Source organism: Diabrotica virgifera, chromosome 9 (genome assembly GCF_917563875.1).
Source record: "Diabrotica virgifera virgifera chromosome 9, PGI_DIABVI_V3a".
NCBI classification, from domain to species: domain Eukaryota; kingdom Metazoa; phylum Arthropoda; class Insecta; order Coleoptera; family Chrysomelidae; genus Diabrotica; species Diabrotica virgifera.
In genome coordinates this window covers 45475159-45547247 of record NC_065451.1, presented here as the reverse complement: position 1 = coordinate 45547247, position 72089 = coordinate 45475159, and the positions used below count along the sequence as shown (strand labels likewise).

At 32.6% G+C, this 72089-nt stretch overlaps 1 protein-coding gene across 1 annotated transcript; it reads left to right on the top strand.

The window, feature by feature from the left end:
* Positions 1 to 36593: 36593 nt before the first annotated feature.
* Positions 36594 to 53005, top strand: LOC114327827 (chymotrypsin inhibitor-like). Its single transcript, XM_028276534.2, has 2 exons — positions 36594 to 36713; positions 52733 to 53005. The coding sequence occupies exons 1-2, from the start codon at positions 36644 to 36646 to the stop codon at positions 52945 to 52947; spliced, it is 285 nt and encodes a 94-aa protein (XP_028132335.1). The 5' UTR covers positions 36594 to 36643; the 3' UTR covers positions 52948 to 53005.
* The last annotated feature ends 19084 nt before the right edge of the window (positions 53006 to 72089 follow it).

The following is a 72089-nucleotide window of genomic DNA, read 5'->3' as shown; positions in this document are numbered from 1 at the left end:
GATCTTTAAGTTTCATCGGTTCAAAGTACTTATTATTGAAAGGGCTGTAGTTAAAAGGGGTTGTTAAAGTTTTTTGGATTATGATTGAAAATTATTCTCTGAACTCTTCTCGTTCCAACGATATATAACACATTATAGTATAAAATGTCCATGGTTACAAAATTATGATTTTTTCAAATTACCGTGTACCGGTCAAAAGCGTAACCAAGATGATCCTAAGATGATCCAACTACTGGGAGTATGGAATACCGTCAATTTAAGCGCAAAGTACATCGCAATGGGGGGTTATAAGCCTCAAACCGCCCCCTCGTTAAGTCACAGGTACCGGTAGCTTTCTTTATAGCCTATTAGAGTATTTTAGGCTTTTATGATTTCCTGAATACTCGGGTTTTTAACTTTTGATGTTAAATATCTCTGGATCCGTAGATGATAAACGGTCCAGATTTTTAAAATAGTTGTAGGCAGATAGTATGGAGTTACTAGTAAAGTTTTATTAAAAAATGTTCAAAAACAAGTAAAATAAAAAATAAAATCTTAATTTTATTGGGTTTTTTTTTGTAAAAGTATTTTAAATTTTTTTAAAATAGATCATGTTTTGTTCACTCTAACCTTACAAAAATCTACGCGGAACTAATAGTCCAGGAACCGAAGCTTTTCACCTAGCAATTTTTACAGAAAAAATCGATTTGCTTGAGAATTTGAGAATAAGTATTAAATAGTCCAAGAATAAAAATCTATATGATGCCGAAAGGCGCTTTTACCATGGGGGTTGTTGCCACCCCATCTCAAGGGTGGAAATTTTTTATTATATGTTGGCCGCAAAAGTTAATAAAAACGTTCATTCTATGAATGTATATGTCATATACATTTTTTTGATAAAATTAATACTTTCAGATTTATTCGCTATCAAAAGTGTTAGTTTTTTTTTTTTTTTTTTTTTATTTACACACATAAACCCGCATCAACCACTAAGGGTTATTAGCGGGGGGACATACACAAACAGTAAGATACATATTATTATATAAACATGCTTTACAATCTGGTGTATTGTTTAGTCATTTTGAGATAATTTAATAAGGAGTTTAGGTTTGAAGTCAGTACACTTTTAATATTGTCACTAAGAGCACACGCGATCCTTTCTTTCTGGTACACTGGACACTCGATAATTATATGTTTCACTGTCAGTTGCGTGTTGCAATTGGTACACATCGGAGCGGCCTCCTTGTTGAAGATATGCTTGTGTGTTAGTAACGTATGTCCTATTCGGAGTCGGTTGATGATGACTTGGTCTTTTCTATTTCTTGGTAACATGAGTTTAGTTCCTACTTGACTTAGGCATTCTTTTAGTTTGTTGTTAGTCTGATCCCAAGTAGTTTGCCACGTTCTGTGGACATGACCTTTGATATTTACTTTGTGATCAGTCCAAGGTATTTGATCTGTGATAGAAATACTTTGGTCGGTAGTTGCATTGCTTGCTAGAGAGTCCACTTCCTCGTTGCCAATTATTCCCATATGGGAAGGTACCCAGATGAAGAGAATATCTTTCTGTTGATTCCGTAGATAAGATAATTCTTCTTTGATTTTGAGAAGAATAGCGTGAGTTGTATATAGCTGTTTTATCCCAAGTAATGCGCTCATTGAATCGGTGATAATCACAAATTTGCTTTCATGGATAGAACCACATTTTTTCATTGCCTGGTGAATTGCTGTAAGTTCTCCGGTATATATACAACAATTTGTTGGAATTCGTACGGTAGACTTGATGTTTCCGCAGATATAAGCTGCAGCATGTCCTTCATCACATTTGGAAGCATCAGTGAAGATTCGATGAGTTGTTGGGTATTTGGAAATTAAATTTTTAAAAGCTTGCTGGATAAGGAAAGGATGTGTGGAATGTTTAGGGAGATCTTTTAGAGACATATCTATTTTTGGAGGATTGATCATCCAGGGAGGAAAATTTACATGAATGGGTATAGTGAGACTGAACTGTTCTAAATTAAAACCAATACGTTTTGTTCGCTCAGGAAATGGTAGCATATTTCTTGCAATGTTTTCGTAATGATCAGAAGATATATTTGTTCTGTAGAATATTGTTGAGTAGGTTACGTTGCTTTTGTTTGCTGAAATTCTGGCAACGTAATTCAGTGATAGAAGTTGCCTTCGTTGGCTTAAAGGGAGTTCATTAGCCAGAACTTGTAAACTACTTACTGGACTAGTTCGTGTGGCACCTAAAACCAATCTCAAGCACGTATTTTGAATGTAGTCAAGTTTTTTTAAAGAAGTTTTGTTAGCAGTATCGTAGCATAAACAGCCGTAATCTAATTTACTTCTTATTAATGATCTATATAGATTAAGTAAAGTTGTTGTATCAGCCCCCCAAGAGGTATTTGACAGCATTTTTAGTAGGTTAATTCTGGATTGGCAAGAACGTTGCAGATTCGTTACGTGGTTTTTCCATTTTAAGTCACGTTCAAAAGAAAGTCCTAAGAAATTTATTTCTTCTGACTGCTTCAGCATAACTCCGTTAAGTGTTAATTGAATATTAGGATAGTCTTTCCTTTTGCTAAAAATTAAATAACGTGTCTTTTCGCCAGAAAATATAAAACCCGTGTTTTGCGACCAGTTTTCAATTGTATGTAAGGCCGTTTGCAATATATGTGATCCCAGAGTTACATTATTTGTTTTTAGATAAATGACTAAGTCGTCTGCATATAGGCTAGTAAATACAGGCAGCTTTATTTGATGTATAATACTATTTATTGCAATCAGAAAGAGTGTAGGACTTAGAGTAGATCCTTGTGGAGTGCCATTTTGCAGTACTCGTCTGGAAGATGTGAATCCATTGGCTCTAACTCGAAAAGTTCGTGTTTCTAGAAAATTTTTAATAAACGACAACATATGCCCTTGGACATTCCATTCTTGAAGTGTTTTTAGTATAAGATGTCTCCATGTTGTGTCAAAAGCTTTTCTTATGTCAAAAAATACGGCAATAAGTTTTTGATTGTGCAGAAAAGATTCATGTACAGCTGATTCAAGGGTTATTAGATTGTCTGTTGTGGATCTACCCGTACGAAATCCACTTTGTCTGATACTTATTAGGTTATTGTTTTCGAGATACCATTTAAGACGATAATTAAGGATTTTTTCTAAAAGTTTGCAGGTACAGCAAGTAAGTGAGATTGGACGATAGGAATTTGGATCGTCTTTTGGTTTATTATATTTAAGGATTGGAATTATAGTTGCTTGCGACCATAGATCAGGAAAGTCGTGCTGAATGAAAATATTATTAAAAATATCAACTAATATTAGTTTTGCATTTAGAGGAAGATTTCGTAAGAAAAGAGGGTGGATATCATCAGGTCCTGGCGTCGAATTTTTTGCGCTTAAACAAAATTCTAATTCTTGAAGACTTATGGGTTTGTTTATTGGATTGTCGCTCTCGGTGATTTGTATATTTGACGATTCCATTAGATTTTTATATTCTAAAAAAGATATGCTATAGTTGGAATCACTAGAATTAAGTTCATATATATCTGCTAGTATTTCTGGAATAGCTACCTTGTTTGAATGCATTTGGTTATTGTATGATAGCGTATCTATGCCTCGGAAGTATTTTGTTCCTTTTATTCTGCGTACTTTGTTCCATATGTCGCCTATGGGAGTGGAAGGATTTATTGAAGCCACATACTTTTTCCAACTGTCTCGTTTTCCTTTCTTGATCAATTGTCTGCTTTTTGCTCTGAGATTTTTAAAAATTATAAGGTTATCGATAGTTTTATGTTTCTTATAAACGTTGAAAGCGTGTTTAGACAAAGTAAGTGCTTGCGCAATTTCGTTATTCCACCAAGGAACTGGCTGCCTTTTACTTGATTTTGTTTTCCCCACTGCGATTGTTGCTGCAGAAATAATAATATTATTAAATAGTTCCAGATTTTCGTTTGCGGTATTGGTTAAATTAAAGTTGTTTGTTTGTCCTTCTATAAGTGTTCGATACAAATCCCAGTCAGCTGACTTTATTTTCCATGTTTGGTGAATTGGAAAAGTCAATATATCATTAGTATCTATGTTTATTGTGATAGGGAAATGATCACTATCATATAAATACCCCAATGTGTCCCAGTATAATAAAGTAGCTAGCGACGGACTGCATAAAGAGAGATCTATAGCTGAAAATGTACCATTGTATGAATTGAACCTAGTAGATTTGCCAGTGTTCAGTAACACTAAATTTAAATTGTCGATGAGATTGTTTAAGAGATTACCACATTTGTCGGTTTTGTTACTTCCCCAGGTACTGTTGTGACAGTTAAAATCGCCTAATATTATTTTTGGGTGTGGAATTTGGTTTAAAACATTGCTTAGTTCAGTTATATCTAAATCAGTAGGATGAGGTAAGTATACGTTGCAAATATTGATTTTCATTTTGTGGGTGACTGACACTGCAACTATTTCCAGGTTTGTTTGCAGTTGTATTTCGGTTGACTCTATGTCATCCCTTACGAAAATTGCTGTTCCGCCGCTTGAATGATCTGTAACTCGGTTTCTTAGAAAAGGAACATAATTTTTTAATGTTACATTTTGATGTTTGAAATGGGTTTCTTCTATGCATATGACTAAAGGAAGATAATCGTTTATAAGAAGCTTGATGGATTCTATATGGGTAAAATAACCATTGAGGTTCCACTGTAATATGAATGTATTATTGGCCATTTTAACTATTTACTTGAGAACTTGATTCGTAGTCAGTTTCGTCAGTAGAAGAAAGACTGCTTAGAAGTAGTTTCTTCTTCAATCTGGTAATATTGTTTTTTAAACTTTTATTTTGTGTTTGAGAATATATAAAGTTTAGAAGTTCTTTGATTTCATCGCTTTCATTTGAATAATTTTTAGCAATAAGTTCAGGATGTTTTGAGTGAAGGGAATTTGACAGAAAATCACATATTTCATGAAAAGAAAGTGTGAAGGAAGGGATTCTATTTTCAATTTTTTCTTTAATTTCATTGAGAATATCTGGAATAGAATCTTGAGTTTTAGGCTTTTTATTTTTTTGTTTTTCAGTAGTGGGAGGAGGTAGGTCATTTTCAAGGATTTCGGGAGAAGTGGAAATTTGTCTTTTAGTAACATGAATAGCTTCAGAGATTTTTCTATCGTTTTCAATTACTGAATCTTGGGATATTTGTGGTTGTGACGAAATCTGTAGTTCTTTGTTTGTTTGTATGGAAGTGGTTTGGTCGTTTGTGGCTGATGTTAATTCGTGATTTTTTGTAATGTTAAGTTTCGGTTCCTTTAATGTCTGGGTACCTTCTTCGTGTTCTTTCCGTGGTTGTTCTTCTGGCTGGCTATATTCTTTATTGGCAGAGTTGAGTACGTTCACTTGATGGTCAGTTTCCGTTTGATTAATTGGACTACTTAATGATGATAAAGAAGAACAGTCAGAATCTTGATGTCCGACCGTCTTGCATCTGGAGCAGTTTAAACCGTCTATGGAAATGTATATTCTATATGATGTATTGTCGAATGAAATTAGGAATGAGTCAGGAATCGATGCATTTTCTAAAGGACTTATGAAGATTTGCCTTCTAAAGCTAAGCACGTGGCTATATTCCGGGTCTTGCATGCCTACTCGTAGAAACGTCATGTTGGAGACGGATTTTATACCCATAGTTTTTAGATGGTCTTCAATTATGCTATTAGGTATAGTAGGACATACACTTGATATGATTAATCTCTGGGCAGGAGTTATTAATCTTCGTACTTCAATTTGGTTGCCGTCAATAATTACATGTTTGTGGGAGCTAAGAAATTGGTCAACTATATATTTAGACGAGAGGTAGATGCAGATGCGGTTGTTTGCGATTCTGGATGCCCAAATAACGTTTTTGGGCTGTACTATTGATCCAACAGCTTTTACATATTCGAAAACTTGTATTCCTTGTATGGTTGAAAGTATGATACCTTGGTCTTTTGAAGGATGTTTAAAACTATTTAATGCATGAGAGTAAGAGATATGTGACGTAGTCGGTGTATTTCGTGAAGTAGTAGCTAATTCCGGTTCAGCCATCGTCCCGTTGAAAATTTACATGCATTGGAACAGCGGATCTGAAGCCGGACCTGGCCTCTTAACAAAATTAGACGGCAGCCTAATTACTTGAATCAGCAAAAAGTTGTTGTCGATAATCGATAATTTGGATTGAAATCGATAAAATATTGCCTTTTAACTTCTGATTTTATGGTTAGATATAAATAATGCAATTTTGTACTCACAGAATCGTTGGTTTTTTAACACACTGTCACATTTAAACTTTATCTTGCAAACAATGTAAAAATTAAATTATATTTCAACTTTTAACTACTTGAATTTATAAATTTGTCAGGAGTGATATAAAGCTGTAAGATTTGCTTGCTATCAGGACCGGACTCGAGTGTTAGTTTTGTATCGAAAAAATCAATGTTTTACCAATTGTAGTCATTTACGATTCACCCAATTTTTGCCGTAGAAAAAATCTTTTTAAACCAAGTTCTTGGGAAATAAATAGCCTACAATTTAATATTTAACCATTTTTTCGTATCTCTGATGCTAATCTTTCTATTCTGAAGAAAATGGCATTTTTTACCAAACTACAAAAATTCGTGATTCGCTTTTAACTCTAGTTTTTAAAAACTCGCCATTTTAAGCCACTTAAACTTCTAGAATCTATTCATAATACGGTAAAGAACAACGAATAAGGCCAATGACTAAAAACACCTAACTTACATTATTATGCTTCCAATTGAATTTCTTCCTTTTTCTTCAAACAAATATATTGATTTTTTAACCGTAATTTTTTCTTTTCTTTCTTAGAAAGTTTGGTAAAAAAGAAATTTGTAGGTTTTTACAAGATCTATAAGCGTATTATTATAAAACCTTTTAAAAATCCTCAGTCGCAAAAAGAGGTGACTTTGAAAGGGTTGGTAAAGATGGTTTCTGCATGCTATTATAAGATTTAATTGTCAATACTTCACTGAATTTTTGCCGTAGAAAAAATTCTTACAGACCATGGTCTTGGGAATTAAATAAGATATAATTTCATTATTAAACATTTTTTCGTATTTCCGACGCCAATCTTTCTATTCTGAAGGAAAAGCAATTTTTTGCCAAACTACAAAAATTCTTTATTCGCGTTTAACACCATCTTTTTAAGAACCGATCATTCTAGGCCGGTCAAACTTCTAGAACCTATTAATAATACATAAATAAAGAAGACCAAATAAGATCAATGATTAGTTTTAATTAGGGTGGTGATTAGGGCGGTTGTTTCGATTACTTTTTCGCCGAAAAAAAAAAATAGGGACTGACATTCTTTTCATTATACCTACGTCACTTAACTTTTGACCTAAAGACTTTTTTTTTCTATTTCTGGAGATAAATATTTTTAAATACTTTAAATTAATTTGGACAAGTTATCCTCGAAAAATGCATAGTTTTCCCGTCTTTTGACTTTGAAACTACAATATTTAGCATTTGAGGAACAAGAGCTAACACTTAATAAAGTATAGCTCGATTACTATTGGTCTTAAAGAAAATTAAAAAAAAAAACGGTTTTGTTTATTTTTTCAAAAGATACATTTTTTTAAGTAAAGTTGTTTTGATAAAACGAAAACTTTTGGAGTTTTTAGCAGAAAATTTATTAAAAACATTAATTTTTTCGATATAAAACTAACACTTTCGATAGCGAATAAATCGAAAACTATTAATTTTATCACAAAAATATACAGAACATTTTTTGCTTAGAATGAATGTTTTTACCAACTGTTGTAATCAAAATATAATAAAACATTTCCACTCCCAGATGGAGTGGCAAACACCCCCATAGTAAAAGCGCCTTTCGGCATCATATAGGTTTTGATCCTTGGACTATCCACTACTTATTCTCGAATTTTCAAGCTAATCGATCCATTCTGTAGAAATTGCGACATTTTGTACTCTTTTAAGCTTCATTACTTGGATTAAAAACAATACATCTAGTTTTAAATAAAAAAATAGGTCTCAAGTGCTTTGGTTACAGATATATGTGACATATAATGTTAACATTGTCTTTACGTGGGACTTCGGGTGCCCTTAAATGTGAAAGTTGTCAAAATTTTAAAACTCGTTGTAATTAAACAGAAACAAAATACTTAAAAATTATCCTCAGTATAATAATGTTAGTAGATTGTTCCCAGTATAACAATAACCTAATTGGACAGCATTAAACACGTGATGAAAAATCTTAATACATGAATGCAAATTAAAATCATTAAAAAAAATCACGATAAAAAATTCTAAAATATAGATGTTCTATTTATAAACGGTTTTGGATACAACTTATTAAAATTAATACATATTGTGATACATACATTATATTTATAATTTTTGTAATACGTAAATGAAATTTTAAATGACACTTATAATATAATATAAAAGCTCACATAAAAAGAGAAATAAATTAGAATTTGTAAAAATGAAACACATATTTGTAATCCTCGTAGTATGGTTTGCTTTCATTATCTTTCAAGCAGAGAGGCAAGATAGCGAAACGGGTTTGTTAATATTTTTTTTATTTAGTTTATATCCTCGAAAACTAACAGCCATTGGCATGGTACGGTTGAATGTAACTGTAAAGATGGCAAGAAACCAGATCCGACACAGATCTTCAAAACTATATAATGGCGAAAAAGGAAATGAAAGTAGCAAAAACCAAAGCAGAAGCGTATTCAAACGTATACGATCAACTTGATACCAGGGAAGGCGAAACGAAGATATATAAAAGAACCAAACAGAGAGCAAAGAAAGCAAAAGATTTTAATCAGATTAGGTGTATCCGAGATGAAAATAATAAAATACTAGTTCACGAAAGGGATATCAAAAAGAGATGGAGAAAATACTTTGACAGCTCATTAAATGAAGAACTTAACAGACAGCCTGTAGAGTCAACGGAGACAGTAGCAGCAATGGTCACCAAAATAACAAACGAGGAAGTAGCTCAAGCGCTTTAAAAAATAAAGAAAGGAAAAGCGGTAGGACCAGATGATATTCCTGGGGAAGTATGGAGAGCATTGGGAGAGACAGGAACAAGGTGGCTAGCAGGTCTATTTAATAGAGTTATAGAAGTTGGACAAATGCCAGACACATGGAGAAGCAATATACTGGTACCTGTTTACAAAAACAAGGGAGATATACAACAATGTACAAACTACAGGGCTATAAAACTGCTTAGCCACACCACGAAAATATGGGAAAGAGTAATTGATAGACGGATACGTGAAGAGACCGAAATTATCCGAGAATCAATTTGGCTTTATGCAGGGCAGATCAAAAACAGATGCAATTTTCATTATAAGGCAGTTAATGGAAAAATACAGGAGTAAAGAAACAAACGCTCATACGGTATTCATTGATATTGAGAAAGCCTATGATAGAGTTCCTCGAGAGATTCTGTGGTGGGCACTCAATAAGAAAGGAGTCCCTGGTGAATATGTAAAGATTGTGAGGGATATGTATGAGGGAATAACGACTAGTGTTAGGACAGGTGTGGGAGAGACTGATAAATTTCATGTGAAAGTAGGATTGCACCAAGGCTCTGTCCTTAGTCCGTATTTATTCTCATTAGTTTTGGACCAGATAACAGCGAATCTACAGAGTAACATTCCATGGTGCTTAATGTATGCTGATGATGTCGTGTTAGTAGGAAATAGTGAAAGAGACTTAGAACAAAAACTGGAACAATGGAGGCAAACTCTGGAGGAAAAATTTTTAAAACTTAGTAGGACAAAAACAGAGTTTTTGGAATGTTCATTTAAAGATGGAGTTACTACAAATAAAATGGTATCTTTGGATGGTGAACTGATTGTAAAAAGCAATAGTTTTAAGTACCTGGGATCGGTATTACAGAGTACTGGAGAAATAAATGGAGATGCATGCAGTAGAATTAGGGCTGGATGGATGAAGTGGAAAAAAGCGAGTGGTGTGTTGTGTGACAAAAAAATTCCAATGAAGCTGAAGGGAAAATTCTGTAAAACAGCCATAAGACCGGCTATGATGTACGGAACTGAATGTTGGGCAGCGAAGAAGAACGAGGAACAACGAATGCATGTGGCGGAAATGAGAATGTTTAGATGGATGAGTGGAGTGACAAAGAAGGATAAAATTAGAAATGAGTATATTAGGGGAAGTCTAGGTGTGGCACCAATTGATGCCAAAATGAGAGAGCATAGGTTAAGATGGTTTGGTCATGTTCAACGTCGAGACGTTAATCACCCAATACGAAGAATAGCTGAAATACAGATTGCTGGAAGGAGCAGGAGAGGAAGACCAAAGAAGACCTGGGGAGAGACGATAAGGCAGGACATGTTGATAAAGGGGTTTGACATTAATATGACCCAACATAGAATTGTGTGGAGAAATGCAATTAGGGAAGCCGACCCCGCATAGGGATAAGGCAAATAGGATGGTGATGGTTAAATATAACTGTTATTTCACTAGCGGTATCTATATTCGTCACATATCAGCTTTCACAAGCGGTGGTTGATTGTGGATAAAATCGCGACTATTGTCTCTCTGTCTTTAGCGGTTACACATCTACACGTCACTGTTTGTGAGTAGAGATAGACTAAATTTTCAATCAATATGCAGTAGAAATAAAACAAACCAAGACACTTTAAATGCTACTAGGAGCACTCCGGAATCATAATTTACAATATATAAACTTTGGAAATCATGATTTGGGATTTACAATTTATACAGACTGTAAATTATGATTTGGAAGTGCTCCTGGTAGCGCTTAACCTGTCTTGGTTTGTTTATTTCTACTGCAATTTGATTGTAAATTTAGTATAGTTATTTACAGGTCTGTTGCCGGTAGAGATCAACGCAAGAGAAAGACACTCTCATTTGTAGTTCAAAAATGTCTGTATTTCAAAAGAAGTGATGTAGTTATTACTGAGGGTTAGATTAAGGAGTAGTCACTAATATTGAAGTTGAGAATTTCGCATTTGATAGAATGAAAAAAAATAATATTACAGAAATTATAGAAATATATAATATATGTTACTTGTATATATGTACTCAAGATAATAAAAATAATTAATATTAAGAATCAAATTAATAAAAAGAAAATAGGAGCGCATCGTCTTTACATTTATTTTGTATTGTAATAGTCCAAGAGCTAGTGAATCCTCCGACTAACCGTCTTCCTCTGAGGCTACAAATTTACACATTTAGAAGAAATGTGTACATTGACAGGCGATTCTGAAGACCATAAGACCTTCCAGGTGAGGGGAAAGATTAGGTGTTTTTCCTAAAATTAAATTTTTGCATCGAACAAAATTTTTTTAGGTTTTTTGAATCATTTCAAACAGAAAAGGTTTTTAGTGACTTTTCTCTTAGGTTAATACTTTTGTGTAAGCGATTAAATTTTTTTTTTTTTTATTTAAATTTATGTGTCTCGGCTGCAATGGCCATTGACACAAACAGTATTGGTTATACAATAGTTAATTACAATGAGGACTTAGAATTAATTATTATAACAGTTAATTTCTAAATCTTAAATACCTTTAGGTAAAAATTATGACAGAAATATTGGGAGTACAATTATTAGATACTATAGAGACTTACAACTAATTATTACAATAATTATTAATTATGGATTATAGTGATTAATTATTAATCACTAAATTTTGAATAATAGGTAGAGATTATAAAGACAAAAGATCATATTGTGTTAAATAATCGAATGTCTTTCAAGAAACTAATTAGGTTATGAAGTTGATCGTACGAGTTTAAAATATCTTTAATATTTGGCTTAAGTTTATGTCGAATTCTTTGAGTCACATACTGAGGACACTCGATAAGGATGTGTTTCACGCTCAAAACACTACAGCAAATTTGACAATTAGGCTTCGGTTCAGACTTCATTAAGTATTCGTGTGTGTATCGGGTATGTCCAATTCTCAACCTTCGAATGACTGCTTTTTCTTTTCTAGTCATAGTTGGGAGTTCAAATATATTGACAGTCTGCCGGATCTCGTGTAATGTGTTTTTGATTGTGTTTCAGTGGATTTGCCAAGATATATGTTGTTGCTGCTTAAACATCTGCTTCAAGTCACTACAGATTTGAACATGTACTTTTGAGTGCTGACCATTTAGGGTAGAGGCTACTTTGGCGACGTGATCTGCTTTTTCATTACCGGGGATGCCGATATGGGATGGTACCCAGATGATAGTAACAACTACGCCTTGAGAGGCAAGTGTACTATATATGTTATGGATTTCATGAACTAAAGGATGTTGAACATACAAAACTTTTTATGGAGAAGAGTGATGATAAGGAATCTGTGCATATTGCTTGGTTTTTACTATCGATTTCTAAGGATTTAAAAGCTTCTAATATCGCGTATAATTCACCAGTATATACGCTGCATACATCTGGTAATAAAAATGATTTTATTGTCTTATCAACTGTGGTAACAGCACATCCAGTTCCTATTTCACTTTTGGAAGCATCTGTGTATAAAATTTTTTGGAATTGGTTCTTTTCTATGATTTCTTCAAAGTATTGTCTTATTAAAATGCTCGGAGTTTCGTGTTTGTTATAGGCCAACAAAGAAGTATTTAAATGTAGGATTGATCTGCTCCAAGGAGGGGTAGTTGGAATTGGATATGGAAGTGTTTTGGTAAGATCGATGGCATTTCTTAAGGTTGATTTCTGGATTTCAATAATTGATTGGATCGTTCCATCCATTAGATGGATTTGCAGATACTGTAGCAAAGTAAGATTGTAGGAGATACTCTCGTCGAATCCAGAGGGGTGGCTCATTAGCCTCGCAATAAAGGCTCTCTACAGGACTAGATTTGAAGGCGCCTAAACAGAGACGAATGGAAGTACTATGCACAGAGTTGAGTAACTTTAAGTCAGACTTTGACGCAGACATGTAAATGAAACTACCGTAGTCCAGTTTAGAGCGAATTAAGGCTCTATAGATATTAAGTAAAATGCTTTCGTCTGCACCCCAAGTATACTGTGACAGTGCCTTGATTATATTAAGTCTCTTCATTGCATTTCCTTTTAGTTTGTTAATATGCTCTTTCCAAGTTAGTCTACTATCAAAAGTTAAACCAAGTATTTTGTAGTGTGTTACAGTTTGCAATGGAATTTAGTTGAGATATACAATAGGATTTTGGTTACAAGGTCTTCTGCTAAATCGAATTAATTTTGATTTGGAAGGTGATAGTATTAATCCTGTGTTTTTAGCCCATTCGTTAAGTTGATTTACGGCGGTTTGCAGTACTTTACATGTGGCGGTTGTATTTTTTCCTTGACAATATAGAATTAGATCATCCGCATACATTACATATTTGACTGGTAGACAAACACTCGAACATATGTCATTTATTGCGAGAATAAACAAGGTTGTACTGAGTACGAAACCTTGTGGGACTCCATTATTTTGCGGGTATGTTGCAGATATTTCACCGTTTACTTTTACCTTGAAAGTCCTTTTTTTTTAAAGTTTTGTATGAAGAAATAAATATTGCCTGTAATATTTTATTGAAGAAGCTTTTGAAGAATGGCTGGTCGTGAAATGCTATCGAAGGCTCCTTCTATATCAAAAGCACTAGCGATAACATCTTGTTTATTCGAAAAGGCGGTAGCTATTTGTGTTTGCAGTAACACTAAATTATCAAGTGTAGAACGGTGGCGTCTGAAACCAGATTGGGCTTCGTTAATTACAGCATATTTTTCTAGAAGCCAGGTTAATCTTGAGTTTATCATTTTCTCGAGAAGTTTGCATGACGAGCAGGTTAGTGAAATTGGCCTATATGATTTTGGCAGATTGGAAGGTTGATCAGGTTTTTTTATTGGTATGATGATTGATTCGCGCCATATGCGAGGAAATTTCTTAGTAAGCCATATTCTATTGTACAGATTTAGAAGTTTTGCAAGGCTGGAATTAGATAATTTTTTTAAAAATATGTATGGAATATTATGTGGCCCGGCAGTGGAGTTTTTACAAGACGCTAGAGCTACTGTTAATTCTTCTAGTGTAAAAGGAAGGTTGATAGCGGCTATATCATGTCTACTAATTTGAGGAGTGTGAGAAGTTAACGGATTTTGCTCATTTAAACTTTGGTTATGCTCGAGTTCATATCTAAATTTCAGTGCGAAACTTTCAGCCATAATATGCGAAATTGTTTGGTTATCTGTAATTACTTTTCCTTCCCGTGTAATTGCTGGGATTTTTGGTGAAGATTTCTGTCCTTTCATTTGTCTTATTTTTGTCCACACTTGTGTTGGAGAAGTATCACTGGTAAGAGTAGAAACAAAACTTTTCCAGGAATCTTTTTTACTTTTTTTAACAACATATTTAGCTTTAGCTTTTAGTCTTTTGAAGCAAATCAGGCTTTCTTGACTTCTCTTTCTTCGATATCTGTTAAGAGCAGATTTACATTCTTGCACTATTTGTTCGCATTCTGGATTCCACCATGGTACAGCCTTTTTAGAGGGGCATATTGTTATTTTCTGAACATGAGTTTCTGCAGCCATGATAATGCAATTATTGAAAAGAGTTATTGTCTCGTCTATATCTTCAGACCCTTGTACTAAGGATAGTAAGTTTTCGGCACTACTTTTGAAATGATTCCAGTCTGCTTTAGCAATATTCCACTTAGTGACGGGGCAATATTTTTTATAACTATTTGTTATGACTATCGGGAAATGATTACTATCGTATAGGCTGTCTAACGTATACCATGAGAGTGAATCAGCTAACTTGGGATCACATATACTTAAGTCAATAGAGGAGTAACTTCCTGATGCGATATTAAAATATGTGTTAGCTCCACTGTTCATCAAACAAGCATTATTGCAACTCAATACGGTTTCTATGATTTTTCCTCTTCCGAAAGTTTTCTTGGAGCCCCACATAGTATTATGGGCGTTAAAGTCTCCGACTAGTATAAATGGGCTAGGTAGTTGGCGGACTAAATCATCTAACTCGGTTTCAGAGAGGTTATAGTTAGGTGGAATATAAATACTGCATATAGTTATTTTATCTGGACACCAGATGGTTACTGCTATAGCCTCCAAATTAGTGGTTAGGATATGATGTAAAGAAAATAAATCGTTAGACACGAAAATAGAGGTTCCTCCACTTGCTCTAGTAAATGTTGTTCGAAGAAAATGGTAACGTTCAAAGTTTTTAAGCTCTCGTTTATGAGAGTGTTTAAAATTAGTTTCTTGAAAGCAAATGATATCGGCTTCTGTATTGTTGATTAACTGTTGTATGCGTTCTAAGCGAGGGTAAAACCCATCGCGATTCCACTGAACTAGCGTGGAAGTAATGGCTTTAGGTAGTTAAGGAAGAGTCTGAGAGATAATCGTTATCATTATTGGTTGATTGAGATGCTGTACTTTCCGTTTCTGTGTTGTCTATATTTAACTGTTTTTTAATTTTCTTAGAGACTCTTGTGAATCTATTTTTCGCTGTTCTGTCTTCAAGTGAGGGGTATATTTTTCTCATATCGTCAAGGAGTGCCTGGACATTTTGAGTGAACTCCTGTGCTTCGTGCAATGGGTTATCACTGCCGAATGTATTTTCTAGGAAGGCCAGAAAATTTTCAACAGGAAGGGAAAATGAGTCTGGATTTTCTTGAAAAAGATTTTGGATAGTGTGAATTGTGGAATTAGTTAATTTAGACTTATCGGGAGAGTCTTTCTTAGATCTTTTGGCTTTATGCTTAGTGGGAACAATTACATCTGGTGAGGGCATTTCATTGATTTTAGTGGGTGTATTTTTAGAAGTTTGTGCTTCTAAAGAGCTTATATCACTGATGTCCGAACGACTTCGTTTCTGACTGGTGGATGGGGGAATAAAATCATTATTTGAGGTTATGGAAGTAATGGGAACATCGACTGTATTTATTTGTTGACTAAGATCTATATTATTTGTTGGGTTTGATAGTGTGTCATTATTTGTTATTTGGGAAGTGGGGATGGGTTCAGTAGGAAACGATTGTTCATTTAGGGAGGGATTTCTAGGAGGATTTTGACAATTATTTGCTGTGTGATTTTATTGTTTGCATAGAAAACATACCATTTTATCCGTAGAGAGGAGTATTCTGTGAGAGTTGTTGTCAAAAGGGATTATTATTGAAGTTTGGAGCTCAAAGTTTTCTGTGGATGGAGTGACATATACTTGTCTTCTGAAACTCATAATATGGGTAAATACATCACCGGGGATTCCAGCTTTTAAATATGACACTGGTGACGCGAGTTGTAGACCAAGATCCTTGAGATGTTTCTCTATGATGTCGTGTGGAATTGATGGACAAGCGTTGGAGATTATAAGCCTTTTAGCTGGGGTTACTAATCTCCGTACTGGTAGTTCAACTGTATTTATTTTAATTGTAGGATGTTCAGTAATAATTTGATCAAAAAGTTCAGAATTTGTTAGGTAGATACAGATTCTATTATTGGAAATTCTTGAGGCGAAGCAGATGTTTTTCGGATTAACAATATTACCTATGGCCTTGACATAGTCTAGTAGTACTAAATTTGGTTCTGCATGAATTAAAATAGCTTCGGTCTTCTTCGGATACCTGATACCTAGGACGTGCTTTAGTCATTGTAGCGGTTGCATATGAACTAGTAAGATTACTTGAAGAATTGGGTATAGACATGGTGTTGCTAACAGTGGGGGAACATTGATTTAAATTGTTACTCATGTAGTCAAAAGTAACTCGAATTTGTTTATATTAACGCTTTGGTTGTCTGGAAATAAGCGACAACTTGGAATACATCACTGCAATACTGGTTGCCTAACCGTTTAGGGCCAGAGAACAACCGTGGAAAACTATTGACAGTTTCACACTGAAAGTGTTTAAGTTGGAAGATTATTACGTAAAAAAGGTCTTACTGACTGAAGCTACAGCTTGTTCTTGATAATCAACACTTAACACAATTGTTATTAGTCACTGTTTGAGCGAAAAATAGTTTTAATAACTAGTATTTACAGTAAAAATTACAAATTACGGCACCAATTTACAGATCGATACATTCACGTTCTGATGTTAGTTTGATAGTCCGATTAAAAATTTTGAAAATTGCGAAATCGGCCATTTTTTAAATCGGACATTTAACTAAAAATTTCAATGTTACCAAGGTAGGTCAATATTCGTTAAACATTGATTGATGGAACCCCGAAGAGTTTTTTGCAATACAATATCGATAACCCCTTTGCTTTTATTTGCTAATCAAGCGGGCGCGACACTCTAGCCTAAGTGAGGACGTTTGAGTTTGCATAAATTCATTATCTCGAGAACGGGCAAATTTGAAGAGAAGTCCTCAGACAGGTCGATTTTTATTCTTAAATTTGGCTTTTTGGAATATATATAATACTAGTGACGTCATCCATCTGGGCGTGATGACGTAATCGATGATTTTTTTAAATGGGAGCAGGGGTTGTGTGATAGCTCATTTGAAAGGTTATTTAATTCACTAGTAGCCCAGTAAATGGCCGTTTTGGAGTGTAATTATCAGCGCCACGACGGATTTGCTTGACAATAATTTGGATTTAGGTTCTACTTAAACTTCAACTTCAACTTCAAAGTTGGACTTGTGTCGTTGGTTGTTTTTACTTGGGAGGGCGGAAGGGATGACTCTCGGGGGTGAAAAACATACGTTTAAAATAAGTCCGGAAATGGACAAATTGACTAATTCTAATCATTTTTTGTTATATAGAGTTTATATAAGTCAATACTTTTCACGTTATTTGAAAGTGAACATGTTTATTTTTCAACAAATAAAACACGTTTCCAAGCAGTTTTTAGCAAAAATGTAGCTCATAAAAAAACAAAAAAATGGTGTATTCATGAAGTATATCGACACAATAAAAGCAAAGTTGTAACTCATGCAAAATTGTTCTTATTCGTCCAATTCCAAATCGAATATTTCAACGTGAAATAACCAAAAACTGAAGCACTTTTTGGGGAAAACTCATAAAATATTTTTAAATGTTTAATAAAGAGTTTTTGTTATTTATTTATTTTTTATAAAAGTTTCTAGCATCAAAACTAGGCGAGTTACATTCAAAATAAAGTTAGCCCCCTTTTTGGGTAAAAAAAAATTATCGTGAAAATCTCCTCCTATTTAGCACCCCAAATAAGATTAATCGTTAGCGCTTTACCCTTTACTTTATATACAGTGGAACCTCGATTATCCGTCAGGGCACCGGACCAAGGTTATGACGGATAATCGAAAAGACGGTTAACAGAACATTAAAAAAACTTAATTGATCAAACGACTAAGTGACACAATCAATGCTCGAATGTGAATCAAACTGAATTATGGTGACACACAGATATTGCCTGTAAAAATGATTTTGCTGTGCGTTTTTATTTGGTGCGTATAACACTAAAAGCACGGTATCATTTATCATTAATCATTACCTATTTAAATTGAAATCTAATCCAGAGCCCTGAATAAGAACAAAAATTATTTACATAAAAAATGCGGTGGTGGCATAACTGCACGTGTACATTTTAACGAATTTCGTTTGGCTTATCGCAATGCTCAAACAAAATGAATTGATGACTAAATTTTTACTTATGTAGTCAATATAACTTATGTATGGACCCTGACGGTTAACAGAGGTGAGGGTTAATTGAGAGACGGATAATTGAGGTTCCACTGTATGTATTGTTTATATGATCTGTAACTTTGTTCGAAGTTCTTATTTTTAAAGAAATTTGGTTTTATAGTAAAAAAAATTTTTTATTTTGGAAAAATGCCATTTCTCCAAAATATCTTATAAAGTATTAGTGATACGTAAAACTCAAACGTAAAGAAATGTAGGTTTTGCTTTTGTAAATATTTTGTGTTTTATTTTGTTTTTCTGTAAGACAAAAATTGGTTAAGATGTGGCTGATCAAAATTTGCATACTCTCGTGATTACTGACTCGTTCAAGCCCTTTCAAAAATAAGCACTTTGAACAGGTGAAACTTACCAGTCATATAAAAAAGTTAGGTAATTTGTAAAGCGGTAATGATTAGTTTCATTTAGGGTGCTAAATAGAGAGAGATTTTCACAATTTCTTTCAACCAAAAAAGGTTTTAACTGTATTTTGAGCACAGCTCGCTTAGTTTTGATGTTAGAAACTTTTGTAAAAAATAAAGTTTTTTTAAACACTTTAAAAAAGTTTAAATGAGCTTTCCCCAAGAAATTTCCTCCATTTTTTGGTTATTTCATGTTAAATATTCGATTGGGAATTTGATCAATAAGAATAATTATTTTTCATGAGCTACAACTTTGTTTTTATTTGGTCGAGCTTCATTTTTTTATAAGCTACATTTTTGCTGAGATTAATTTTTGCGATCAAATACATACTTACTTTTTGAGTTATTTGGGAAAAACCGCCTGAAAACGTCGTTCTTTTGAACAATAAACATTTTCACACGCAAATAACTTAAAAAGTATTGTCTTGACCACTTCGGTTGTGACACTGAAAATTACACGGTAATGCCGTATTTCACGTACATTTTCTGGGCTTATATTATAAGTTTTTGTTACACTAGTCGCATGTAGTAATTTTTTAAAAGGGGCCCCATTTCCATTTCTGTGGGAGGGCCCCGACGGAGTTTGTTACGCCACTGATTATCTGTACTTTACTGCAGTCTTCATCTTTACGTACCCTATTCTCCTAGGATCTTCACTTTTCTTCATTCTCCCAAGATTTTACATGCCGTCGTACTAAAATTTAAACAATATGAGAAAAGTGCTTTGCACAAGAATTTTAAATTTGGAGCTAAGAGTTAGGTTGGCTAGGTGCTACGTTTTCTCGACTTTGTTTTATGGAATTGAAGCTTGGACCTTAAATGCTGTATCAATGAAAAACTAGAGTCATTCGAGCTGTGTGTGTTAGGGTGGATCGAAAAATCCAAGTTTCGAAAACTGTTTTGGAATAGTGCGCAAAAGTTGTCAAGTGGTATTACAAACCTAATCTTTATTTGTGATTTTTCAAAAAAATTTCATCTTCTGCCCTCTACCGGGGGTTGAAAAATAAAAAAAATAATAAATACGAACTTATGATTGTAAATGAAAAGTTAAGTAATAAGTTAATATTATAAAAATGATACCCAATTGAAATATTTTTTAAATATGTCATATTTATTCTTCTACCCACTCCCTACCCTCCCCCTTAATTTTAATTATCTATTGTTTGTAGTCTTTTTTGGACTCAAATTTTGGCATCTTTGCGCGAATCAATTTTTGCCTTGATACAATTGTCTCTGTTTTGTGATCCAAGAACAGATGAAGATGCTTCAGTTACGAGCTTCACGATTCTCTGTACAGATTGGGTGTGACAGGGAAATGTAGCGATGTCAATGATTTTCTCAGGAGATCCCGAAATAACATTTTTCAAATCCTCAACTTTCAAACCTTGAAGCAACGGAGGGCAAGTTATTTTATTGTTTTGTCAATCAATAAGATCAATATCATCTGCTTCAAAATTAATTTGTGGAATAATAAAAGGTCGGATGTTAGATGAATCATTATTGGCCTTAGTTTTTGCATTGAGAATGCGACGAAGTGCAAGCTCTTTTATATGCGGGCGAGTGTCATGCAACATGCATAGCAGAAGATTTTCCGGATGTACAAAATAGGCATTTCTTTGAAATACAGGGTCCATAAGACTTTTCAAATTTTGCTCTAAGTATCGACTACGCTTAATTGTTTGTAAAACATGCTTTGCACCATTCACACATGATGAATTGAATTTGATCTGAAACCATAAAGGAGCATAAACCGTGACAATAAATTTGGTCAGTTCCTTTAATTCTGATGTTGGATTTTCAGTGCTAACATAAAGACGTTTAATGCGATTCGCCTACGCTAGCCATCGGGAATGACTGAACTTTCCAGGGCTTTGGTTTAATAAATCCACCGAACATTCCCCTGTAGAAATTGCGACACAAATTTGAAACAAATATTTCTGATCGGCACTAATAAATCAATAAAATAAAGTCAATTAAATCTACTTCTGGTAACTCACAGTCAGTAATATCACAGTTTACAACAGGCATTTTTTCGCAATGCACTACTTGTTTTCCTACAGTTCCTGCAAAAACTTTTGGACTTTCAGTTTGACCGTCAGGCTTTTGGGAAAGATGCTTTAAAGGCAATTTATTAACGTCAAGCTGACAGATAAATCTTTGTAAAGGGCGGCCTAACTGTAACTCTAGTTGAGAAATTATACCATTTTTCTTCCGGTATTTACCACAGTTCCGTCATATCTTTCTACCACTAGTTCTTCTAGATTATACCTATAACTCTCTAAAAAGTTCACAATACTTTGACAAATGTTTAGAGCCGATCCAGAAAGGGGTACTGCGTGACCTGAAAATGTGAAGCCTGACTCTTGAACTAATGGAACGTGCTCTTCGAGTGCGGTTCTTCTGTGGGGCTTGCCTTCAATATTTTCTTTCCTTCCGTCAAAATATATCCCATTCAAAGTTTCGGGGGAGTTTTGCATAAAACCTTTTCTTCATTGAGCTCTTGCTCTTCTCAGTTTGTTTCTTGAAAGTCCAAAATCGCAGCACCCCCGCACTCCGAAGGTGGGACCAATATACTAAACAAACCAGGGCCGCCAGGGCCGGGTTTCTGTTAATAATGCCAATAAATTGTTTTTTTCGTTTTTCAGAAGCCTGTAGAGGACAGAAGATGAAATTTTATCCAAAAGTCGTAATAATACTTTCTTATTGTCGTTACTAAAGGTAAATTTTGGTGGGTATTCCAATTCAATTTGTCAATTTTTTTTTATTTTGTGATTATTACCCCAACATTTTTTTTTCGTTTTTCCAAAGGCCGGTTGAGGGCAGAAGATGTACTTTTATCAAAAAGTTGTAATAACACTATTTTATTGTCGTTACTAAAGGAAACGCTTGGTGGGTATCCCAAATCAATGTGTCAATTTTTTTAAAATATTACGATAATCGATCCACCCTAGTGTGTGTACAGAAGAGTTCTGAAAATATCGTGGACAGAACACGTCACAAACAAAGAGGTTCTGAGAAATATGAATAAAGAAATGGAAATCTTAAATACCATCAAAACCAGAAAATTGGAATATCTCGGACATATTACACAGAGAGAGAGTTACAACTTGATTCAGTTGATTATGCAGAAAAGATTCAAGGAAAGAGAAGCATAAGGGGACGCAGAATAACATTACGGCACAACCTGAGAGAATGGTACGGATGTACATCAAATGAACTTTTCAGAGCAGCCGTCTCTAAAATCCGAATAGCTATGATGATTGCCGACCTCCAACGCGGGATGGTATTTAAAGAAGAATCACTGAATAGAGCTTAAGTTCAATCACGTTCTTAGATTTGTTGGCTAAAAAACACGTTGCCTATCTCGGCTTATTCGTCCTTACATGATTCATGGGTGCATGGTAAAATATTGCAGCTTTTTAATTTTAATAGTGTTTACGACAAGAGCTTTGAACATTAGGGTGGAGCGCTGTTATATGAAGAAAAGTGAAATAACATTTTTTACAAACGCGAGGTGCGGAATCGACGCTACTGTGGGAAAGGATTGGAAAAGTTAGTTGTCATTTTTTTTTATTATGACTCTAACATCTGCCCCAACGTGATTTTTGAAATTTTTGAAATTTGAAAAAAAAAAATTTGCATTTTTACCTACGCGGGGTGCGGTATCAATTCGCTTCTAGGATATGAATCGAAAACTTCAATAACACTTATTTCTATTTTTATCAGAATAACTGCCCCAGCGCCACTTAAATTGATCTATTTTAAATTTCGCGCCATCTCTCGAACTGACGCTGCAACCAAAGAGTTATAACCTGTCACAGGAGTTGACCTTCACTCTCCCACTCAATTTCAATTATAAGTAAGTAGAACACAAAAAAATATTGGCTAAAATTATTATAGTTCTCCACGATAAGTATATAACATTATTGAAATCTTATGAAGGCAGGAAGGACGAAGACGGTTACAAAGAGAAGCTACTAAAGTTTGGTGAGGATAGCAAGAAATTGAGCAAGAAACTGTTTGATATTGCAACTTGCAAATGTTAAGAGTTCAGAGATTGCAACTGTCCTAGAAAGCGAAAGATTACAATACCAGAACGAAATTTCTTAATCGACCAACGAACTGACCATAAAATAATGATTAATAGTTTAGATCGTGAAGCGACCAAAAAAATTGAGATGGATTTACATAGATTACACCAACAAGAGCAACGTGAAGAACAAATAGTCTTGCAAATAGGGGTGGAATCAATTCCTAGTACTTCTAGATTACCTACAACTTCAAAGATACGACCGAATTTTTAACAGCCAGATACATTAAACAAAAGCGATGAAATTGAGGACTTCCAATCACAATCGATTATTTCCACTTTTTCACTCACAGTGACTGATGTCACATTTCCGGTTGTTGCCAGAACATTAGATCGTTATGGGGTTTCAGATCGTGCTGGAGTAGCAATCATTTCTGCAGCTATCCACGACATTGGTCTCATTACTGAAAACAATCCATCACGGATTATAGATAGAAATAGATAGTTCTACGAGCTCGTTCTAAAGCTAGGACAACTTTGTAACTCTATTCTGATATTTATTTCCTCGAACTCTATCGATGTAAATCAAATAATGGCTGTTGGTTGTGATGGGACTGTCTTTAATCAAGAAAACAAAGGTGGTGTTATTCGTTTATTGGAAATCAAGTTTCCACCTCCACTCCAATGGTTCATATGCCAACTACACGCCAATGAACTGATATTGCGTCACCTTTTTCAACATCTAGATTGCACTAGAAGTGGACCAAAAGGTTTCACAGGTCCCATTGGCAAGGCAGTTACTATTATAACTGTGAATTATTACCCATTGTTCCGTTGATGCAATTAAATGTACGATGCCCGATATTACCAAATCGACACAGGAATTAAGCACCGATTAACTATATCTACTACAAATATGTCAGTACAGTGGAACCCCGATAAGTCGGCCCCCGATACCCCGGAAGTCCGGCTAAACCGGACCGATTTTCATCAGACAAACATTTCAACAATAAAAATGTATGTAATATAATATTTGAGACATAATGTGTATTTGTGTAATTTGAACTATACGATAGTAAAAATGACTCATGGCACACGGCGGCAGAGCCACGTTCATTGTCTCGGATTATCGGAAACAACAGGCACCTGTAGTATTCTTTTATTTATTTCAAACTGTCTTAGCATTGTTTAAAAAAGACTAAAAGACTATTAAAAAAATTCCTTTTTAAACAATGGTCTTACTTTTCATTGTTCTTAAATAACATATAACATTGTTCCGATTTTTACTGTAATGCGCCTAGTACAGAGTCTTGTATTGTTCGCTTCTGTTTGCGTAGGTTTGTGTTTGCGTATTTTTAGTAATTTAGATGTCAGGTACTGTGCATATATATATTTCATGTTACATATTTCAATTATCACGCAGTTTATCTGTAAGTATACCGTATTTTATTAATTTTTACCATATTCTCCGGCTAACCCGGATTTTCGATAACCCGGATCGGCCGCGGTCCCGATTAATCCGAGTTATCGAGGTTCCACTGTATATCAATAGTGGACTTTGTGATGAATATTTTGTGAAAAAAAATCCTGGTAAACTAGTTCACCCTAGAGGTTTGACAATGGTTAATCGGATATTGAGATTATATGTCTCAAGCCAAACTCCATCTGAAAACCTAATTATACTAAGTACATTAAGGGCCGGTTGTTCGAACGCTAATCAACAATGATCATTATTAAATATTTAATTACTGTCACCAAAACTGTCAATGTCAACTTTGTTTGGGTTGCTGAAAACATAATTAATTACAATTATGAGATTTATTATTAATTATGTTAATAATTATTGTTATATTAATTGATTATAGTCTCAGAATTGTAATTAATTATGTTTTAACAATTGACACTGACAGTAATTAATTATTTGATAATGATCATTGTTGATTAGCGTTCGAACAACCGGCCCTTATTTTAACGGTTTATGCTCTTATGTGGTTCAGGGTCAAGACTAGGCCAATTTGTATTTTTGGTGCCAAACATTTATATGATACGATAAAACTGTCGCGCTATTTGCCAAACCACTTGAAGAATGTTATTATTCCAGTCATGCAGATAAATGCAATTTTTGTACATTCAGAAAATCTACTACTAGGAATTTTAGCCGACAACAGACAGTACGTCAGAGAAGTTGCACTCCGCAGAATATTGAAGATCAGAGAGACATCATACATCATAGGAGCCTCACATATTTTCCAAATACATACTTTAAATATGGATGCTGATGATTACATTGATATGATAGATTGGAAAACCAAGACAGAACCTCCACTTACGAAGAATTTAAGTACCGAAAGGATATCAATCCACGTCATCATAGGCCACCACGGAAAAATTCCGTGTCACACACAATCCTCTGAAAGGTGTGTCAAATTAGTTACAGAAGCAAGTGCTGCCCTCTGTGGGTCACGAAGGAGAGACGGATTCATTAAGAATAAGCTTAAATCATGCCTTTTGATGCCTAAATTTGATACTAAGAAAGACTATCGTTCACAATGAGTTTTTATGTTATTCTTCAATTGGTAAGCATATTGTTTTTTGCTTTATATTGACTATTTTTCTTCATAATTATAGTCTTAATAGCTTAAATAAATGAATAAAACATTATCGTTGACTCTATCCAACTTCTTTTAGAAAATTTAATTTTTTACAAAATTCCAAAATTTCAATCACCGTGGGGCACTTTTCAGACTGAAAATACGAAAAAATATCATCTAAGTTTTTCATTCGAAAATGAAACACGTATCAATTCCGCACCCCGCGAAAATGAAATTCGAAAAAATAAATTTGCGCTCCACCTTATTGAACATCTCTCGGACTGACCAAAATTTTTCTAGAAATGGATGGTTTATATCAAGGCTTTTCCCGAAGTTCGTACCTGTTCAATCATGGTTATAATGGATGATTCATGTAAAGGTTTATTTAAAAAAAATGAGATTTATTTAAAAACTTTTATTTTCATACAAAAGAACCATTGTTAACAATTACTTCTTAAAAACAAATTCTTTTAAAATAAAAATGTGTACCATTTTTAAAATAAAAATGTGTACCATTTTTATTCGGTTGCAATGCGAAGGCAAACCAATCTTACTTTTTAATTAGAATACGGAGTGCAGTCCAGTTCCTTTAACCGCGATTTTCTGCTCTTATTGGAGCTTCATCAGAAGGAACGTAGGCACTGTTCTCCATACTCCAACTAAATTGCATCGAGAGGTTTTCCCACACATCGCAACCAAAGTGATGATAATAGGTGGCAAGCGCCATCTGGCAATTGAAAGACCAAGCAAGAAATTCTTTTAAATGTTGGCCGTGACTGTAGTTAAGATAATCAATTCTCAAATTCCAATTCTCGATGATGCGCTCGAGCATTTCTATTGGTATTTGACCAATTTCTCGAGTAATATTAGCTTCCAATTACTCATTCGTAGGCTGTATATCCATGCAGACATTGTAATTAGGTAGCTCCGAAGAAAAAAATCTGGAGATGTGATTTCACAGGATCTAGTGGACCAATTCACTGGTCCACAGCGTGAAATAAATTACTCACTGAATCGTGACCTAGTATAATAGTCCACGACGCATCTGTTTTGAGATGGACGTTGAGAGGTGACTCAAATTTTTCTGCAGAAATTGCTTGAAAGTATCTCAAATAATAATATTTGAGTTATTCTCCCTCTCAAAATGGTCCGGAACATTGTTTAAATAATCAAAATGTCAAAATATGAAGGAAAAATTCGATTTTTTTATTGGTTTTTTGATTATAACTTTAAAACTATTCATTTCTGAGAAAAGTTGTACTAACATAAAAGTTGCGTAATTAAATTTACTATAATATAAAATTGGTTAAAAATTTAAAAAATAGTCACCCTTGTTGCAAAATAGCAATAATTGCGGAAAAACCCATACAAAAACAAGTATTCGCATTTTACGTTTTTCAACCATTTATGCTAAACTTAGGACCTTAATATTTTAGCCAGAAAAACTTTATGATATACTAAAACAAACTGTAAATTCCATTAAGATCGATTTAATAGATTTTGTAAAATAAATTTTGCAATCCAGCTTTCGCAAAAAAAATTCATTTTTTTAAAATGTTGAAGGACTGAAAATAAAGCAGATAGCAAATTAATTTTTTTTTTGGCTTATAGAAGTGTACTGTACCTTTCATTTGCAATTTGCAAAATTAAAATCGATTAATTACCACGGCGTCAGGAATTTTTTTAATAAACATTAATTTTTGGTGCTACGCGCAGAACAGCGGTGTTCGATTCACACAAGTTGATTTCCACCAACATTTATTCGAATCTTTATTTAATATATTATTTTCTTTCTCTATATTTTGTTGTATTTTAATATTTTATTTCCACAAAAATCAAACTAATTTTATTATTGTTTGTGAAATATTGTTTAAACAATTGCATATATTTAAAAATAATAAACTTTTATTCTCTAAGTTAAAATATATGAACAAAGAAAGTTTTTGCTATAAAAAGTGTTATTTCAAAGGACAGAGTAGGTATGTGTTTTTATTTTGCAATAAACTAATTTATTTATTTATATCGAAATTTAATATATATCAATCATTATCAAAGGTCATTGGAATGCCCAATCAGAGCAAACTATCCGCTGTCCTGCGCGTAGCACCAATAATTAATGTTTATTTAAAAAAATTCCTGATGCCGTGGTAGTTAATCGATTTTAATATTGAAAATTGCAAATCAAAGGTACAGTACACTTCTAATATGCAAAAAAAATCAACTAGCTATCTGCTTTATTTTCAGTCCTGTAACATTTTGAAAAAATGAATTTTTTTTGCGAAAGCTGGATTGCAAAATTTATTTTGCAAAATCTATTGAACCGATCTTAATGAAATTTACAGTATTGTTTCACTGTATCATAAAATTTTTCTGTGTGCAACATGAAGGTCCTAAGTCTAGCATAAATTGTTGAAAAACGTAAAACGCGAATACTTGTTTTTGTATGGTTTTTTCGCAATTATTGCTATTTTACAACAAGGGTGACTATTTTTTAAATTTTCAACTAATTCCATATTATAGGAAATTTAATTGCCCAACTTTTATGTTAGTACAACTTTTCTCGGAAATGGACACTTTTCAAGTTATTATCAAAAACGAAGAAAAAAATCGAATTTTTCCTTCATTTTTTGATATTTTGATTATTTAAACAATGTTCCGGACCTTTTTGAGAGGGAAGATAACTCAAATATTATTATTTGAGTTATTTTTAAGCAATGTCAGCAAAAAAAATTAGTCACCTCTCAACGTCCAAATGTACTAATATTTTTACAGATGCGCCCTGGTCTATAACTAGAATCGTGAAATTAGTGGATGTTCTGCAATCTTCTCAAGAGCCCATCTACTGAAACAGTAATAACTCAGAAGGTGAATCGGTATCAGATCTTACACTAACTAAATTTTGTATGCTTTTAAATCAAGATCCTCACGTAAAATAAGCCAAGTTGTTGTAAACGAAAAGCCAAGCTGTGGGAACAGCGACGGATCAATTATTCAATATCTTCGCGTACCTACACTATCCGCTACAGCATTTATATTTTATTCAGTATGTGCTGAATGTGGCTTAATTGGTTACGTGTTATCCAATAATGAAATCTGGGTTTTAAACTTACTCTTGGTATATCAACAATTACTATTGCATAATTAATAATAAGTTATTTACCCATTTTATATAATATGTTACCTAAGTGTTAATACTCCTGCATCTTTAACAAAAAATTCTGTCTATAAGCGCCTTATTTCCATTTTTGTAACCTTTAAGTACAAGCTGTGATAATAATATATCACGTAATAACCAAAAACTATTTAGATATACAGAGTGGGCCAAAGAGAACAGTCCACCTCAATATTTGGCAGTATTTATTAGATTTTAAGGAAATGACGAAACAGGTCGATTTTTGATCTAAGGGGACACATTTTTACGGTACATACAGTAGGAAAAATGAAAGAATACCCATGAACGAACATATAAAATACGCTGTATTTTCCTGTCACCGTGTCACACAAAAAATTGGCCAGCGTAAGTACATGTAATAATTATTATTACATGTACTTGCGCTCGGCAATTTTCTTTGTTACACGGTGACAAGGAAATACAGCGTGTTTTATATGTTTGTCCATGGGTATTCTTTCATTTTTCTGACTGTACATCTGTCATATTAGCCCCCTCCCATCCACGTCCCCCACCCTTTATCTTTAAATATGGAATAGGGGTTGTGTGCTAGCTCATTTATAAGGTTATTCAATTGTCTATTTAGTAATATATACACTAACATAATGATTTATACAGGATGTCCAAGAAAAAATTTTTTAATTAAATTAATTGACACAAAAAGAAGAATTTATGTAATTTATTTAATTCAAAATATATTCTACTGCTGTCACAAAATGTTAAATAAACATTGCTCTTTGCTTAATTTCAATCTTCGTGCTGCCACCCATCTGCCTCTTTGTAGGTTGAATATTGAATTTAAGCAGCAAACAATGTTTATTTATCAAATAAACATTTTTTTCTGTTTTCTGTCAGCAGTTGAATGTATTTTGAGTTAAATAAATTACATGCATTATTATTTTTCTTTTTCTTTTTCTTCTTCTTCTTCTTCTTCTTCTTCTTCTTCTTCTTCTTGTTCTTCTTCTTCTTCTTCTTCTTCTTTTTCTTCTTGTTCTTCTTCTTTTTCTTCTTCTTCTTCTTCTTCTTCTTCTTCTTCTTCTTCTTCTTCTTCTTCTTCTTCTTCTCTTCTTTTTATATAGACATGACTCTGCCTGTTTTTTCAATCTGCCTCTAGTCAGTTGTCGTTCCATGGTTTTCGTGGTCTTCCCACTGATCGTCTTCCTATTGGGGAACCGTCTCTCGCTGTCCCTACTACTCTATTTCTTGTCATTCGGCTTATGTGGTCAATCCATTTTATTCTTCTGTTTCTTACCCAATTATTAATGTTGTCCACCTTGCATTTCCGTCGTATATCTGTACTTCTAGCTATGTCCCATAGATTCTTACCATCGATTTTTCGGAGGGTTTTCATCTTCGCTGTTTCAAGAATATTTTTGTCCTCTCTGTGTCGGGTCGTGTTTCTGCTGCGTATGTCACTATTGGTCTGATGACTGTTTTGTAAGTTCTGCCGTTCATTTCTTTTCCGATATGTTTATTTCTCCATATTGTGTCATTCAGGCAACCTGCGGCTCTGTTTGCTCTATTCACTTGATCTTCCACTTCTGTTTCTAGCCTTCCGTAGCTAGATAGTGTGATGCCTAGATACTTAACTCCATCATTTGTTCTATTATCTGACCCTCTAGCTCTAGCTCCAATTTACATCTTATTGGATTTGATCATATAACCATGCATTTTGTATTTTTTTGGAGAAATTAACATGTTAAATTTTCTGGCGGTTATGTTTAATGTATTGGCGGTTATGTATTTTAACGCTCAAATAGGTAACCAAATAATACCCGGAATTAAGCAAAAACATAATAAAATTCTTGTTTTTGTATCAATTAATTTAATCCAAAATAATTTTTTTTGGACACCCTGGACAAATAATTATGTCAATGTTAATATTACTGAATAGAGAATTGAATAACCTTTTAAATGGGCAAGCACACGACCCCTATTCCATATTTAAAAATACGGCGTGAGTGATGTGGAAGGAAGGGGGTTGACAAATGACAGATGTATGTACCGTAAAAATGTGTCCCCCTGTTTCGTCATTTCCTTAAAATCTGATAAATATTGCCAAATATCGAGGTGAACTGTTTTCTTTGGCCCACTCTGTATAATCATTTTGTATACATACTAAATGTATAGTGTATATATGGCAATTAATATCTGTGATAAATATTTATATTTTGTGTTATATTTAAAATAAATTTTGCAACAACAATCGTATATAAAAGTTTCGTTTTTTGTGAAAGGTACATTGCTTACCTATTTAAAAATGAAGAATTTTGTTATACTTATCGTACTAAGTTGTCTTTTCATTATGGTGCTTTCAATAGAGCGTAAGTGTTTAATTTTCTTAAACTTGCGTATTATACAACAATTATGCAATACATTTTAGAGGGTGTAAATCGGGTGTATAAAGGTCAAATCTCCTATCAGTATCATTTAAACAAATTTTATTCTAGCTTACTAAACATGAGTGTTTCATCCAAAATGTTTGTTAATAATTAGTGGAGCAAAATATTTTCGCACAAAGAATACCTACCAAAGAAAATCATTATCTTCTTGGAAGCTCTCTTTGTAATATCCTTTATAATGCCATCTCCTATAGTATTACATTAATAAAAACTGAATAATATTACAAAAATTAGATTTTGCATAAAATTCACCACATTCTATAATAAATAGGCAATATACCCTGTTTTAAACTAGGAGAAGTAAACTTTTGACCCAATATACCCAATAATGTTACGAGAAAAATCGGCGAGATTCATCTTCTTTTTTGCTTAAGCATTTCGGCCTTCGACAGTAATTCATAAATAACCATATTATACGAACAAGTCGCTAAAGAGATTAAAAAAACAATTGGTTTTTATATAAATGCAGACTAAACAGCCAAAAATTGAAGGAATAACGCAGAAAAGAAAAAGAATCGCATATACAACTTCATTAACCTATCAATTTTAAATGTTGATCCAACATCGTGGTAGAGGGGAAACTCACAGAACAGTTTAACCAATTCAAATATCTAGGAGTAGATTTATCAAGTTATCATGACCCAGCCAGAGACCTAAGAGGACAAATAAACAAGGCCACAGTCATGTCCAGATATTTGAGAGATATGGTCTGGAATAACCCATATATGGGAATGACAGAAACCTAAGAGTTTATAAAACTTGAATCAGATCTGTCATCACCTACGGTCTTGAATCAAGAGAAGACACCAATAAAACCAAAAGCATGCTATAAATAGCCAAAATAAACACACTAATAGCAATAGTAGGGAAGACAAGAAGGGATAGAATAAGAAACAACAGCATCAAGGAACACTGTGGCGTGCAAGATGTAGTAGGATTGGGTAGGCAAAGACAAAGAGAATGGTTCATTCATGTAAAAAGAATGACGGAGCGCAGACTATCGCTCGACTAGACTAGACATGGCGAGACAGCTGGCACTCTACGTTTGAAGAAATACTTCAACGTCGGAATTAACAGATCGACAGATCTTCAACAGGTATAAGAAGAATTTTAAATGTCATTAGTTTCAAAATTTGGTAAATGTCAATAGTGTAAAAATTTCTTAATTATTGGAGTCAACTTGCCTGTGGTTGGACCAACTACAGACCAGAATTACGGCATAATTAATTTTAATTACTTCTCCAAGTTTAAAAACGATTTATAGAAGACGAAGAAATATGTGTAGATACCAGATACCAACGCCTATACAGGTCCCATATACTGTTTTCGAGTTTTAGATGTCACAAACTGTACATTTTTGGTTTTTATTTAATTCATATTTTCTGTTTCAGCAATTCGTGAATGCTCTGCCAACTCCACTCCAGGATGTAAACCTTGTTGTCCAGATCCAAGTTGCAGTAACAGGAGACCAATATGTCGAGATAACCTCTGTTCGGATGTGCGTCGAGGTTTGTGTCAATTTCAATGTAGATGTCATCCAGGTTATTTAAAGAATATACATGGTCAATGTGTTCTGCCTGGACAGTGTCCTCCAATAATAGTTGGAAAATAAATGTATAGTGTTAAGAGTTGCTAGTCCTATTTTATAGAAATAATTAACAGTAATTGTTATAGAAATGAACTTGTTTTTCTTGAATTACCCATTTTATTGATTTACTAAAATTTCTGTTACACCTGACCACTATTTCATCATGATTATTCTGTAGGTACTAATCAGTGGCATATAAAAAAAACGGTACGATAAGTTGAGGCACCCAGAGCAACAGTGGCCTAACCCACAACCCGCAACCCACAACCCACAAATTTACCAAAACGCTTCTATTGCATTAACCTTTAACAATCCGCGCATCGAGTTATAACATAACTACACGCGTGGCGTACTTTATACGCCACAAGAGAATACACTTAAAAACAGCGGATTTCTTTAATTTTTAGATAATAATAATAGACTTAGTTGTTTGTTGTAAACCTTATTCGGCATCAGTGAATACTTGGAGTTCCTTCTCAGTAAGCCAATTGGGATGTATAACTCTAATCATGGAATAATTGGATTCCATGATAAATAAAATTACTAATAAAAAGTTTTTTGAAATGTGATTTTTTACAAGAGAAAAAGTATTGTTTATAAAGAAATAGTTATTTTCCTAACAAGTGCAGAAAGTCATTCTTTTCCGCCCGCGACTCCAGTTTGCCGAACGACGCGAAGCGGGAGTTCGGCAAGCAGTCGAGTGCGGAAAAGGGACTTTCTGCAAGAGTTAGGAACAATATCTTTTCTCAGAGTCTTTAAAAAATTACCAAACCTTAATCAATTAATTTAATTAATATGAAAATACATATTAACATATAAACAAAAATTAATTCTTTGACAAGGTTGTCAAAACCAAACTTTCAATATAATTAGATAGCATGACGACGATCTTGGTTTCCATGACGATGATTCAAAATGACTGTTATTGTCTACCGATTTGACTTTCGAATATTATGTCAAAATAATTTTATTTCATCGAATTGTCGCGTTAATTTCATTAAAACAGGAACACAATAAGATATATTTGAAATAAATTAGTAAATAATGTCTAAATATTAGTTTATTGCATGTATTATAATTACTTTAAGGCCATATTAACATATCTAAATTAACACACGTGCGGAAAAGTAAAAACCGCGTGCGGAAAAGTAACACGCGTGCGGAAAAGTAAGACGCGTGCGGAAAAGTGAAACTTTCTAAACTAAAATGCGTGCGCGAAAGTAGACATTTTTGCTCGTAGAAAAAATATATTTTGTGCCATAATGACTAAAAAACAATTGAAATATGTACTTATATTACTATTTATATTAATATAATCGTGGCGTATATTGTCCACCACCGTAAACAGCAAATAATAAACTGTACATTACGATCTTATCAGCACGCCGATTATAACGAAACTAAAACCACACAATTGTAAAGCACAGACCAGTGATAGGTTAGAGAGATAAACAAGGTAAAAAATTAAATTTTTAAATATATTTGCAGTAGAATTCTTATATCTGGCGTACAAAATACGCCAGCGCGTGTAATTAATGGTTAAAGTTATCCCTTATTTAAATATTTTCAGATGCAGAGTGGCTCAAGCAATGGGACCTTGACCGGTGTCGGACCTATCAGTTCATCATCAGTGAACTCGTATACTTGCTAACCAGCCCCAGAGCCAAGCAATGATTATAATTATAATTCAATCCGTTCTAAAGTAGTAAACTTAAAATGGCTTAACGCCGATGTCAATGGATAACCTCCCGGAACATGATGAAACCCTATACGGAAACTCTAACAAACCATCTTGTGCCACGAATGTCTCTACACTTGAGTCCACGATTCTTTACCCGTGCGTCATTAATACCTGGCGAGATAAAACACGTACTTTTTATCTAGCATCATTCTCTTCCACGCATGAAACTAATGACAAACCAGCTACCGCCTGTTATTAAGTAAAAACACATGTTATTTTTATGAACTCTCCAGATTCAGTAAATTAAAAAGAAATAGATTTAAAAATACGTTTGGGGATGTTTTCAGATTTTGAGTACAATTTGTGACGTTTCTGGTTTGTTTACCTTTGTGGCTGTCAGTCTGTTGAATTTTGTCGAATTTTTGCATTTTGTAGCTTTCTATAGTACACAAATAGTTTTTTTACAACTAATTTTATATTGGAGTTTGAAATTTTATGGTAAATGTATTTACAATATTTGTTATATTTATTTTACAACATACAAAGCTAACCTCATTCACACAGTTAAGGAAGTGTTTAAATTTCCGCCAAAGTAAATAAATAACAAAATGTTATTAAACTTTTTTGTAAATTGTTTCTTTATTTATTAGTCATTGATATTAAAAAAAATATTAAATTACTTCAAATGTAGCCGTAATAATGCACCAAAATTTTAAAGCAAAACCTACATTTGACATTCTATTTATTTGATAACGTCAAATTTTATATTATACAGTATACAGGGTGTCCCGAAAAGATTGGTCATAAATTATATCATAGATTCTGGGGTCAAAAATATGTTCATTGAACCTAACTTACCTTAGTATAAATGTGCACATAAAGAAAGTTATAGCCCTTTATAATTACAAAATGAAAATCAATTTTTTCCAATATTTCGAAAACTATTGGAGATTTTTTATTTAAAATAGGCATGTGGCATTCTTATGACAGGAGCATCTTAACAAAAAATTATAGTGAAATTTGTGCACCCCATAAAAATTTTATGGGGTTTTGTTCTCTTAAACCCCTCTCAAACTTTTGTGTACGTTCCAATTAAATTATTATTGTGGTACTAATAATTAGACACAATATTTTTAAAACTTTTTTGCCTCTTAGTCTTTTTTTGATAAACTCGTTTTTATCGAGATGCGGCTTCTTTTTTAATATGTTTACATAAAAATTGTATGTTTCGTTCCTTTAAACCCCCCAAATGTTTGTGTACGTTCCAATTAAACTTATATTGTGGTATCATTAGTTAAACAGCGTTTTTAAAACTTTTTTGCCTCTTAGTATATTTTCATATTAGAAAAATATAAATTACAAATTTTTCATTTTATTACCAGGTCTCTATAATCGTACTTAATATATACAAATAGGTGGTGGATTTGACAAATATTCAAAATATGTATCTCGATAAAAACTGGCTTTTCGAGAAAGTACTAAGAGGAAAAAAAGTTTTAGAAACACTGTGTTTAACTAATAATACTTTAACAATAATTTAATACGAACATACATAAAAGTTTAGGGGGGTTTAAGGGAACAAAGCCCCCATAAAATTTTTATTGGGTGTAAAAATTTCACTATAATTTTTTGTTAAGATTTTTCTGCCATAAGAATGCCACACGTTTATTTTCAATAAAAAATCTCTAATAGTTTTCGAAATATTGAAAAAAATTGATTTTCATTTTGTAACTTCAAACGGCTATAACTTTTTTTGTGTGCACATTTTTGTACAAAGGTAAGTTAGTTTCAATCTTTTCGGGACACCCTGTATAACCGGTGTTCAGAGGAGTAGCTACTTTCTGTCACTTGCTGTTGCGTTTAGTCCGAATTATTTCATATGCTTTATTAAATGATGACGCACGGGTCGTAAAGGACCCTGAACTCAACTGTATGATTCGTGGCCGAAGATGGTTGGTTAAATATAAAATTTGTATTCCAATTTATGGTTTATTTTTGTTGTCAATATCTTTGATAAATATGTATATTTGGGGTTATATTTAAAACGAATGTTTAACGAGAATCATTTATAAAACCTCAGTTTGTTGTGAAAGCTACATTACATATTTAAAAATGAAGAATTTTGTTGTACTTATCGTATTAAGTTGTCTTTTGGTTATCGTAGTTTCAACGTCATTTCAGGGTAAGAATTTTCTTAAACTGGTATATTATACAGGGTGCTTGATAAGTGTGATAAAGCTCAGTAGAAATAGATAGCAATAAAACCTAGTAAAAAAAATTGTAGCCAACTTTGAGCTTCACATTACAAAATTAGTTAGAATGTTACAGGGCGTTCGATAACATAGTGGCAGACCAAATTTATGTTTTGTTAAATGGAACACATTGTATTTTATTTTATACTTGAAATCTACTTAACTTCCCCATCACAGAAATATAAAGGTTTGTTATATTATACAGGGTATTTACAAAATTATAACCAATTTTCTATGAACATCGTAACAAGTTCAACTTCCTGTATGAATAAAAATAAGCACAAAATCAATGGTTTATTGATTCCATATTTTTTTTGGTTATAACTTTGAAAATACCCTTTATAGTGTATAACATAGCAAACCTTTATATTTTTATGATGGGGAAGTAGAGAAAATTTCGAATATAAAATAAAATATAGGGTATTCCATTTAAAAAAGCATAATCTTTTTATGAAGCTATTTCCTTGTGGTATTTTTGTAATTAACTATTCTAAATGGAAAGTAAGGCACAATTTAACTAAAAAAAGATTTTTTAATATTTCGACGCCAGAATTGGAACTGATTGTTAAAATACAAAGTATTAATAAATTAAACAAAAATGTTGTTGCTTAGTAAAAAATTCTTCTAATAATTTAATTTAATCTGACTCATTTATATCAGCAATTCAGACATATATTATACATTTTAAAGTAGAAGACTTTAAAATGATATTGCCAATATTTATGAGTTGCGTTCCTGGGACGACTTTACTGGAAGAGAATTCATTCGATTATAATTACAAATAGGGCTTACAATACCGAGCCAAAATCTCAATACCGGTATTTGGTATTTAAAATTTCAAATACCGGGATCCCGGTATTAAAACCGGTATTATAAATAAAAAATATACACGTTATATTTATACTATCCTCAGTTGTTATATCGACTTGTTATTAAATAATATACGAAACCTATTAAATTTTCTTTTGAAATGAGTAGATGTTGTTTATAACATTACATAGAGAGTAGAAATAGATAGATACAAAAAATGTGCAAATAGAAAAATTATTTGACTCTAGGATAAATTTTGCATACAATAGGATAGTACTTTTACTTATGAAATTTGCTATTTGTAAATAAATTTAACTTTAAAATATATTAATACAAAGATTAAGGCTATGGGTACATAATTCGCAAATATTTTACGTGTATCCCTATTTTCTGTCTTTACACGGCAAATTACGTGTAGTAAAATTCACACTGGTATGGATATGTAAATATTACTAGAATGTCATTCTACTTGAAAATGTCATCATTAATTTAAAGAGATGGGTTTCGAATGTCCTTGGATAACTGTTATTTTTATAATTGCAAATTATTAATTCAGTTAACCTTCGGAGTACGGAAATTATTTGACTTACTTAGATTACGATGATGGGTCAAGCGTGACCCATTCTCATTTTATTTATAAGGATGTTTTAAATAGTCAGTATTATTAAACAGTATCTTTAATTCAACAAAAAACAAACAAAATCCTAAATTATTGTATTTAAATTTTTTAAGATGGTTACCCATGGGCATAATATACTAGTTCGCTCCGGTGGCGCGGCGGCCAATTTTAATACCTTACAGAAAATGGGCATAGGTAAATTTGCTCCGGCCATATATTTGAATACAGTGGAACCTCGATAAGTCGGATTAATCGAGACTGCGGCCGATCCGAGTTATCGAAAATCCGAGTTATCCGGAGAATATGGCAAAAATTAATAAAACACGGTATACTTACACATAAACTCCATTATAATTGCAAAAACATGAAATACATAAAATATGCACAATACATCTAAATTACGTACAGTTGTATACATACAGTATTGTTTATTTCTTGGTAAAAAACTTGGTCAAAGTGAAAAAATGTTTGTTTTGTCTGATGAAAATCGGTTCGGGTTAGCCGGACTTCCGGGTTATCGGAGGCCGACTTATCGGAGTTCCACTGTACGTATACCCGTAAACAGAGACGGCTGCGATTTACGTGTACCTACAAACATATTGAAAATATTCTTCGAAATCCGAAGACCGGGTCAGGACTGACCCGGCATCATAGATGTTACGTAGAGGAAAAACTGTAACTTGCATGTTCACGAATTATATACGAAAAAATAGATTGAAACAAATAAGGAGAACTTACGATCAATCAGATTTGTAAAAAAATTATTTCATAAAATATTCAGAAATAACTGAATTTCGGGTCACGCTTGACCCAGTCTTCGTTCTCCGAAGGTTAATAAATGTGATATTTTTTTCACTAACTATATATTCATTGTTTGTAATAATTTATTTGTACAACAAAGACTAATACTCAATCGAGAAAAGAGGAAAAGTGTTAAAGTGATTTTTTAATAATATATTGTTATGGAACGCTTACAATTTTGAACATCTTAAACAACAAAATACTTGGATCACAGAATATATTATCCTGATGTATTCTCTGCTTGGATCTTCCACAAATAATACACAATAAATAACTTTTTATTAAGTTCACGTCTTAAATCAATTATTTATCAAATACACAATATCAATAATATTTAATCAATAACTCAACATATTCCCGATTCAATGTCAAATATTTAAAATTGTCACTGATTGTCAGTGTCTGACTGATAATATATGCTGACAATATTATATTCGGCTGAGTGCGTTGTAAGAAAAAGATAGATTTGGAAAATATTGCCACGGCATTGTGTTCATTTTTTTCGAATCCTGAAAAAAAATATTTTTGAAAAATTTAAACGCAGAATGAAAGACTAAATTATTACCGAGGGCCGAAAGTCCCTTAGAATAAATAAAAAGTTTATTTGGAATGATAAACTTGAAATTAAAAATCACACTAAATTTTCTCTTAGTTTTTCACCCCTGTAACTTATTAAAATAAACATTGTAGAAGTTCTCAGGGACTTTCGGCCCTCGCTAATAACGTAATCTTTCCTTCTGCGTTTAAATTTTTCAAAAATACTTATTAGTTTTCTCAGGATTCGAAAAAAATGAATCCCCATTTGAATAGCTTTGCAGCCGACAATACGTACCGATCCTCTTAACTTACTGTGACAAATATTTTATATGGATTACTCTGTATTTAGACCGCTGTACAGGGTGTAACAAAAATACAGGTCATAAATTAAATCACATATTCTGGGATCAAAATAGTTCGATTGAACCTAACCTACCTTAGTACAAATATGCACACAAAAAAGTTACAGCCCTTTGAATTTACAAAATGAAAATCGATTTTTTCCGATATATCAAAAACTATTAGATAGTTTTTAATGGAAATGGACATGTGGCATGCTTATGGCATGAACATCTTAGAAAAAAATTATAGTGAAATTTGTGCACCCCATAAAAATTTTATGGGAGTTTTGTTCCCTCAAACCCCCCCAAACTTTTGTGTACGTTCCAATTAAATTATAATTGTAGCACCTTTAGTTAAACGCAATGTTTTTAAAACTTTTTTGCCTCTTAGTACTTTTTCGAAAAGCTAGTTTTTATCGAGATATTTTGAATATTTGTCAAATCCACCACATATTTGTATACTGTTAAGTACGGTTATAGAGACCTAGTAATAATAATGAAAATTGATTTATAAATTACAGTTTGAGGTATATTTTGAACCATATTAAAAAAGGAGCCTCATCTCGCTAAAAGGTGCTTGATCGGAAAAATACTAAGAGGCAAAAAAGTTTTAAAAACACTGTGTTTATCTAATGGTACCGCAATGATAGTTTGATTGGAACGTACACAAACATTTGGGGGGTTTAAAGGCACAAAACCCCCATAAAATTTGTAAGTAAACATATTAAAAAAGAAGCCGCATCTCGATTAAAACTGGTTAATCGAAAAAATACTAAGAGGCAAAAAAGTTTTAAAAACATTGTGTTTATCTAACGGTACCACAATAATAATTGAACTGGGACGTACATAAAAGTTTGGGGGGGTTTCAGGGAACAAAATCCCCATAAAATTTTTATGGGGTGCACAAATTTTACTATAATTTGTTTTTAAGATGTTCCTGTCATAAGAATGCCACATGTCTATTTTCATTAAAAAATCTCGAATAGTTTTAGATATATCGGAAAAAATCGATTTTAATTTTGTAAATTCAAAGGGCTGTAACTTTTTTTGTGTGCATATTTCTACTAAGGTAAATTGGGTTTAATCGAACTATTTTTGGACTCAGAATATGTGATTTAATTTATGACCTGTATTTTTGTTATACCCTGTATATTTTCAATTATTACTAATAATTCAGAAAATAAGTGAGCCTAATTTATACACCACAATACACAAAAAAAAAATGAAAAATAGATCTGAAAATATAAAAACAATTCTGATTAATAAATATTACGGTTTATTTATAAAATAAAGTAGTCTAATTTTAAATATTTAAGAATTTTTATATAACTCATTTTATGTATTTGTATAGACGAGATTTAATAATTTGATTGTAGGAGCTGATATAACCCTTCGCCTTAAATTAACGACATTCGCGCTTTTAGAAAGCGCTATACATACTTGACTTGCATGTGTAATAAACGTGTTTAATAAATATTGTTTACAATTATATTGGTTGTTTATTTTAAAAAAAGAATTTCTTGTAATAGCAAAGAATAGCTTAGAAGAAAGTTTACTGTGCATCAATTCACTTTCTATATATTAAGCTAATACCGAAATACCGGTATTTTTATTATAAATACCGGTATCGAATACCGGACAAAAATCCTCCGGGATCCCGGTATTCGGGATCCCGGAATCCCGGTATTGTAAGCCCTAATTACAAAATTAATAAAAAAAAAAGAATGTGTCTGTACTTTGTACGCACGTAAGACGTTATGCTTCTGTTATATGATTCCTTAAAAATAAATATACTTCAAACAGTTTGTTTTAATTTTTTTTTAAACACCAAACTAATTATGTGCTTACCGCTTTCAAAAAAATAAAAAAAAAGTATAGGATTGCACTGGATTCAAACTCAAGACCTATAGATCTCTGGCCGAATGCTATACCAAATACGCTATGAGGACTTTGTCTGTATCGGTTCGGATGTACCTAATGACAATTCGCCGTAACAAACAGACAAGGTGAAATATAATAAATATACAATAAAATGTTTTAATAATACTCATCTTACTCCTGAGGAAGACAAATCCAAAGACACAAGAATTATAATAAATATATTTACTAAAAACACTAATATATTCTTTTCACACCGTTTCTTGCACTGATATATTTATACATAACTAGAAATATTTAGCAACTAAACGCTATACTGCCTGTGTGCGCATGCGCGCAGTATTATGAAATTTTACTCTCAATCGCGCCTAAAGAAGTATAATTTTAAAAATAAATAAAATTGTGAAACGTTAATTTAGTCAAATTCTGGCTTATTTCCCATTTAGAATAGTTAATTAAAAAAAAAAGTTTGATCTGCCAGTATGTTATCGAACACTCTGTAACATTCTAACTAATTTTGTAATGTGAAGCTCAAAGTTAGCTACAATTTTTGTTATTAACTTTTATTGCTGTCTATTACTATAGCGGATCGACTGAGCTTAATCGCACTAATAAATCACCTTGTATAGTGGAGTCAATGGAGTCTTTACTTACGGAAAAAATTTACAAACAAGGTAGAACTTTTCTAATTTGATTAAGAAATGTATAATAAACAACATATCGAAAAGTTCCACTCCAAAATGTGTGCTTAGTTTTTAATAAACAAATAAACTGCGAAATTAGTTGTTTTTTAAATACCTAGGAAATATAAATTTTAGAAAAAAACTGGCTTGACCATTAAAATTTCAGAAAATATTACAAAAAAAAACCTATATAAAGAATTTTCTAAAATTTAATATGCAGATTCTATAATTTTTTATTTATAACGATGTTGTCACCTCTCCCACAAACATTGGCGCATTGTATGTCAGCTTTCGTCGAAGCGCCCTGTCAAGTCTATTTAACATAACTTTTTAATTCATCAAATTAAATTTTCTTCATTATCATCATTATCATCATCATTAGTGGCGTTACAGCTCTTTATGAGCCAATGCCTTCTTCAGAAATACTCCATTCGCCCCTGTCCCTTGCATCTCTTCTTCATGGTCTAAATCCAATAGATTTTAAATGTAACTGAGACTCGTTCAGCCCATTGTTATTCAATATGATGATTAATCAAATAATTCACGAAGTAAGAAAAGGACATGGATACTACATGGGAGCCCATAAAGTTACGATACTATGCTATATGGATGATGCAGTACTAATTTCTGATAACGAGGATGACCTACAAAGGCAGCTCCACACTTTCAATATCATAGAAAAAAAACTTAATATATAGTACGGTTTAATATATATCTTTCACGGTTTTTGCTCTAAATTTTAAAGAACCACTTGGATTGACATGAAATTTGGCACACGCATAGCTTACATGTCAAAGAAAAAAAGTGATATTGTGCCGATGTGTGCTTTTGCCCTGGGAGTGACTTTCACCCCCTCTTGGGTGTGAAAAAATATATGTCGAAAATAAGTTCGAAAATGGATAAACTGACTAATTTTAAGTCACTTTTGTTCTATAGAGCTTTTTCGCCAAGTCAACAATTTTCGAGTTATTTGGAGTAAATATGTTCATTTTTCAAAAAAATGGCTACATTTTTAGACGGTTCTTCGCAAATAACTCAAAAAGTAAGATTTTGTCGAAAAAAACTTTCTTAGCAAAAATATAGCCTATAAAAAAGTAAAAAAATGGTGTACGCGTGAGGTCTCTGGACCTCGTAGAACCAGAGTTATAGCCAATGAAAAATAAGTTCATATTCGCAAAATATCGAATAGAATATTTCGACATGAAATATCTAAAAAATTAAGCACTTTTTGGGGAAAACCAAACATAACTTTTTTAAAGTGTTTAAATAAAGATTTATTTCTCTTTTTATAAAAAGTTTCTAGCATCATATTTAAGCAAGTTACGCTCAAAATAAAGTTTTTTTTTGACAAAAAAAAATCGGGAAAACCACCCCTTAATTAGTAACTTAAATGAAATTAATCGTTACCGTTCCACAAATTATTTTACTTATGTTGTGTTTATATGATCTGCAAGTTTTATCGATTCAAAGTGCTTATTTAAAAAAAAAATGGTTTTAAAAATTTTTAAAAATTTTAATTTTGAAAAATATGCTTTTTTTCAAAATAACTTAAAAATTGCTAGGGATACCAAAAATTTCTAAAAACAAAAAAAAAGTCAGCATTGCTTTTCTGAATATCCTGTATTTTTTGTTTTTCTGTGAGACAAAAATTGATTAAGATTTGGTGTTTGCAAATTTGCATACATTCGTGATCAGTGACTCGTTCAACCAATTTTAACTACAGCCCATTCAAAAATAAGGACTTTGAACCAATGAAACCTACAGATCATATAAACAATACATACACGAGTCAAAAAACTTGTGAAGTCGTAACGATTAAGTTCATTTGAGATACTAATTAGGAGGTCAATTTCCCGATTTTTTTACCAAAAAAAAAGGACTAGATTTATTTTGAGCGTAACTTGTTTACTTTTGACGCTAGAAATTTTTTTATAAAACAAAAATGAAGCTTTTTTAAAATACTTTAAATAATTTGTAATGAGTGTTCCCCGAAATGTGTTTCATTTTTGGTTATTTCACGTTAAATTATTCCATTTGGAATTTGACGAATATGAACCTATATTTCATTAGATATAACTCTGCTTCTACTAGGTATGGAGACGTGGTAGATACACCATTTTTTTAAATTTTTTACAGGCTATATTTTTTCTAAGAATGTTTTTTTCGACAAAATACTTACTTTTTGAGTTATTTGCGAAAAACCGTCTAAAAGCGTGGTTATTTTGTTGAAAAAATGAACATATTCACTGGCAAATAACTCGAAAAATATTGACTTAATGAAAAAACTCTACGGAACAAAAGTTACTTAAAATTAGTCAGTTTATCCATTTCGACTAATTTTGGACGTATATTTTTTCACCTCTAAGAGGGGCTTAAAACCACCTCCAGGGCAAATGCACACATCGGCACAATATCACTTTTTTTATTTGACTTGTTAGCTATGTGTGTGCCAAATTTCATGTCAATCCAAGCGGTTCTTTAAAATTTAGAGGTCTGGCAATATTTTACCGTTAAAGAACGTACTAATAAGAATATCAGTAGAAAAAACTCAATGTATAGTGATAAGTAAAGAGCCGCGTAAATGCAAGCTAGACAGAGACGGCAAAATTGTAGAACAAGTAATGAAATTCATATATCTAGGAGTAGAGACCACTAGTGACAGGAATATAAAAACATAGCCCACAACACAAGCAACAAAGGCGGCAAGAGTAAGTGGTTGCCTTTGAGAAACCATATGGAGAAACAAAAATATCTGACCACGGAAAGCAAAATAAGAGGACACAAGGCAATAATAAGACCTATCCTAACATATGCAGCGGAGAAAAGGACCGATACAAGAAAGTCGAAACAACAAATCAACAATATCGAAATGAAAGTATTAAGATCAATAGCGGGCATATCATTAAGCGACACACAAAGCAACAGAAATATACGAGAACGATGCAGAATTCAAAATATTAACAGGTGGCTAAAAACAAGAAAGAAAAACTGGAACGAACATCTAAACCGAATAAGGCCAGATAGATTAGCGAATATCTGTAAAAAGAACAAGCCGTATAGCAGAAGACCCGTTGGAAGGCCGCCGAAAAGGTGGAAAGACAATGTACAGTCAACAACAACTGAAACAGAATAAGAGGCGGACAAACAGGAGTAATCCTAATCGCACGAAGAAGAAGAAGAAGAAGAAGAAGAAGAAGAAGAAGAAGAAGAAGAGGAAGAAGAAGAAGAAGAAGAAGAAGAAGAAGAAGAAGAACCTTTGATTTTCATTTATTTCCAATTTCATTCATATTAGATTAGCATATTTTCTAATAAAATATTATATAGGTAGTATTGAAGTTTTACATTTTAATATCATTACCTGTCTGATACTTTTAATAATGCTGCCCTCTGGTAAAAGCTAGTAAAATATTATATTTAGACAGCTACAACTTTAAATATATCAAAAAACTCAAACATGAAGTAAAAACAACTTCTATGTAATTTGTATATTTATTAAAAATTTTAAAAATCCCAATGAATTGTAAAAATGTATCCAATTCAGAACGTTTTCGGACCTATTGGTCCATTATCAGTGAATTCGAATACTTGCTAAATAGCCCCAGAACCAAACAATGGTTAAAATTATAATTCAATCTACATTATGTTGTAGTGATATTGAACAGGCTAAACGCCGATGGTAAATGATATAACCTCCGGGAACATGGTGAAACTCTACCAGGAAACTAACTACTATAATCTACTAGTCAACGTTGGCCTAAGATGGTTGATTTAGTTTTCTGGTAGAGTTTCACCATGTTCCCGGAGGTTATATCTTTTAACATCGGCGTTTAGCCTGTTCAATATCACTACAACATAATGTAGATTGAAATATAATTTCAACCATTGTTTGGTTCTGGAGCTCTTCAGCAAGTATTCGAATTCACTGATGATAGACCGATAGGTCCGAAAATGTTTTAAATTGGGCACATTTTTACAATCTATTGGGATTTTTAAAATTTTTAATAAATACATCAATTACATAGAGGTGGTTTTTACTTTATGTTTGAGTTTTTTAACTATGCTAGGGAACTACCCGTTTTAGTTTAAATATATCAACCGACGTCGGATGAGCACCCATGACCCCCTCTTTCGTGTCGGATACCATCGTAATAAGCAAAGTCCCCCCCACCTTTTATATGACGTAGTTTATGGATATTCCCCTACGTACAGCGTGTATTGGAGACCAGAGTCGACTTAGATCACGTTGGTGGAACCGGGCGTGAGAAAGATGTATAGATACCAATGCCTATATAGAACTCAGATATTATTTTCAAGTTTTTGGGCTTCACGTACTCTGCCTGTTTGAATTAAGGGGGGGGGCTATGATTTGAAATCAACATATCATGCACATTTTTTTCGAAGCTATGGTGGAATTATTTTATTTTTAAATTAAATAAACATATTAAGTACAATGCAAAGAATATTTAAAAAAAATTTAATTCAAAATATTGAAAAATTGGTGACAAATTTTGACAGGCAGCCCAAAAAATGGATTTTACGGTGGACATAAGAACTCGCCACTGGATCATGCGAAACAAAAAATTCAAAAAATTTAATTAGCCTATGAGTCTCTCGAGGTAACAACGTCGAGTTTTTTTTATTTTAATGGTTTTTGAATTTTTGGTATCACTCAGAAATCAAAAATAGGAAATTCTTGGTAAAAATTTTGTGAAAATCAAGAGATTTATTATGATTGAACAAAAAATTAGCATAAAAAAAATATCTCTCGACACTGTTACCTCACGAAATCGATAAAGAAAATCTGTGCAAAATTTGAGGTAGATCGGTCAAGTAGTTTTTCAGTTACAATGTCTACCGCATTTGAAAAAGCAGTTTTGAGAAAAGTACGTTTAAAGTTTTGACAACTGCATTTTCATCTTCTTATTTGTCTGCTAAATCGTAAAGTGATGCACATTGGAATATGTTTTTTGAATCGCGAAGTAATCTAGAAAAGAGAAAGCGAACAGTTCTTTAACGTTTCTCACTACACTCAAGCGTGCTGACGCGAAGCCGCGGCTAGCGAGTCGAAGGTATTCAACACGCTGTATCTCTGGTAATTTTTCTTCAATCAATCTGAAATTGTCAGAGAGTATTTTTGAGAGCATGTTGAAACGAAAAAAGCGTTGGACTACCCCAGCTAATTGAAATAATATTCAAAAATATTACCTCAATCGTCCAAGGTAGCCATCGTTACACCCTTAGCTTAGCTCAGTCACTCAGGTGTGTGTTCGTCTTGTCCTAATCTTAGAAATGAACTATGAAAATTCAGGATGAAGCAAATAAAACAAATTTTTTAATTAATCATGTTTATTGTTCATAAAAATATAATAAAAATGTGACTTATTAAGTGCATTAACAAATTTCAAATTCTTGCCAAAAACTAACAATTGAAGACCCTGGTGCAAGAAGGTGATAAGTACCAAATTCTGCAAAAGCAAGATAGGTGCTTATTTAGGTTGAAAAAGTAACTGTTCTTGTCTGACGCAAGTATAGGATATGTATAGGTAATAGATACTGAAATTATAAGAGAAATATACTTATCCCCTGGTATTGTCTGGTGCAAGAACAGTATAAGAAATGTGTAACTTATCCCGTTCTTGCACCGAATTTTGAATTAACTTTTATATGTGTGTTATTCTGTCCCACTATTGCACCGGTGGCTTGCCGCTATTGGGAAAGGTACCGGTATCTGCACGAGCCACAAACGCGAACGCAAAATATCAAAATGTTATGTTGTTAGCTAATGAATATGTCGGAAAGAACGAAATGTATTTTTATCAATCTCTTAAATCAGACAAAGATACATTAGAAGAGATAGAAGTTGATTCAGATGTCACGGATACATATAGCTCTGTCGATGATGAGTCTGATTAATTAATTTTATTTTATTAAAACGTTTATAATGGATACCTGCTTGTAAAGAAATATACTTTCTGTTAAAATTTGCGTTGCTTTATTTTATATTCATTTTTATTAAGAAGTACTCCACATTTAATAATAAAGTATTTCTTCTGAAAATGGGTTTTAATGTAACTTATCCCCTTTTTGCACCTGCTGTAAACTACAGTACAAAAAGGCTTAAACTTATCCTATTATTGCACCAAAATTTTGTTTCCTTAATAGCATTGTTGTTTGGATGTAGAATGGCGGCAAAATCATACATATCTGTTGTTTTAGTTCGGCCCTACTTCATGAACAACATAAATTTTAAATTAAAAAATAAAACTTTTTTTGCTTCTCCTGTAAAATTTGCATATTGTTACTTATCCCCTTCTTGCATCAGGGCCTTCAATTTCTGGATTATACTTATGGCTTTTGGTGTTGACTCGATGGTAATTTCTTGGGATCGAATGGTACTGCTGTTGACTCCTTGTAGACCTGGGCAGATGTTCGGCCCTAGACCCCTGCAGCTAGAGATGGTGGTCGATGCAGTCTGGATGACATGTCTCTCGTTCTTTCTCGCCGGCGATTTGAGGATGCTTCAAGCTCCTGGAGGGAAAAAGTAGTTTTATTCCCAAAAACTATAAGAAAAAGACATATCGATCATCAAGAAGAAAAACCAAAATTTGTCACGTCTGCTATTCTTTTAAGAAATAATCAAAAAGAGTAACAGATGACAAGAATAAATTAAATGGAATTAATATTGAATATTACTAGTTAAAATTTGATTACTAAAAGCATATCAATAGATAAAATAAAATACAGAAACCAAACACACGGTAGAACATTTGAAAGTTAGGTATAAAAAATGTTAGAAAGACTGTTATAGGAAACTAGGTATGCATGGAATATAATGATTAGAATTCTTAGTATTCTTACCCCAAGAGAAAAATCGTATAGAAATAAAATGTTTTAATTTTGAAGCTTCTTTGCCTTTTATGTGATTACCACCACTATTTTGGGAATTGGAATGACAGCGTCAACTGTAGAAAGTTAGGCATGTTCCGTATTAAGACAGATATATACAGAGTAAGAATATACGGAGTATGTTCAGTATGATGACTTGATGATTTAAATAAAAAGAGATATAGTAAATAGAAGATAATAAAAGAGGATAATAAAAGAGGGCGCCAAACAAGTTTTTAACGAAAAAGCAAGTTAAACGAATAGAAGATAATTGTTAATGAAATACTAAAGAACGTAAAGTCGTAAAGCCCATCGATCCGGCCTAAAAATGCATGTGTTAATAGTTTTTTATACCTTCGGAACAATTACAAACTCCAATCCCAGAGGTAATGTTTAACCCTGAGCTGATGCTATTTAATCTCCAAAGTATTAGTGTTGAAAAAGCTTGTGAAATTTCTTTAGAAATTAATAACTTTAAGGATATAAACGTAATTTGTTTAACAGAATTATGGGAGACCATTGACTCTGTAGACTACGTTTACCTTGAAGGTTATAATCTAGTAAGTAACTACACCCGTGACAACTTCTGCAGAGGTGGAGGCGTAGGAATATGGGTTAGAAATGGTATAAAATCAAACAAAATCGATGTTCACGAGTTTTGTGTTAATAAACATTCAGAATTTTGTTGCATTTCATATAAAGACAGATTAAATAACATAGTTATAATATTAAACTCTTACAGGTCCCCCTCTGGCAATATTAATACTTTTTTAGAAAATCTTGAGTCGGTTTTAAATTTCGTTTTTAAATCTAATACCTATATTATTGTATACGGTGATTTTAGTATTGATACAAGGTATTTAAATTATGATGTTATCAAACCACAAAAGTCCTTTTTTTTTAATGTAAATTTTAATCTCGTAAAATGGCCCACTAGGGTCACGGATACCAGAATTACGACGATTGATAACGTCTTTGTTAATTTTTTAAACTCTTCTGTTACTTGTGTAAACGATAATACTGTGTCCGACCATCGAACTGTACTGATTGAGTTTGATTTTGCTTTTAATACCTTTTTTAATATTTTTATGTATAATTTTAACATAAATTTTCCTATTATAAATAAAAAGTCCAAATTAAATAGTAATAAATGGGTTAATAATGAGGTGAGACAATCAAGTTATCAATTGAAAAATTTGCATGCATTATCTAGGGCATTTCCAGAGTTGCGTGATTATTATAGACTTAAAAAAGGAGAGCATCAAAAGCTTCTAAATTTAACCAAAAAAATGCCATTACCAAGATATAATAAACACCTCAGATAATCCTTCTAAAAGTGCTTGGAAAATTATATCTGATTTTTCAAAAAGTAAAAAAAATGAGAGTAACATAACACTTTCAAACGGGGATAACGTAATTACAGATTCATTAGAAACAGCCAATAAATTTAACCTATTTTTTAAAAATGCTCCATTGGATGTAATTGCGACCATTCCAAACAAACCTGATAGTACATATATTTGTAACAACACTGTTTTGGATGACCACTTTCTTCTACATCCGTACACTACAATAGAATTAAACAAATTATTAAACCAAAAACTAAAAAACAAAAAATCTCATGGCTTTGATGAAATCCCTGGGTTTTTAATAAAAAAGGTTGTGTCTTTTATAATATCGCCATTAATATATTTAGTTAATTTATCATTTTCAAATGGCAATTTTCCAGATTGTATAAAAACGGGAAATGTGTTACCAATTCATAAAAAAGTTGACCCAACACTAGTAAATAATTACTGTCCAATAACAATTTCTTCGGTATTTTCAAAATTTTTTAAATACAGTTATTTACAAAGACTTAACTCATTTTTACAGACGAATACAGTGATTGTTAGTAACCAACATGATTTCCAGTCCCAAAAATCTAACCATACAGCAATGCATTCCTTTTAGGATACTCTCACATCTCTAATAAATACTGGAGAGTCCTGTTGGGATATTTTGTGATCTTAGCAGGGCTTTCGACTGTGTCAATCACGAAATTTTATTTTATAAATTAAAAAATATCGGCATTCAAGGACGTGCGTTAAATTGGTTAACATTATACTTAACTGCACGTCGTCAATATGTCAGCTTAACAGAAAAAGGAAAATTATCAAATGCGACGCATAAATCCAACTATCTCGATATTGACATAGGTGTACCGCAAGGCTCAATTTTAGAACCTGTTCTCTTTCTTATTTATGTAAACGATGTTGTCTTGGTTAACTCGGATGGACATTTCACGATATTTGCAGACGACCTAAATGTAATAGTCAATGGACCTGATACTTCTTTGAAGTCCAAATGTAACAGCTTATTGTCAGATCTTTACAACTGGTTCTGTAAGAACTATTTATTGTTGAACATCCAAAAAACTCTTTTCATGCAGTTCAATAATAGGCCAACGATGTATTAACCCAATTAACTTAAATATAAATAATAATGATAATGAACTTGTTTCATCATTAAAATTCTTAGGACTTCATTTAGATGAATGTCTTAATTGGAGGAAACATTGTGATACACTGGCCGCAAAGTTAAACTCAGTAACGTTTTTGTTTCGAAATTTAAAACAAGTATTAACGGAGAAACAATTAATAATGCTTTATTGTGCCCAAGCCGAATCTCGTTTGAGATACGGGATTTGTTTTGGGGGATCAAGTTCCCATATCAATGAAGTCTTTTTTGCAAAAAAAGAATAATACGGACTATTGCTGGTATCCCTCAAAAAACAAGTTGTAGGCAATACTTTCAAAATTTCAAAATATTACCATTGGTCTGTATTTATATTCTGGAGACTTGTAATGTATATATATATATTTAATAACCTCGAAAATTTTAAAACCATTGGGCAAATACATGACATGAACACTAGATATAAAGATACCTTGCGTGCCCCAATGTGTAGGGGAAATATATATTGCAGGTCCCCGGGTATAATGGGACAAAGACTCTATAATAGTTTACCAACCTATATAAAATTGTGTAAGAGCCTGACAAGCTTTAAACTAAATTTAAAGGAATTTCTGATTACACACATTTTTTATTCGGTTGAAGAATTTCTTCAATTTTAAATGTATTTTCATTGTTAGTTTGTGTAGTGAAATTGTTTATTTGTTTGTTATATTTACTTAATGTATTACTTTTGATAAATTCTATACAGACTCTGTCTGTCTAAAAGAAAATAAAGTATTTATTTAATTATTTATTTATTTAAAATAAAATAATTATTTAAAAATAAAATATCAAAGATGTGACGTTTGTAACCTTAAAATCTCCTTTATTTGAAATAATAAAAAATTCAATATTTCAAACAATACCCCCTTAATTTTAATTAATATTTTTTGTTTAAGGGAATTGCGGTGCCAACTCCAGTTTAGGATGCAAACGTTGTTGTCCAGATAAAAGTTGCAGCAATAGGAGAGCAGTATGTCGAGATAATGTCTGTTCAGAGGTACGTCCAGGTGTGTGTCAATTTCAATGTCGATGTAATCCAGGTTATTTAAGAAATATTAAAGGGGAGTGTGTTCTGCCGGACCAGTGTCCACCAATACCAGTTGGGAAGTAAATGTATAAAGTTAGAAATTGTTAGTTCTGTATTATGGAAATTAATAGTAATTATAGTAGAATAAAACTTGTGTTTCTTGAATTTTGTGTTTTATTGATTTAACCCTTTCGCAACTAATGGCACGGATTCGTGCCAGGTCGAGTCTTTATACAGTGCGCGTGGCACTGTTCCGTGACACATGCACATCCATTGCCAGAATAAGCCCCGGCGCAAATTGATTCTAAGCGAGACACAACCTGCACCGGCGAACTGCGTGGACAGTTTTGTGAAGCACGCTTAGAAGCTAGACACCGCAAATTGAACCTAACCTGCGATCAGTGCTTGCGCTCGCAGGTCTCACTTCGCAACGTTTGTCATCAACGTACAATTTTCTTGGGTCGTGGGAAGTGTGACTCACTGCCAGATGTTTATTTTTACTTGTTTTTGTGTGCGAGATGGACGTATGGAAGCTAATTGAACTTGTACGAGATATACTGGTGCAAAGACAACGTATGGGAGAAAACAGGAAATGAAATGAATACGGATGGTACCTAAGTACAATTTATTGTGACAAATAAAAGTATTAGCATAGTCAAAACCCCGAGTGAAAACTGCTTTGTTTTTGTCATTAAATTCTGATAACTTTATTATTAGTAGACCAATAAGCAGCGATATGAAATAAATAATCAGAATTATGCCTTTACAATAACTCATTATTAGCAAGCGGCCGTGGGTAACGGCATAAACGCTGGCCTCATACGCCAGTAGACGTGGGTTCGATCCCTGCCAAAGACAAACCATTTTCATTTCCAATAATGACACGAGCCGTCTCACCGTGCCTCGGAGAGTACGTTAAGCCGTCGGTCCCCCTGGGCTAGTGTACATCGACACTAGTTACTTGAAACAGGGTTAAAGATGTAATTGGCGCTGGAACTATCCGAAAGGATCTCCCCGGCAAAAATGCCATACGATATTATTATTATATTAGCAAAATAAGATTGCTTAAAATGAAAAAGTAATCTCCTTTCTATAGGTATAAAATTTTTATATAACTTCTTAGATCTACAGATTATCAATTAAAAAATGGTTCATGTTACTTAAAACCGTGATCGATAAAAATATCGTATTATAGCCTAATAAAATAAAAAAAAGGCAAAATGTAAATTCGTACAGGTTAAAACAAATTTTATATCAAAATTTAGGTGGGTACAAAAGATATTTTCAAGAAAGTATCCAAATCAGACAAGGGGATCATTGTTTAAATAATTAAAAAGGGGTAATTTTTGCAAAAAAATTATTTTTTAACTGCTGAGGTAATTCACTTATTAATGTAGTTTTATGGGATTATTTTCTGCAAAGCTAAAGGATAAATCTTTCACATAAAAGTTACTAATTTAGATTTGACCCCCTATTTATTTAAATAATTGTATATAAAACTTTAAAAACAAATTTGCAAAAAATTATTTTTAGCGTTTTAAATAAGCACTATAAAATATTTTATTTTACAGACTAAGTTGCGCTATATTACCAGAATTAACAAAAAAAAATGGTCGAAAAATATTTAACATTTTTTGAGATATTGAATTTTTTTTTAAATGTTACTATATTTTTAATTGCAGAAACGCGATTGTTGCCAAAGAAATATTCACCTGATTAAGATCTCATTATTTTTATTTTTATGTATATTTTCGATAAATGTATTGATAAATTCAATTTTCAATTAAACTCCCCCCTAAAATGGCATTTGAAAATTATTCAAATTTGTTTATAATTTATTTATTTAATAACGTCGCGGGGACTAAGTATTTTAAGATGCCGTTTGGATAACTGGGTTCCTGGGAATTTTTTACTAATTACCAATATTTTTTTGTCGTTTTTCTTCTTCTTTTTTTTCTTGGAGTTATATTACTACGGGCCCTGTTAGGGTTAAATTTTATTAAGAATGTCGAATCCCTTAGTTGTAGATTCTAGACCTAAAAATATTAAGATTTAACTAAAATCTCATGAATAAAAAGTGGCTAGTTACTGAGTTACAGGGTGTTTTATTTAAAAAATTTAAAAATTATTGTAACCAAGTACTTTAAAACTATTTGACGTATCCTTATCATACTTGGCAGAAAGTGTGGCTATTATACACTCTACTAAATTGTGATTAATAAACGTTTCTAGCTAGTGCCAGAGGCGTACGACAGGGGATAGTGTATGATTGACCCTTCCCAAATTCTACGCCACTGAGTGAATTACTATTTTAGCGAAATTTTTCGATTTTCCAATACTTTATATGTAAATAACTTTATTGGTATCGATAAAGTCATCAGTTTGAGAGATATTGGAAGTTTAAAATAAATGAATGAATGAATGAATCAAAATAAATATGCCGTTTCATTTTTAACGTCCAATATCTCGAAAACTAATGACTTAATCGTTACCAGTAAAGAGTATATTATTTACATAGAAAGTATTGGAGAATCGAAAAATTTCGCTAAAATAGTAATTCCCTCAGTGGCGTAGAATTTGGGAAGGGTCAACCAATAACTATCCCCTGTCGTACGCCTCTGGTAGTAGCTAGAAACTTTTATTTATCACAGTTTAGTAGACTGTATAGTACCCACACTTTTTGCCAATTATGATAAGGATACGTCAAATAGTTTGAAAGAACTTGGTAAAAATAATTTTTAAATTTTTAAATAAAACACCCTGTAACTCAGTAAGTAGCCACATTTTATTTAAGTGATTTTAGTTAAATCGTAATATTTTTAGGTGTAGAATCTACAACTTAGAGATACGACATTCTTAATGAAACTTAACCCTAAAAGGGCCCGTAGCAATATATCTCCAAAAAAAAAAGAAGAGGAAAAAAAGACAAAAAATTTTGGTAATTAGTGAAAAATTCCCAGGAACGCAATTATCGAAACGGCATTTCAAAATATTTCATCTCCGCGACGTTATTAAAAAAACAAATTAGAAACAAATTTGAATAATTTTCAAATGCCATTTTAGGGGGAAGTTTAATTGAAATTTGAATTTATCGATACATTTATCGAAAACATACATAAAAATAAAAATAATAAGATTTAATACAGGTGAATATTTCGTTGGCAACAACCGCGTTTTTGCAATTGAAAATAGAGTAACATTTAAAAAACAAATTCAATATCTCAAAAAATGTTAAATATTTTTGGACCAATTTTTTTTAGTTAATACTGATAACATAGCGCAACTTGTCCTGTAAAATAAGATATTTTGTAGTGCTTATTTAAAACGCTAAAAATAATTTATTGCCAATTTGTTTTTATAGTTTTATGTATAATTATTTAAATAAATAGGGGGTCAAATTTAATTTAGTAAGTCTTAGGTGAAAGATTTATCCTTCAGCTTTGCAGAAAACAATCCTATAGACCTTCATTAGTAATTGAATGACCTCAGCCGTTAAAAAAGTATTATTTTGCAAAAATTACCCCTTTTTAATTATTTAAACAATGATCCCCTTGTATGATTTGGATACTTTCTTGAAAATACCTTTTGTACCCACCTAAACTTTGATATAAAATTTGTTTCAACCTGTACGAATTTACATTTTGATTTACATGTAGTGTAATTTTATTTTACTAGACTATTACCCTTAAATTCAACTTGTCGGCATATTACATTTTTGTTTATGCTTAAAAATTAAAACTAAATATCCAGATAGTGTTATATTTTATGACCGATCAGTAGCGGAGGGATTATCAAATAACTCTGAGATTATTATGTAGGTAATATGTGCAGAAATAAAAAAATAATCAATATAAGATATCTTTTTATGCACCCGCTTGTGATAAAAATTCGATATTTCCGAAAGACATATCGCTACGACATTTCACATTGAAAAGTAGAACGAATATCAAATTCCATTAAACCAGGCATTCATAGACTTCCAAAAGGCGTTTTGACAGCATAGAACATTAAGCCATTAAAAATTTACTACACAACGGCAGAATTGCTAGACTTAGATGTGCACGTTCACGGAATTACATATTAAAAAACAAACATATGCAAAAACGCGAGTAACGCAATAAAATTGACGGACGAACACGCTACAGAACCAATGAAATTGGACATAGGAGTCAGGCAAGGATACAAAATATCGCCAAAATTGTTGAATCAGGCTATGGAAGACAAATTTAGAGAATTAGAATGGAAAATATATGGAATAAGAGTAAATGGTGAGCTCTTGAACCACTTAAGGTATGCAGACGATATAGATCTGATAACAGAAAAGAAGGATGAGTTACAGAAGATGGCTGAGGAACTAGATATAAAAGCGAAAGTGGTAGGTCTAGAGATGAACTATAGTAAAAGCAAGTCTATGACAAACCAAGAGAAGACAAATTAGAAATAGTAGTCAAAGAGAATAAATTAGAGCAGTGGCAGAATACATAATATACATGGGACAGATAATAAAGCTGAACAGGGACAATCAAACGGAAGAAGTAAAAAGAAGAACTAGGTTAGCATGGGCATCATTTGGTAAACTAAGATATATTTTTAAAAACAAAAAGTATCCTCAATATGCGAATGAAAATATTCAACCAGTGCTTATTTCCAGTTATCACATATAGCTCACAAACATGGACTTTTACAAAGGAGAACAAAGGAGAACAAAAAAGGTGAACGATGTATCTAGAGAGAAAAAATAAAAAAATCCTTTATAATAGGCATATATTTAAAATCCCTAAAAAGGGCTACATTACAGAACTAGTTTTCGATTGGTTGACCAATCATCATCAGTGCTTACCTAAAATGAATATAACGTGGTAAAATAATGCAAAGATTTTGAAATTTTGACAACGATTAAGAAAAGTTGTAGGTTATATTCACGTGAAGTTTACATGCTAACCACCAAGATATAGTTTTACAAAAATATGTGGGTCAAAGCCCTTTACAAGTAATCCGTCAAGGAAACATCGGTTAAAAATGCTACCTTACGCATGGATGTTTAAAATATTTATTAATACGCCCCAGGTAACATCTTAGCTATGGTTTTACTTGTTCACATGGTGACAGTATGGCAACAAGTGACAATGAAATGGATGGAGACTCCTGAACGATGACATGACAGAAGTGACAGTTCCACAGGAAGTTGAAAAATTAACCTGTCATATTTAAAGACTATGGTGTACAGCTAGTTTAAATAAGAAATGATGTAACAATACTCACTCCATTGTGAAAAATAATCATTTAAAATACAATAAACTAGATGTTGTAGTTAAAAATGTATTCACGTGTATTGTCAGTGGAGGTGGTTAGGCAAACCACATTAAACAAATGTTTGTATTCGAAAACTAAAGTCAGTAATCAAATTTTATTGGCAAAAGACCTAAGATTTAAAAAAGCAATTTTGTGTTGATTTAAAGTTATCTAATTATTTAACTTATTGGTAGCTGTTGGAATTTGTGTAAGTTTAAAAATAGGTCACAATGGGGGTGACTGAGGTCTAAAAATGTCTTAAATAATCTAGGGGGATGTATCATTAAGAAAGCACAAGCTCAAACTTAGGCTACTAATTCCTAAAGACCCCGCAGGCTTCCCGGATCCCTAAGGGTCTAAAAACCAAACCGTCATAAGATGAAGATGATAGTAGGGGGGGGGGAAGAGGGGATGGGTATAAAATGTCTATGGGGAAATTAATGAGAATGGAACATGGAAAAACTTTTCTTAATCGTAGTCAAAATTTCAAAATATTTGCATTATTTTACCACGTTATATTCATTTTAGGTAAGCACTGATGATGATTGGTCAACCAATCGAAAACTAGTTCTCTGCGATGTAGCCCTTTTTAGGGATTTTAAATATATACCTTTTATAAAGGATTTCATTGTTTTTTGTATTACATGGTATACAGCCAACTACAGGAAAACTTTTTCCTTGTGGATTTTTGTATCAAGACAGGTTGCAACTTCGCCGGTAGCCCTCTGCGGCAAAAAGATGAAATATGGAATGAGCGAATTCTACACTAGTGGCCATGGGAACAGAAAGTAAAAAGAGGAAGACCACAGATGAGATGAACCGATAAACGGACAACCTTAACCCTTAAACGCCCAAGGGTGGGTAAAAAATGTCCACCTAATGCGTATTCCCTTGTAACATATTTATTACGTGTTTAAAAATTTTTAAAAAATTATTTATTGTTAAAAACACAGCCCTTTATCGAATGTTAATTTGGTTCTACCGATATTTTTGAAAATAAAAGTAGCACCTTGAGTTAAATATGGGTGGGCATAAAAAGTACACCCTTGGTAAAACTTGTTACTAAAGGTTTCTATTTAATTTCTCCTTGTCAGGAAGATAATCCATGTAATTATCGACGTATAATTACATAATCTACATAATTATCCGCCAATGAGGAGGTTGAAAGGAAGAATGTGGAGAAAATCGACAAATCTGAATTGCTGGCTTTTACTGGTATGTTAATTTTGATGTACATTGTAATTTTGTTGTAAGGTTTGTAAATTTTTTATAGTAATATTTTAGAAGATGCTGTGTTTATTAAGCATAAGATTCTTAAGTTTAATCCATTTCTAACAACTTCCAATAAATATATTAGCTATTTTCGAGGTGGACATTTTTTACCCACCCTTGGGCGTACATAGAACCTAAAAAAAGTTGGGCGTTTAAGGGTTAAGGGAACGGCAAGAAAGAACTGGATGCAGATCGGCCAGAATAGAAACTAGAGCAGGAATGGGCGTTTAAAACTCATTAGACAGATATAGACAAGTAATTTATAAATCTAGTGATTCTACAGTGGGATCTTGTACGACAATAAGCAGGAACTAATTAAATATAAAATTGATATACTAATTTATGGGTTATTTCTTTTGCAATGAACGTCTGTGATAAATATTTATATTTTATGCTATATTTAACATGATTTAGGAACAATTGGGTATATAAAGCTCATTTTCTCTAGTCTCTTCTGTACTTCCGTCTGATACTCATTTAAAAATGAAGAATTTTTTTGTACTTATCGTAGTAAGTTATCTTTCTCTGGTTGTCCTTCAAGCCGACGGTAAGTGTTCTTAAACTAATTTCTTAAACTCACATATACCTACAACTTTTAAATTTCAGCGGATGTAAAACTGGTTGATAAGTGTCATATATCTAAGAAAATTATCAACACTAATATCACAAAAGGGTCAAAATAAATTGACAATACATAATTTTCGAAAACTTTTTACCTGGCAATAGACACGAGAGCTCGGGAGGCTCGAGTGACTATATTCCTTACGATTTACTGACCAATAATGGCTTTCGATAACATATAGTCACTACAAGACGAAGAAAGATGTATAAATACCATTGAAACCAACGCAAATAATATAGAATACACATATTCATATACTGTGACCTTTTGATTTTAATTTTAATTCATATTTTTTGTTTCAGCCCTTTCATGCCCTGCCAACGCCAGTCCACAATGCAAACCTTGTTGTCCAGATCCGACTTGCAGTGACAATAGACCAACATGTCTTTCTAATCCTGAATGTTCAGGTTTGCGTCCACTTCTACCCTCTTGTCAAATTGTATGTAGATGTAATCCAGGTTTTGTAACTACTATCAATGGTAAATGCGTTAGGCCAAATGAGTGTTTCTAATACCAAAATAAATGTATAAAGTTAATAATAATATTAATAATAAAGGAATGATCAACATTAATTTATCATGCTCTCTCTGATCCGCAGGAAATACCATCATTTCTAGCTCAGGGAATCACCTATTTAATACCGAAGGATTAAAATAATACCCAAGATCCAGCCAAATACCGCCCAATTACTTCCAACTTTGTATAAACTGGTCACATTCTGTGTAGTCCGGCGTATCTACCAACACTGTACTCTAAACAATATTATAGAATCTCAGCAAAACAGATGCGCTAAGGGTTCCATAGGCGCAAGAAACAGCTTATCATCGACTCAGTCATTTCAAACCAAGCATATTCCAAAAAAGGAACCTTTTCACTGCATTTATTGATTACAAGCAAGCATTTTTGAAGTTATACTTCTTTACCGGCGATAGAGGGTGATTTTTTATATGTTAAAACCTATGAGCCCGGCGCATGCGCATTATAATTTTGTTCTGATTGGATGTTCAAATGACATGTCAAAAATTATCCGATATGGCAGCTGTAGGACAGCTGTGGTTTGGAGGTAAAGGTAAAGGTAAACAAATGTATAATATATTAGTTTTATTGTTGTGAGGACAGAAACAAAAAAGTTTATAATATTGTAGTGACTTTTAAATAGTTTTTAAAAGCAACAGGTACGTAATAATTGTTAATGTATCATGGGTATAAACCTACCTATTTGATCTGCCAAAATACATAGTATGTAATACGTTTATTTATATAATTTGATTACCATCAAAATTTCTATCAATATTCACCTAATATATTGTTTTTTCTTACTCTATGTTTTGTTGTATTTTTTCAATTCTAAATCATTTCAATTCAAAATTAAAATAATGTGATCAATTTTCAAAATATCAAAATATCACAAGTTTAATCCGTTTAGTTAGTGGATCTTCGTAAATAATGACACATAGTGTCCGTGGCTAAGCGTTGAAGGCGAATGAATTCCAATACCAACGGCGCTTATCAGCGCTGGTTCGAGTCCCAATAGAAACTTTCTTTTTTGTTTTTTTAATACATTTTATGATTGTAAGTATATTTATTATATAATTGTATTTTCAGAAAATACGTATTTAGTTAAAACATTTTTCGACAATTAATGTTCAGACATCATTTGTGGCTTGTTTAATGTGTTTGTGTGTGTTTTATTCTTTTATTATTTTAATTTTTGGCACTGTTCTAATAAAAATGTTTGAGAAGTAGTAAGTATAAATTAGTTTAATATTTAAACAAAATATAAATAAAAAGTATATTAATTTCGTTTAAATCATATAATAGAAGTATAACTTCTTACGTGCGTACAAAGTACACACACATTCTTTTTTTAATTCAGTGCCGCATAAATGGCTTATAGATATGAGGCGTTCAGAACCATAGTGGATCAAGTCCACTTTTTACGAAAATTAAGTTAGCGGAGTATCTATGTTGTACAAATAGAAATCTTTTCGGTACTATTATAACAAACCACGTCCAAAGTTACCGCAATAATAAACGTAGGCGTTTATTGTAATAGTGGAGATATGCACTAGTATAGAACTTGTTAACTTTACCTCTAAATATCTCTGATTTATGTATTATGGACTTGATCCACTATGGTTCTGAACGCCTCATATATTGAGAATATATAAAGTCAATGATAATATAACGACCTTTTTAAAATACAGGGTGAGCCACGCTCAACTGGACGGAGCCTACCGGGGAACCGGCTAAAGATATTAAAAATTCCTTTCGTAGGAATACGTAGATCAGTACCGGCTACAAATTAAAATTTATGAAATATATACAGGGTGTCCCAATTTACCGTAATGATATAAAGTTTTTGAAAGTTAAAATGATATAATATTTTTAAATGGAACAACCAATATTTCACTTTAATTTTGAATTCTACTGAACAAAATAATGTTATGTTATTCAACATTCCCTATACTTATTTTTGACAGGTTTCGATTTATTTGGGTTTTTCTGAAAATGTACTATTCGCGAAATTAATTAATTACACATTATCGCATGAATTTTAATTAACGTCTTTTTGTCAGTTAATTGTCAACTGTCCCTGCTTTACATCTGCTTTACATCAGAATAATTACCATTTGAAACTAATCTGCAGAGTGTTCGCAATCTGAAGTGTCAATGCTGTACAATATTTTGTATAATTACTTTCTTAACTTAAATAGGACACCCTGTATTTTACTTTAATTATGAATTCTAATCAAAAAAATAATATTAGTTTATTATACAATCCCTATACCTATCCTTGATAATTTTCGATTTATTTGCGTTTATATAAAATGCACAAATTAAAACTGCCAAAGTGACACTCGGGAAAAATTCAATAATTTTAGAGCTCTTGTGCAATTACTACTGAAAATTGCAGATTTTTTGGGAAACCTCGGATTTTCTGAGTAAAATTTTGGTTGAAGGAAACCGGAAAAAAAAATAACTTTTTGCAGAACTGAATTACGGTGAGTTTTTATTTGAGTGTTTTTGGCTCAAAGGAAAAATCTTAGGAGTTACAGAGCATGCACTGATTGAAAAAAAAGAAGATTTAGGAGTGCTAATTTGTTTATAAATAAAATAACACACTTTCTGCGGACTTGTCATACCCCATATTACTAATATATGCAATCTTAAGATTCGATTTTAGCAATAAAATAGCTGGTAAATAATTTTTCAAAAAATGGCATTTTTTCGATAATTTTACCAGACTATCAACAAATTCCAATAAACCGGAGCGCCAACCCAAATTCTGAGTAGTGTCAACAGGATAAGGTTAATATCCCCAGTTGTAACTAATATCGAAATGAATAAGAATCGCTATACTCTGCGGCTGTCATGGCGGTGTCGAAATGAAATTGCGACTGTCGAAATGAATTAGAATCAGGCCCCAGATGTTGTTTTATCGACATACAGAAGGTCAACTCTTCATCAACCAAACCCCTCCAGAAAGAGTGAGGCACTACAACTACCTCAGCACCATAATAAATGAAGAATGAACCAACAACCAAGAGAAGTGAGCGCGCATCGGAAAAGCTAGATCAATCTTCAACCATATGGGGGCCTTTTTCAAGAGCCACAACCTTTCTCTTAGTATAAAATTAAGAATGCTGAGATGCTACCTCTTCTCTGTCCTTTTTTATGGTGTTGAATCATGGACCTTGAACGAAGATATGTGCCGAAAATTGGAAGCATTTGAGATGTGGCTATATCGGAGAATTCGTAAAATCCCATGGACTGATCGGGTCACAAATGAGGAGGTCCTTAGAAGAATGGGGAAGAACCGAGAAGTAATAACCACTATCAAATCTTGAAAGTTGGAATATTTTGGACACGTTATGCGAAATGAATCCAGATATTCCCTCCTACAAGCTATCCTGCAAGGAAAAATATTTGGAAAGTGAGGTCCAGGAAGAAGAGGAACATCCTGGTTAAAGAACCTCAGAACCTGGTTCAACAAAACATTTGTGCAGCTTTTCCGCGTTGCTGCAGATAAGGTGAAGATTGCCATGCTGATCGCCAACATTCGTCACGGATAGGCGCATCAAGAAGAAGAAGAATAATGTTGTTTTCCTCTAAGATGGTTTTAGGAATCATTACGATCTATATTTGAAACATAGTCTTGGAAATATGTCCCGTATAATACGGTGTGAACTTGCAAACACACAAAAATTTGCCTACAACAACACTCAAAAATGTCCAAGTTCAATATAGGGTAAGCGATACAGTTGTTGGCCTCCATACAGTAATTGGCCGTTTCACATTTAATATGTATTATTAAGAATTCCGACTATACCGCAGATCTGGCAACCCCTATTCCAACCTCTACAATTTTCCTTGCAGCCGTCGCCGAAAGAACAGTTCTCAGTTTATTGATAACATTTACAGGAACGTGTTCTATGTCGAAGGCTGTTGTGTATCAGTGAAATTTGTGCAATTTTTAGTGTATCAGGTAAGCGAGGGACATTAAATATCATCATTTTAACGTAATATGTAAGGTAGTACATTTGAAAAAAATTGTTAATTTTAAGAAATATTATAATAAACTATTAGAGGAGCTCGAATTATTGTGTAAAATTTGGCGCGGAATTATTTATTTATGGGGCCAATAACTAATTCGTAATAAGTACACAAAATGCAGTAAATGGCCACCCGGCCAACAATTTAAACAGTAGTTGGCCGGGGCCAATAACTATAATAAAACAGGGGTCAATCACTAGATATGCGCTGTTTTGTATTAACTACCTTATTCACATTTACAAAATCAATGTTTTTTTTTTCAATGAAAAAGTTATTATCAGCCTGAATGTTCCGACAACGATTGTTTCTTTGATAATTGAATATAAAATATATTTTCTCAATCAACGCTTTAAGTTCGTGTATACAGACGTTTACTGAATGTTTTATTTTCGTTTCAGAATGCCTAAAACGTCTGAAAACGAGAATTATGTTAAAAAATATGCAGAAGAAAGTTTACAAAAAGCGATCGAAGCTGTAACAAGAGGATTGCCGAAAATAGAGGCGTGCAGACGATATAAAGTACCAAGAGCCACTTTGCAGTTTCGATTAAGTGAAAAATTTGTAAAAAAATCACACGGTCCTCTTCCTGTCTTATCGTTTGAAGAAGAAAAACGATTAGTGGAGTGGATACTCGATTGCCACCGCAAAGGATTTCCAAGAAGATCCGAAGATATCCAAGTATCAGTAAAACAGTTCCTAGATGAATCATCTCGTGAAAATCCTTTTGTAGACAACTACCCTGGAACTGGTTGGTATAAAGCATTTATGCGACGACATCCTGAAATATCTCTAAGAAAATCAGAAGCCGTAACAAATGCATCGTCTAAAGTCAGCGAAGCTGATATTAGGAACTGATTTAAACACATTTATTCATACTTATAAGAAAATATGTACACAGACATTTTAAATGATCCGCAAAGAATATTTAATGGCGACGAGACTAATTTTCAACTCTGCCCCCAAAACAAAAAGGTATTGGAACCCAGGAGTGCAAAAAACGTGTACGAGGTGGACTGTGGAAAATCTAAAACTAACCTTATGGTTCTATTTACATTTAATACTTCTGGATTAACTACTCCACCGCTAGTCATATATCCGTACAAGCGACTCCCAAGTGAAATAGCAGACTCTATTCCAGAAGGATTTACTATTACCTGCAGTGATTCAGGCTGGATGAAGACTGAAATCTTTTTTGGATAGATAGTTAATTGTTTTTACCCTTTTGTCAAGAAACAAAATATAAAATTTCCAATTATTTTATACGTTGATGGGCACAAAACCCATTTGGACAAAAAATTAAGCGATCTTTGTGCAAAACTTAAAATAATTCTAATTGCACTTTATCCAAATGCTACTCGTATTCTTCAACCAGCTGATGTGTCAACATTTAAGCCCCTAAAAGATGGTTGGAGAAAAGGAGTCATAGCCTGGCGTAGAACTCATCCAGACGCAGATCTAACCAAAAAGGAATTTGCGCCTTTGCTCAAGTGTGTTCTGGATGAAACAATAAAGCCTGAGATAATTATTAATGGTTTCAGAGCTTGTGGACTTTACCCCTGGGATCCTAATCTAATTGACTTTTCAAAGTGTTTAGGAAAAAATAAAGGTGAGGAAAATACCAACAGTAAAACTGATGAAATCAACAGTATAGGAACTTTTGACAGGAAGAAGTTTGAAGAAATAGTGGGCAAACAAATAAAAGATTCATTTAAATTGGGACCTATTTTGAATCCGGATAGTGATCGTTTTATTATTTACAAACTGTGGAAGCAATTAAATTTAGAAGTTTCTCGGACACATCCTCCTGAAAACAATGACGATGTTTTATATGATGATATGTGGAGTATACGGGATAATGCTGTGATTTCTAATAACAGCAGTCAACTTATGCCAAATTCCGACAAAATATTAATAGATGTGATAACTAGAGCAACAAGAAATTCCACAAGCCGATAACATCATAGATATCATGAATATTCCTATTATATTTAATAGTGATGAACTAGAAACCTCTAATACAGTACCGGAACCGTATGGTACAATTGCTAATTATTTACAATATTTTAATACACCAGAAAGGAAAGGTGTGAAACAAATCGATAGATCATCTTTTATACTTTCTTCAACAATGTGGAGAGAAACCCAGGACAAAAAAGAAAAAAAAATAAAGAAAAATCGAGGAACAAGAAAACAAAAGACGAGAAAGAGAAAATAATAAAAAGAGGAGAGAAGCCGAAAAACAAGAAAACAAAAGCCGAAAAAGAGAAAATAAGAAAAAGAAGAGAGAAGCCGAAAAAGTTGATAAAGAAAATCAAAAGTTTAAAAAACAGAAAGAAATCAAAATACAAAAAAATAAAAAAAAGATGAAAAATTATTTAAATGAAAGCGGTAAAATCCACATTTTATCAGAGATTAAAATGAACAAAGATCTGTGCTCTGAACTAAGTAAAATTGAAAAAGTAAAAAGAAACTTGTCTGTTGATTCTGTGGAATCTAGCATATCCAAAATTGCGACTCCAAATGTAAATTCATTATCTTATCAGTCTTTTGTTGACAACGAGCCTATAAATAGTGGTTTGTGTTTTTCATGTGTACTTAATATAAATTTGACATCACTTGGTATCAAATGTAATTCTTGTACTAGGTCTTATCACCTTAAATGTATCGAGAAACATGCGTTGCACAAATCAAACGTTAATATTTTTACATGCAAAACTTGTTTAAAGAATGCTAAACATATAAAAAAATTACCTTTTTAATTTAAGTCATTAAAAGGATAAACTGAAACTTTAAGCTAACCGCACGTAAGTACTTCTTGTTCGATTTAAAAAACTAAGAAAGTTAGGGTTTGGTTCATTTTAGTTAGGTGTGTAAAATTTTTTAAGGATCTTATTTGTTCTGTTTAGCTTTGGTATCGACAATATTATTAATAAAACTTCAATACTTAGACATTTTGTTTGTATTTTCTTCAAGTTAACAATTATATCGATAGGGCCAATAACTAAAATATTTGTTGGCCAATATCTATAATCACGGGGCCAATAACTATATATATTTGGTGGCCAATATCTATATTTCTAGGGCCAATTACTTCCAAACATACATTACTTTATAAAAGATGTTTTTTTCTATTTTATAAATAAAAATCAAAAATAAGCGATATGAGTTATAGAAACTCTATAAACTGGTCTAGAGTTTGATCTGATATTTTTGTTGTTAAACAATAATATTATACTTTTTATAGCTTCTTTAAGAGAAAGAATGGCTTAAGAGGCCAATAAATATATCGCTTACCCTACTTAAGTTCAGGCGGATATCCCCAATGAGGGTGATCTATCTAAGAACAATTGCCTAAAAACTTAACAACTTAGTGTTCCACGTAGCAATTATGTCCAGTTGCACGTTGCACCAAAAAATAAACGATTTATTTGGATTGCCCGTTTATTTTAAAATATAATAATTATTGTCAAAAAACTGTCAAGTTAAAAACAGAAATTCTAACGATTCTCCCAAAAAATATTAAATTTTAACCTTTTTCGAAAGAAAAGAAAAGTGTTCTGTTATTATATTTGATGGTAAAAAATTTAACATTTTTCGGGAGAATCGTTAAGATTGCTGTTTTTAAATGACAGTTTTTGACAAATAATTTATTTTAAAATAAACGGGCAATCCAAATTAAAAAACCAATCGTTATTACAGTTGAGTCCCTGAATCTTTACCCGTGCGTCATCATTTAAAGCATACGAGATAAGTCGATGATATAATAAGTCGGAAATTGAAATTTACTAAACGCAACAGCAAGTCACTTACTGTTATTTGCTGTTGCGTAAATTTCAATTTATGACTTCTCATCGACTTATTTCGTATGCTTTAAATGATGACGCACGGGTAAAGATTCAGGGACTCAACTGTATTTGTTGGTGCAACTAGACCTAACAATTTTATTTTTGAATCGACGACTGTCAAGATGACGTACTGTAACTTGTGTATGACAACCCTTAACAAATTCAAAGTCTGCTGTCTATTATATCGCTTATTATTTATTTAATATCTGACTGGTAGGCCCTTTCTCATAGGCAACTTTCAGTGCGTCACAGTTTTTCGATTTCTTTCTAAAGCATTAAGTTGTAAGTGACAGAAAAAAAGGCACGTTCGTGATTACAGACATTTAGAACATTTATTCTAGTTGTCGATAGATGGCACTATAATCGAAAAAAAATTATTTATGGATTATATAATATATCTACGGATATAATCTACAGGGTATAATAAAAATACAGGTCATACATTTAATCACTTATTCTGGGACCAAAAATAGTTCGATTGAACCTAACTTACCGTAGTACTTTGCACATAATACAAAATTTACAGCTCTTTGAAGTTACAAAATAAAAATCGATTTTTTCCAACATATCGAAAACTATTTGAGATATTTGATTGAAAATGGACCTGTGGCATTCTTATGGCAGTAGTATCTTAAGAAAAAATTATAGTGAAATTTAGACACCCCATAAACATTTTATGGGGGTTTTGTTCCTTTAAACCCCCCAAACTTTTGTGTACGTTCCAAATTAATTATTATTGTAGTACCATTAGTTAAACACAATGTTTTAAAAACTTTTTTCCCTCCTAGTACTTTTTCGAAAAGTCGAGTTTTATCGAGATTTTTTGAATATTTGTCAAATCCACCACATATTTTTTGTATATGGTTAAGTACGATTATGGAGACTATAAATGAAAATTTATTTATGATTTACATTTTTAGGTATATTTTGAACCATATTAAAAAAAAAGCCACACCTCGAAAAAAGGTGCCTTATCGAAAAAATACAAAGAGGCAAAAAAGTTTTAAAAACACTGTGTTTAACTAATGGTATCGCAGTAATAGTTTAATTGGAACGTACACAAACATTTGGGGGGCTTAAAGGAACAAAACCCCCATAAAATTTTTATGTAAACATGTTAAAAAAGAAGCCGCAACTCGATAAAACCTGCTTTATCGAAAAAATACTAGGAGCCAAAAAAGTTTCAAAAATATTGAATTTAACTAATGGTACTACAATAAAAATTTAATTGGAACGTACACAAAAGTTTGGGGGGGTTTAAGGGAACAAAACCCCCATAAAATTTTTATGGGGTGCACAAATTTCACTATAATTTTTCTTCCAGATGTTCCTGCCATAAGAGTGCCACATGTTTATTTTCAATAAAAAATCTCTAATAGTTTTCGATATATTCGAAAAAATCGATTTTCATTTTGCAACTTCAAAGGGCTGTAACTTTTTTTATGAGCACACTTGTACTAAGGTAAGTTAGGTTCAATCGAACTATTTTTGGTCCCAGAATATAAGATTTAATTTATGACCTGTATTTTTGTTACACCCTGTATAATCTGTACAATTTATAAGACTATAAAAATCAAATTCAATAAACACAATTGATTTGTTTTTATGCCAAATTCCAAATAAAATCTGACTGTTGTCAGATTTAACTAAAATGTCATATAAGAATACATTTTAAGTTGACAACTCTCAGATTTAACTAAAATGTCATATAAGAATACATTTTATAAATGTGTATTATCACGGACTTACCTTTTTTTCTATCATTTGTGACGCACTGAAAAATGCCTCTGAGAAGGACTTTATATTATTTGACAGATAATGAGATGATTTCGAAGTCAGTTAAGTATGATATAATGGCCTAGGGCGTTATTTAGAAAAATAACGCCCTAGTTAATTACTGTCAAGTTGACAAATAACAACTTGATACTCTGGGCTAATTAGCAAAATACAAGGAAAAGTTATTTACCAGCAATTTTATTGCTGGAATCGAATCTGATGATCATATATATTAATAATATAGATATGCAAAATCCGCAGATAGTGTGCTACTTTTTTTATAAACAAAATGGCGCCCGAAAATCGTGTTTTTTTCAATTTTTGTTCTATAACTCCAAAGATGTTAACTTTACACCAAAACCACCCAAATGCGGGGTTTTCCAACAAAATCTTTAATTTTCAACTAAAATTTTAGATAAGTCATTGTTTATCAATAATTAAATAACTTGGTAACGTAAAAGCTTTTTCGCAAAGATTATAATTCCAGAAGCCGATGGAAATTGAATGAACAGTTTAGCAACATTTCAATTGTTAATTAAAAATTTACGGTCGCTATATCAACCACAATAATTATGATACATAGAAATAACTGAAAAACACATAATTGAAAAAGAAATGGCAGACCACAATCTTTCGGTACTGGGACTCTCAGAAGCTCACTGGAGAGGAAAAGGGCATTTTAAAACAACTGCTGGCAACGTCGTCTATTTTTCAGGCCCAGATAACAAAAGTACAAATGGAGTCGCAATAATTGTACCCTCTAAAATTAACGACTGCGTAATTGGATATAATACTATTGATGACAGGATAATATCCCTTAAAATGAGAATATCCACCAATACCCTACACCTTGTCCAGGTATACGCTCCTACAACAGCTGCACAAGAAGAAGACATCAACAGGTTCTATGGTTGTTTAAAAGAAACTGTTCGCGCTATTCCGAATCGTGAACTCGTCATAATTTTAGGAGATTTTAACGCCAAAGTGGGGTCATCTAATGAAAATATTGAAGGAGTGCTGGGCAAAAATGGACTAGGACAGAGAAATGAGAATGGTGACCGTCTAGTGGAGTTCTGTGTAGAACAACATCTTACAATAAATTACAAACACATTATATCAACATCATCCACGGAGATTATACACATGGCGCAGCCCAGATGGACGAACAAGGAATCAAATAGACTACATCCTAATAAGATCAAGATGGAAATCGTCGTCCATCAACTGTAAAACATATCCTGGCGCAGACTGTGGAAGCGATCATCAACTCTTGGTATTGAACGTTCGACTTCGTTTTAAAGTCCCCAAAAGAAGACCCCAGAGAAAAGTCATGTCTCTAAGTCCATCAAAAATCAATGACTTCCGACAAAACCTAGAAGATGCTCTTTCTTTAGACCAAGTAGATAATGACCCTGAGAGCACTTGGATCTATCTCAAAGATAAGGTAATCGAGGCTGCAAAAGACTGTGAGGCAGCGGTTTCCACTGGCCGTAAGCCATGGATATCCGATAATACGTGGACTGTGATTCAACGCAGAAAAGCACATAAAACTAGATACGGAACAAACGATGAATACAGAGCGTTATCGAGAGAAATCAGAAAACAGTGCCGCAAAGATAAAGCTGATTACATCTCTCAAATATGCAGAGAGATAGAGGAACATGGCTGTCGAAATGAACCGAGTGACTTATTCCAGAAGATCAAACTCCTTACCAGAGAGTTTAAACCTCAAACGTGGTCTGTAATAGATAAGGAAGGTAATTTAAAGACCGATACTGATGAAATATTGGAAACATGGCGAAACTACTGTGGCGAGCTATATAAAAATAACGAGGTATCAGCAGAAAATCAGTGGCCTTCTG

Excerpts from the sequence above, each read along its gene's own strand:
- LOC114327827 (XM_028276534.2), top strand. The coding sequence starts at position 36,644 with ATGAAGAATTTTGTTGTACTTATCGTATTAAGTTGTCTTTTGGTTATC. Across the intron at positions 36,714-52,732 it reads AGTTTCAACGTCATTTCAGG|GGAATTGCGGTGCCAACTCC; the intron begins GTAAGAATTTTC and ends TTTTTGTTTAAG.